This window comes from Vitis riparia, chromosome 14 (assembly GCF_004353265.1).
Source record: "Vitis riparia cultivar Riparia Gloire de Montpellier isolate 1030 chromosome 14, EGFV_Vit.rip_1.0, whole genome shotgun sequence".
In the NCBI taxonomy this organism is placed as follows: domain Eukaryota; kingdom Viridiplantae; phylum Streptophyta; class Magnoliopsida; order Vitales; family Vitaceae; genus Vitis; species Vitis riparia.
The window spans coordinates 13,510,433-13,582,521 of record NC_048444.1 but is presented as its reverse complement, the minus strand read 5'-3'; the positions used below and the strand labels follow the sequence as shown (position 1 = coordinate 13,582,521).

Below are 72,089 nucleotides of genomic sequence, written 5' to 3'. Positions count from 1 at the left end.
GAACGATCTACGACGAAATCGATAGGACAACAATGTGATCGATCGTATATGTGGAGTCTATGTCGAAAATGAAATTAACCTATCGTGATCGATCGAACTAAATGCGGTCTGTCATGAAAACTTAATAGGACAATGACATGTGCGATCTATGTCAAAAACGATATTAAGTTGTTGTATATGATCGAACTAGGTGTAATTTGTGATGAAAACCAAATAGGACAACGATGTGATCGATTGTATAGGTATGACCTATGCCCAAATTGAAACTGAATTGTCAATACCTATTTAGTAACGTGCGGTTTGTGAAAAAAACCAAACAAGACAATGACATGATTGATTGGATTGATGTGCTCTATGTCGAAACTGAAATTGAACTGTCAGGACCTATCGAAGTGGGTGTAGTATGTTACCAAAAACCAAACATGACAAGGACATGATAGACCGTATAGGTGCGATTTACACCGAAAACAAAACTGAGTTATTGTTACCGATTAGACCGAGTGTAGTCTATGGCGAAAACCATAAAAGACAACGACGTGATCAAACATACAAGTATAGTCTATGCTAAAAACTATATTGAATTGTTGGGACCATTCAGACTAGGTGTGGTATGTGACAAAAAGCAGACAAGACAATGATGTGAAAGATCTTATAGGTGCGATCTACGTTGAAAAGGAAACTAAACTATCGTGATGGATCAAATTAGTTGTGGGCTGTAACGAAAACTAGACTGGACAATGACGTGACTAATCATAAAAGAGTGGTTTAGGTCGAAATTGAAACTAAACTATCTTTACCGATCAGACCAGGTGCTAATTGTGACCAAAACCAGATAGACATGTCATGACCGATCAGGCCAAGTGCGATCTATGAAGAAAACTAGATAAGAAAACGATGTGACCGATTGTACAAGTGCAGTCTATGTCGAAAAAAAAAAACTGAGATGTCGTCACCAATCTAATGAGAAAAACCCGAATCTCTCAATTTCCCAAGCTCAGATCAGGTTAGGAACATGCATAACTATCCTAGGCCTTTTCTCAATCCTATGCACAATAGAAAAATAACATTTTTAAACTTTAAAAGGATTTAGAAAGTGCTAACGAAAACCATACATCAAATTTAGATGTTCCTGAATCAAATCAATGTGGTGAAGACGAAAAATGAAATCATAGAAGTCTTCTAAACCTAAAGTCTTCCGCCTGATGACTTGAACCTTGATTTAGACACACTTTCGGTAGAGATGGAAGGAAGGGTGGAGGTTATGACTCCTCTCTCTCTATGGAGATTTAAGATGGCTCTTTAGAAAAAACTATGTGAACCTTAACCCGTAAGGGGGTATTTATAGGGTTTTCTATAGGGCTTAAGTGACTTCAGCCCACTAACGACTTAGGTAACTTAATATAACCCAAAATATGTCTTAATTGATTAATTAACCCAATAGGGCCTACTAATTAATCGATTAGCCCAATCTAGAGACCTTGTTCACTTACCCCTATGTAACCTTATGTAATTACCAAAATGGCCTTATGCACAAAAGTGAACTTAGAGCCAATCCAACCCTCACAACCCATGTCAATAAGGTATATGAGCTCAAAGTGGAGAGTGGAGACCATTGGGACCCATAGGAATACTGGCTCCCTCATAATCCAATTCTAAAGTTTATTCAACATCCTACTACAAAGAATCAACTGAACTCCAGTATCCTATGTAAATAACAACGAGACACCAAGTGCTCGGATTCGTGACCTACTATCCATTGTGTTAAGTCTCCCCATGAACTGGTGTCCATAGTTTAACAAGGTGAAAGTTATCAGCCTTACAAGACTACTTCTACCATCATTGAGTTACAAATCCTCTTATCGTGTATTCAATTGACATATCTTAGCTCTCAAAGAGCCTATGTCAAGTTCTACTATGGCCATAGTATGCATGAACACACCTCCTTAGGATCACCTAAGATGATACACTGTCTCAATCCTAAGAGATATCATGGTGCCTTTATTGAGAATACCTATTACTACCGGCTTCCATCAATAATGACCCAATCCATAGGGAATTTATGATCAGGTTACAATCTCACCCGTAGGTCAAAGACACCTCTAACTTCAACACAAACTCAATATTCTCTCAAAGTTGAGTGATAACACAATGAAGTAGCTTGTGGAGTCATGACTACTTGATAACCTTAAGTCATGACTCATCGTAAGTCCTGTCCAATGTGCAACCATACACATTAGTGCACTCACCATGGGAAACCCATCCCAACAGCCAAGACCAACCATCTCTCTAATGAGGAGATGGTGCACTACAACCTCTAATGGGTTGTCTAGGCATATAAACTGACTATGAACAAGTCATCTATTTGCAAGTAACCCATGACTTAGATCTTTTATGCAACTTCTAATGCACCTAAGTCATGTATAATGAAAAAGATGTAGGCAAGAATGCTCATAAAGTATAATACATGGAATAAGAATAGATAAAAGTGAAATTGGAACATCATTAATAAAATAATGAATTCCAAATTTAAAGGTTTTATCCTAACATGATTAGGACGGGTGAGATCAGTGACGAAAACCAAACAGGACAACAATGTGACCGATCCTATAGGTTCGGTTTACATAAAAAATGATACTAAACTATTGGGACTTATCAGACTAGGTGCAGTTTGTGATGAAAACTAGATAAGTCAATGACATGACCGATTGTATAGGTGTGGTCTATGCTAAAACCGAAATTGAATAGTTGGGTCTTATCGAACTAGGTGTGGTACATTACCAAAACTAATCAAAATAATAGCATGATCGACCGTACAAGTGCGGTTAACACCGAAAACAAAATTGAGTTATTGTCACCGATCAAACTAGGTGCGGTCTATGATGAAAACTAGAAAGGACAATGACGTGATCGATCATATAGGTGCAATCTACATCAAAAATGAAATTGAGTTATTGTGACGGATCAGATTGAGTGTGGTCTGTGATGAAAACTAGACAAAATAATGGTGTGACCAATCGTATAGGTCTAGTCTACGTCGAAAACAATAATGAACTGTCGAGACCTATCAGACCGGGTACGGTCTATAGCAAAACCAGATGGGACAACGATGTGACTGATCTTCCATATTCAGTCTATGTTGAAAATAAAACTGAGTTGTTATGACCAATCAAAGTGAGTGCGTCCAGTCATGAAAACTAGACAAGACAAGGATATAATTGATTGTACGAGTGCGGTTTACGTCGAAAACAATACTAAATTATAGGGCCCTATCTGATCATATGGGGTTTATGAAGAAAACCAAAGATGACACTGACATGACTGATTATATAGGTATGGTGTACATCGAAATTGAAACTAAACTATCGGACCTATTGAATCGAGTGTGGTATGTTACCAGAACCAAACAGAAAAAGATTTGACCGATTGTAAAAGTGTGGTTTGCATAAAAAATAAAATAAAATTGAGCTGTCGTGAAAATTGGATCGGGTGTGGTGTATGATGAAATAAGATAGGTGTAGACCCTCAATTTTGTCCCTCGACACTGGCATTTATCCTTTGGGCGTCACTTGCACCCATCGTTCTCATATGGCACCACTAGGGCCCCTTTTGGGCTTAGTCGGTGTCCGAGCCTCGTGTGGGCTTGTCTGTGGTCCATTCTAGTGCGTATGTGGTTCATTTTGGAGGGTCAGTGTGACCATTTTCTTAGTCGTTCACATCACCCTATAGGAAGGAAGTGGGGTCATCCCGATGTTTTAGCTTAGTTGGAGTTTATAGGGGCATGTTGAGGTTCGGAGCACTCGGGCTTGTTTTGATCATATCTCCCTTTTCCGAACTTGGAATTGCGTACCGCTTTTTTTCATGGATTCCTCACTCTTTTAGGAACATTATATCAAATTTTCAAGATTTTTTGCAACCGGTTCGACCGGTTGGTATCCGGTTCAGTCGGTTCATCCGGTTCATCGAGTCAGCCGGTGTAGAACACTGATTTTTGGTAATTATTTTGATCATATCTCCCTTTTCCAAACTCGGAATTGTGTACCGCTTTTTTTCATGGATTTCTCACTCTTCCAGGAACATTCTATCAATTTTTCAAGATTTTTTGCAACCGGTTCGACCGGTTGACATCTGGTTCATCCGGTTCAGCCGGTTCATCGAGTCAGCTGGTGTAAAACACTGATTTTGGTAATTTTGGGACCCAAATCCTACATGGATTAGGCCCATACACTCCAGATCGGTTTTGGGCAATGTTGTGGGCCCATTTTGGGCCTTGGTTTGGGTTCCTTGCAGCCCACCACGGATCCATATGGATTCTTGGTGGTGAAGCAAGCTGAAAACTGAGGGGAGTGAGCTGGCCTCGTAAGTGCAAGAGAAATACTGGGGGGTGTGGTTCCCATGCTGATGGAGGGGATTTCGGTGCTAAAGGGGAAGGAACCCAGGAGGCTCAAATGAGAGAGGGGTATGAGTATAAAGGTGAGAGGATAGGAGAGCAAAGGACCTTTTGGCATTTTTGAGAGATGAGATATTTTGTTGGTGAGAAAAACAAAGGGTGAGGAGCATCTTCTGAGTTGAGAGCGTGGAGGAAGGCTACAACATCTCGGCTTCTGGAAGTCATCATCAGCATACATGGATCATATTTGGCGGAGATTCTGAGGTAAGTATGCTGAATTTTTTTTTACCTACAGGTCATCTTCATCGTCTTCGTATGCTTTTTCTTCTTTCTCATCCTTTTTTATTTCCTTTGATGTGAAGATTGTATTGCTTGGGTGTGGATAATAAAGGCCACACATGTTTGTTGTTGATTGGTTATGAATGGTTGAGGATTACAGTTGAGGATGATTGTTTTCCTAATGTGTCAGAATCATGTTTAGGCTCAAGTTTAATTCATTCATCGTTTTCAATTTTGCACCATGGTTGGTTGACTCTGTCAGTCATGAGGAATACCTGACCTTGCTTTGTTTGGTTCTCACTCATCCAGGCTTGGAATTGCGAACCGTTTCTTTTGTTTGCTTCCTTATTCATTTAGGAACTTTCTGACCAAATTTGGGATTTTTTATCAACCGAATGGACCAATTGGAAACCTGTTCAACCGGTTCAGCACCATAGTTGGCTGACTCTGTCAGTCATGAGGAATACCTGACCTTGCTTTGTTTGGTTCTCACTCATCTGGGCTCGGAATTGAGAACCGTTTCTGTTTTTTTTTGCTTTTATTCATTTAGTAACTTTCTGACCAAATTTGGGATTTTTTATCAACCGGATGGACCAGTTTGAAACCGGTTCAACCGGTTCAGCACCATAGTTGGCTGACTCTGTCAGTCATGAGGAATACCTGACCTTGCTTTGTTTGGTTCTCACTCATCCAGGCTCGGAATTGAGAACCGTTTCTTTTGTTTGCTTCCTTATTCATTTAGGAACTTTTTGACCAAATTTGGGATTTTTTATCAACCGGATGGACCAGTTGGAAACCGGTTCAACCTGTTCAGCACCATAGTTGGCTGACTCTGTCAGTCATGAGGAATACCTGACTTTGCTTTGTTTGGTTCTCACTCATCCGGGCTCAGAATTGAGAACCGTTTCTTTTTTTTATTCCTTATTCATTTAGGAACTTTTTGACCAAATTTGGGATTTTTTATCAACCGGATGGACCAGTTGGAAACCGGTTCAACCGGTTCAGCACCATAGTTGGCTGACTCTGTTAGTCATGAGGAATACCTGACCTTGCTTTGTTTGGTTCTCACTCATCCAGGCTCGGAATCGAGAACCGTTTCTTTTGTTTGCTTCCTTATTCATTTAGGAACTTTATGACCAAATATGGGATTTTTTATCAACCGGCTAAACTAGTTGGGAACCGGTTCAACCAGTTCAGCACAATAGTTGACTGACTCTATCAGTCATGAGGAATACCTGACCTTGTTTTATTTGGTTCTCACTCATCCAGGCTTGGAATTGAGAACCATTTCTTTTGTTTGATTCCTTATTTATTTAGGAGTCTTCTAAAAAATTTGGGAACTTTTTCTCAACAGGTTGTACCAGTTGAGAACTGGTTCAACCTATTCTGCAAGAGGACTTTGGGCAGCCCTCAATTTTGGAATTTTTCGAGCCCTTATCCATTGGGGCTCAAACCCATTTGCTATAGGGAACTTGTGAGCCATCTTGAAGGTTTAAGTCAGTGTTTGATTTCAATTAGTATGGGCAATTTTGAAGTTATGGGTGGTGTGGTCTAGATGAGTCTAGTTCAATTTGTATGACATTTGGGGAGACCCTTACCTCATTTCAACCAGCTATCTTCCTTTTTGGCACAAGCTTTGATGCTTGATTTTGAATACATGTTGCGTGACTGACTCACCCTCTGCTATAGCACATGGCTAGGGACCATAGGTATGCATCGTTGGTTTTGATTGTTGAATCATATGCATGCATGATGCTTAATCCTGAATGTTTGTTATGTGTTTGTCTGTGTTTGGCTGACCTTTTATGCAGCGCATGGCTGGGGACCACAGGTACGCACCCATTTTTTTGGTTGGTTGAATTCATATGCATGCCAAATACCAATTAGGATTGTGTGATTCATGACATCTATTTAACCTAAGGTTTCATCTTTGACCCATATGCTCCCACATACCCAATTCATTAGTAGAGACGGAGTTCCGGGCCTAGAGGGGTGCTACCTCGCATGAGGTACCTTCCCAATGGGTAACCTGATCCCCAGACCCAAAATCTAGTTTTCGCAGACCGTTTTTTTCCATACTAGGGTCATTAGGGGTTTTTGTTCTTACTTAATTTTCCCCATTTTAAAAATAAAAATAAAAAGTAAGTGGCGACTCCATACAACACCGTTCCTCACCGGGGGACGGGTTTTTCAAAACTGGAGAACTTAACTTTTTCATTCCTTCTTTTCTTTTAAAAGCGAGTCGCGCCGGTCCGGTGGATCGGGTGAGGGTCCACAATAGGACAACGATGTGATCGATCTTCCACATGCGGTTTATGCCGAAAATGAGATTGAGTTGTCATGACCAATCGTACCGGGTGCAGTCTATGAAGAAAACCAGACAAGATAATGACCTGATTAATCATATAGGTGTGGTATATGCTAAAAACTATACTAAATTGTCAAGACCTATCGGATCGGGTGTGGTCTATAAAAAAATAAGATAGGATGATAACATGACCAATCATATAGATATGGTTTACGTCGAAAATGAAACTAAGTTATTGTGACCAATCAGACCATGTGCGATCTGTGATGAAAACCAGAAAAGACAACGATGTAACCGATCATACAGGTGCAGTCTACATAAAAAATGAAACTGATCTGTCATGATAAATTAGACCATGTGTGCAGTCTGTAATGAAAACAAGACAGGACAACAACATGACTGATCGCATAGATTTGGTCTATGCCGAAAACGATACTAAACAATTGGGACCAATCTAATTGGGTGCAGTCTATGATGAAACTAAATAGGACAATGATGTTACTGATCTTCCACATACAGTCTACATTAAAAATGAAACTGAGCTGTCATGACTGATCAGACTGGGTGCATTTTGTGACGAAAACCAAATAAGACGACGACGTGATTGATTGTATAGGTGTGGTTTACGCCGAAACCAAAACTAAATTATTGGGACCTATTTGATCATGTGCGTCCTGTGATGAAAACCAGATGGGACAACGACGTGAACGATTGTATAGGTGTGGTCTACTCCAAAATCAAAACTAAACTGTTGAGACCTATCAAATCGGGTGTGTATGTTACCAAAACCAAATAGGACAATGACATGATCGATCGTATAAGTATGGTTTACACCGAAAAAGAAATTGAGTTGTCATAACAGATTAGACCAGGTATTGTCTATGATGTATACCTGATGGGACAACAACTTGACCGAATGTACTAGTTTATCTCCTGCGAGCCTTTGGGAGGTGATTTGAAGGTAGGATTTTCTAGAATTGCCAACACTTGGTAAGCTTTTGGACTCTAAGGAGACATCCATTAGTTATCTCTTGCAAGCTTGAGAAGGGAAATCCAAGGTTAAAAATCACCTTGAATGGAAAATGCTAGGTGAGAGGCATGAGCCATTGCAAGATGAATCAGTGAGAGGGATTTAGTGTTTGAATCCATAAAAGGGAAACATTTGTACCACACCGGTTAGAGAAATAACTATATGTTAATTCTCTAATGCGAGGAAAAGATTCAAGTGACCGGAACTCTGTTTTTGTATTAGGAGTCTGACCCTAGTGATCCTAAAACTCCAAGAAACACTTTTCTTTATTAGTAATCTCAGTTACTATTATTTTTGGTTAGCTTAAAACCAATCCTTTTTCAACCAAAGATTATGTTTTCTTTTTAAGCTAACCTTGAAATGAAAAAACATCAATTCAACTTTAAATTAATGTCAATAGTAAGTTGAAAACCCTTCCCAGTGAACGATCTTAGAGCCACTATGCTATGCTAGCTGAGGCTATCCTAGTACATGGTGATATAGGTTATAAATTTTGTTGATTACTCCTATCTGAGGGCCAAAATCAAGGTACACCAGCTAGGCACGGAATCATATACATCCCAAGGCCATGTCTAAAACTAATAGATATAAAAGAAGTGGGCGTCTCGACATGGGAGGCACTAAAACAGGAGGAGAAAGAAAGTACTCCTTGATCCTTTCAAATGCAAGTTGGCAATCATCATTCCAAACTTTAAGTCGGTTCTTCCTCAATAGATGAAAAATTGGTTCACATATGTCTGTCAATCTAGTTATGAATCGATTGATGTACTGTAACCTGTCTAAAAAACCCCTGATCTCTTTCTCAGTCCTAGGCATAGGCATGTCAAGTATGGCTTTAATTTTATCTGGGTCAACCTCTATGCCTCGGTCACTGACCATATGCCCCAACAATTTCCCAAAAGTCACTCCAAAAGTGCACTTCTTGGGATTTAGCCTCAATCTGAATTTTTGAATCCTCTCAAAGAATCTCTCTAGAGCCGCTAGGTGATCTGCTCTGCCTCAAGATTTCACAATCATATTATCCATATAAACTTCAACATCCTTATGCATCATGTCATGAAATAAAGTAGTAGTAGCCCTCTGATAAGTGGCTTCTGCATTCTTTAACCCAAATGGCATAACCCTATAACAATAGGTACCTCACTCAGTAATAAAGATTGTCTTCTCCATATCCTTTAGAGCCATTAAAATCTAATTATACCCTAAAAACCCATCCATGAAAGACAACATTGAATGGCCTGCAGTGCTATCGACCAATAGATCAATGTGTGGGAGAGGAAAGTCATCTTTAGGGCTAGCTTTATTAAGGTCTCTAAAGTCAACACAAACTTTAACTTTGCCATCCTTTTTGGGAACAGGGACGACGTTAACCAACCACTTTGGATACTCAACCATTAATATAAATCCAACACTGAGTTGTTTCTAAATCTCCTCTTTCACCCGTGGACTCCAACATGGGTGTAGTCACCTCAATTTCTGCTTAACAAGTCTGGCATGTGGCAGGATGGGCAGATGATGTTGAACTATAGAGGGATCAAGGCCTAGCATGTCCTCATATGACCATAAAAAAACATCTAAGTATGACTTGAGTAAATGAATAAGTCTATCCCTTTCATCTGTGGATAGGGGTAAACCAATCTTCAGCTCTCTAGGCTGATCATCTATGCAAAAATCAACAATCTCAACATCCCCTATAGCAGGTGAAACTCTCTCATTTATGGGATCGGAGTTGTGATCAAAAGACTCTCTATCTGAATCGAGTTGTGCAATTTCATCATTTATATCAAATATCTGCGAAGTGGGTGAATAAGGTGTAAGTAACCAAATATCATCACAAGAGATAGAAAAATACTCGTAAATGCTCAAATCTATAACTGAATCATCAAAAACATAGTCAGAGCAAGTGACAAATCCCGATAGAATGTCAAATGAAAGAGGTGGGTCCACAAAGTCAAAAGCTCCCTTAATTGGGCCAACAATGCCCTCATACATATCAATAGTAGGAATAACAAAAGCAAGAAGCTCAGAAGCAGGAACAGTTTAATCCCCCTTAACAATCTCGATGGCAGATACTTCAAAAAACTCTAATGGCGAGAAAGACCCTCCCTAAACTGCATCAAGAAACTAACTGATACCTAACATGTCCATCTCATCACGATACTCATCATGAGGAACTACTCCATCAATCATATCTGAAGCTCAATGACTATCCCATAATCTATAGTCTCACCTTGGTGAAGCACTTAGTCTAAATTAGGCTCTCGAGTGTGTAATTCAAGTTGTTGCTAGAAGCTACACACTTTAAGTGTGCTTCTCTCAAGGTATAATTTGAGTTGGCATTCCCAAAGTGTGAAATTTAGGCTTAGCTCTTCTTAATGCATAAGAAATAGTGCACTCCACTTAAGTGCTCTTTTTGTCCCTGATGCATTGGAAGTGCGCTAAACATGCCTCAATCCTACAAAATTCTCACAAAACACGTTAAATGAAATTTTCTAAGGTATTAACAACAATCTAAACCAAAGCATGTCATAAGTGCCTCAAACACACTAAAATTAGCTCTCAAGGAGCCATCCTAGTATACTATTTTGAGTTCTCATCATGATATTGAGTCAATTTTGTAATTGGATTATGAAGGAGTCAATACTTTCCTATAGGTCCCAATGGTCGCCATTCGAACTCCCATTCCTTAATGACACATTTATTAAGGGGTATTTGAGTTCTTTATGCACATTTGTGTAAGGACATTCTAGTAAATATGAAGGTGTTTTGCAAGTGCTTGTGAATGGTCTCTTTGAATAGGGCTAATTAATTTATTAGAGCCTAATAAGGTTAATGAATCAACTAGGACCCAAGTGGACTAGATTAAGTGACCTAAGTCTAAGATGGACTCAATCACTTAAGCCCATAAGAAGCCTATATAAACTCTCCTTATAGGTTTAGGGTTCACTCTTAATAGTTTAGTCTTCCTATTCACTCTAGAGAGAAAAGAGCCCTAGCCACCATCCTTTTATATGGTTTCCTCCACCGTAAGTTCCTAGATTTAAGGAAGAGAACGATTACGTGGAAGATATCCTAACCTACTGGATCCATATTCATTCTTCACCAATATGAAACAATCTAAGAACATCCAAATCTAAGGTAAAGCACTCTAACCCTCCATATCTAAGGTTTTTATGCTTGTATGCTTCCGCTTGTTAAATCTAGAAAGCCTTAGGAAGTTTTTTCATGCACCTAATCAGTTAAGGGCTAGGAATGGAGTAATTCAAGGATTCTCAACATTCATAAGGGAGTTTTGATAAATACACAAGGTTGCACAAGAGCTTATAAATGGTCTTTCTAATAGAAACATTGGAGTACTCCATTCCTTGACCCTAGATCTCGTATGTGCATGAAATCTCATCCTAGATGTAGAGGAATAATATGGCAATAAAAATCATAACATGTTCTAGATGTAGATGTTAACATTACATACCTGAGATCTAGATTCTCCCAAACCTAATCCAATTGATTAAGGGAACTTTTTGAAGACATGGTTGTTGAAATAAATCTCACGAACCCATTGATCTTCTATTGTGATGATTCTCTCCTTGAATCTCAACACTAAAGGATTGGAATCATTTGGGAAGGTTAATAGCTAGGGTTCTCTCTCTAAATGAACAAAAATGTAAGACCAAAACTTTAACCCCTAAGAAAGGTATTTATAGGCTTTCATTAGCTTAAGTGACTATTGTGAATCTCCTATTAGTTCTTTCCCTGACCCTGGATCTTGTAGGGTACATGCAAACTATCCTAAACTTCTTTAAATCTAATGTAGTAGGAACAAATGGCAATAAAAAAAACCATTATTAACCATAAAGCTAGAAATATAGTACTCATATTTGCAATCTGGATGTTCCCAAATCAAATCTAAGATTATGAAAATGTCGAAAGCACTATAGAACTTGTCTAGTTAAGAGTCTTCCACCTAACCTCTCCTTTCATGGTTTCCAACATAAGAAAAGGGTGGTTTCTTGCTCTTTCCAGAAGGTGGTTAGGGTTCCTCCCTCTTGAAACTAAAAAATGAGCAAGAAAGTTGAAGCCTTAACCCCTAAAAGGGGCTTGATTCACCTAATCCAACCCACTTAGGTCATAATTAATTAATTAGTCCTAATGGACTCCAATTGATTAATTAACTATTTCAAAAATTCAATTCATAAGATTTAGTGCAACCTTGCATTTTTACCAAAACGACTTTATGCACACTTATGAATTATAAATACCTAAAATACCCTCAAAGCGTACCATCATGAAATGGGAGCTCGAGCAAGGACCATTGGGACCCATAGGAAAATACCTGTTCTCTCATAATCCAATTCTAAAGTTGACTCAACACTATAGTAAAGAAAGTCAACCACACTCCAATATCTTATGAAATTACAAGCAAAGCTCAAATTCATAACCTACTATTCATTGTATGTAAACTCCCTATAAACCGATGTTTGTAATCTAATAGAGTAGTGTTATTAAATCGTCAAGATTATCTCTCCAATCCTTGAGTTACAAATCCTACTTATTATATAACCAACTGATATACTTTAGCTCCAAGGAGCATATGTCAAATTCTACTAAAGGAATTACTACAACTACAGATTACATGATCTCAATCCCATGAGAAATCATGTTGCCTTTATTAAGAATACTTGTTGCCACTAGTTTCCATCAATAGTTACCCAATCCGTAGGGATATAAGACCATTTTAGGGTCTTATCCATAGGTCAAAGTCTCCTATTGATTTCAGCATAAACTCAATATTCTTTTAAGGTTGAGAGTTCATGCAATATAGTATCTTGGTGAATCATGACAATTGATAGTCTTACGTCATGATTCCTCATAAGTCATGTCTAATGTGTTTATACACATTAGTGCCCTAACCATGAGTAGAATGACTTGTAAGGAACCTATAACTTATATCTTTTGTGCAACTATTAATGCACCTAAGTCATATATAATGCAAGTGATATGAGTTGAATGATCAAATCAAAGTTCATGCATAAAAAGGATTGCTAGGGGACAACGAAGTATAACTTTATTATATCATGTCTTACTTTTAAAGGCTTAATCCCAATAGTGGCTTGTGCGTGCCTTGGGCTTAAGTCACTTAATCTAACCTAAAAAAAGTCTTAGTTAATTAATAGCAATCGAGCTCCAATTAATCAATTAACCTCATCCAGAAAGATCCTTAACAAGGTCTTATCAAAATATTTACCAAAATACCCCTATGCACATAAGTAACTAAAAACCCATACAACCTTCATAAAATCATGTCATCAAGGAATATGAGCTTAATCAAGGACTACTAGAACCCATATGAAAATACTAACTCCCTTAGAATCTAATTTTGAAGTTGACTCAATAGAGTCAACTGCACTCTAATATCTTATGTATACTACAACAAGACACCAAGTGCTCAAGTCCATGACTTGCTATCCATTGTACACATTCTTCCTATGAACCAGTGTCTATAATCTAACAAGGTGAAAGTTATCAACTTCTCAAGATTAACTCTACTATCCTTGAGTTATAGATCCTCCTATTATGTGACCAACTAACATATCCTAACCTAGAAAAGCACATGTCGATTTCTACCTAAGGAATTACTACGATTACAAATTTCCTTATCACATGTCCTTATGATCACCCAAGGGAACATACTATCTCAACTTTCATGAGATATCATGGTACCTTAATATTAATATTATTCTTAAATAACTTACCCAAAATAATAATAATAATAATAATATAATAATTTTACAAATTATTGTTTCATTCCAATAATTAAAAATATAATTTTTTATATTTTTATTAAATGGATTTCATAAATTCATTACTAGTTTTACAAATAAAATTATTAAGAAAATATATAATTTAAATTTATTTTCAGAATTGTTAAAAAGCAAAATTAAGGCATGTCATAATATATCATGCTTTTAGTATATTTATATTGTGATTACAATACATAAATGTTGTACCTACATTTTGTAACAAATCTTATAGCATTAAAAACGTTGTTTTATTCTACTATTTTAGTAATATCAATGCATTTTTGTCATACCTTTAACTTGGATAGAATATTAGTTTATTAAAAATGTTCATAATAAAATTAATAATACAAAACTAATATCATAAATATTAATGAGGTGTTAAAAATAATTTAATTAGTCTTTATAAAGCATAAAAGGCAATAATAATAATAATAATAATTTTTTAATAAAGTTTACAAGTCTTAAGAATTAAAAAATAAAAATTATCTTTTTTCTTTGTAATAATAATAAAAATCTAATAATATTCTTTTTAGTATCATATTAAAAAAGGTGAAAGACTCAACTTTCTCAATCAAGGACTTAGCAAGAATAGATAACATTCCCTCTTAAAATTGTGCAACATTGGCTTTTTGTTCATATTCCAAGCAATGTTTCAATTGAATTCCGCTAACAAACAAGTATTTTGGAACTTGAATCAGGAGAAAAACATATAACATTTTTTTCTGCGCACCAAGCACATAAAATCAGATGACACATAGTATGTGTTTGGTATATGGGAATGAGAATAAAAATTGAAGAGAAATGGAGGGAATTCATAATTTGATATGTGGGAATAAGAGTGAAAATTGAAGAGGAATGGAGGGAATTCATAATCCCATGAAGAAGGTAAGAATCAAAATTCATGGCGATACATTTTTTTAATTCTTATTTTCTTAAAAACAATCCAAACATATGAATGAATAGAAAATAAAATTCATTCTCATTCTTATTCTCTATTCCATTCCAACATTCTAAATATGACCATAGGGTAAAACACCACAGGGACAGTACAAAAAAACTGGAGGATAGTAAGGCTCAAAAGACGGGGCACCAAAACAATCATATTCATCCAACTGATTTGGTTTTGTTAGGGCCCATGCAATCTATACTGTGATTGTGTCACTTCAACCATTAATCTATCTAACAAAATCCACCCTTTTGCCTCCATTCCAAACAACTAATACACCTGAGAGCATACAAACTCTAATATACCATATCAAGGACAAACAAAAAATGAAAAGAAATTATTATCAGCACATCAATTTTCTTTTTTCGTTCTTGCTCTCCCAACTGAACTCAAGAAGGATTATATACTCAGCTAAGAGAAGATGGCGAAAACAAAAAAACAAAAAAACAAAAAATCAGCTTTCTTCTGTTTTTAACATGGCTGCACTAAGATAATATCATAAGTTCATGCTACCAACTACAGCTCAACCTTGGGCACCATTTTGATTTATAAGCAAACCCGTATTTAGTAAAGGTACTACAACTCCTCCACTTGGATTGAAAATCCACAACCACATCGCTTTGTCCGCACCAAGTTCTCTTCATCAAAACCCTCCTCTGCTATAAATACATGCTCATGGTCTTCTCTGAATACCATGGATGGAGGATCTAATTTAGTATCCTCTACGTACCCTTGCTGGCATTCAAGAAACTGTCTGTCATTGCCACGACCCTCAACCTGCCAAGACGATCTATTATTGACTTTTTTTATGCCATTGGAGGTATCTGATAGCAAACCATTCCCATAAGAGTTGTTTAGCCTTTGGCGGATTACAATAGATGAAAGAAGCTGATACCACCTAGAAACAGCATGTGCTTCAATCCCTCTCTTCTCTTCAGCCTGTCTTCTCTCTTCTTCATCTGCATATACCTAATAAATAATTTTGAATTCAGACACTTTTTTCAGGAATAATTTGATATTTCACTTCATAAAATAAAGGAAAATTCTAGAAGAAATTTGGGTGAAACAAAGGCCACACATCTTAAGAGGACAAAAAGTGGAGGCTTAAGTTTCATCTTGGTATAGTTTGTGTAATTCAGGACACAGAAAATTATGTCAATATATGAAAGAATTCATGACATTCATCAACAGTATCCAAAATCATTGAATATGTGAAATGAAAGTACAGCAAGCTCTACATACTTGATAAGAAAAACAAGGAACAATTCAGATTTATATGCAAGAGAAAAAAAAAAAAGAAGATAAATTTCTTAAAATATTGCTCATTCCAGATCTTAATTTAAAATATATATATATACACATCAATATATATATATATATATATATATATATATATATATATATATATATCAAAAAGTCAAAAATCAAAATTCTCAAGAAACCTAATGCATTCAACAGTTTTGGCATAAGTAATGCACTCGCAAAGTTGCAAATAAATCTTACCTCTAAAATTGTATCCTTGAACTCAGCACATACCACGATACCATCAAATACAGGAATAGATCGACCATTTCTGAATTCAAATCCAACCATAGCAGGGGCAAAATCAATTTCCAGCTTCTTGGCAATGGGAACAACCCTTGGAACCCTCAAGTGCACGGTCCCTGGGGGAAGACACTTTTCTGACCATACATCCACTTGACCCCACTCATTCTAGAAGTCAAATCCAGAGTTCAGCAGTCATAATTTAAGTATGAATATACATAAAGAAACAAACCACATCCAAAGAGAAATGGTTAGTGAAGAATGTATTAAGTGAGCACTCAGAAGTTCCTTCCAGGTATCAGAATATCAGTAAACCAGATAACAAGATGAAGGTATTGAAAGTGAGAATATTCTTTATATAAATTGTTATATATAGATATGATCATAATAAAAATATAAAGTTCCCTCATATATATACATATCTATATGTGTGCCCGTGTGTGTGTGTTTAAGCCTCACATACCAGACAAGCATCATGTTGTCAAAAGTGCATATGGAACCAGATCAACTCCTTAACACAGAGACATTTTTAAACAAAATATCAACTAGCAATGGTAGAAAAATAGCCAAATTACATGCAAGCAATAACAATACCAACAGAACCAGATGTGATAACAAATGAAGAAGTTAAGGTTCACAACTGAGAACAACTTATGATGGTAACCCTGCTAACAAAACTCATTGCACACCTACTATTGGAACAACTCGACATAGTTAGAAAACCATGGAAAAGAAGAACTCAATATAATACATCTAGCCAACCATAAATCCTCCTGTGAATGCATTTCCTACAATGAGATCAGGAAGGTATACTTCTACTACAGAAGCAAGAAAGTTTACAAATGCAAATTCATTGTAGGGATCAACTAGTGTAGATACTCTGAACAGCATAATCATACAACTTCCACTTAGAAGGCTCAAGCAAAAATTCTCCCCTTTCCACCCATGCCATGAGCTTTCTCCAGTCATAAGGAACAACCATTAGCTTCGTATTGAATTCCTTAAGTATTGTACTCCCCATAAGTTTGCTAGAGTTGTCAAATAACCCTAGACGTGCAATTGTGCACACATGATGAGTCATTTACCAACAAGAAGGATTTGACTGATCTCCTCGGTTGCCTCCAGCTAATGGTGGAAGCCCCTTTTTTCCAAGGTTAATAAAAAAAATAATAGGTGATTTCAACAACTGTTATCTTAGGAAACCATGTTAAAAGAAAAAACAGCAAAAATAAATAAAACAATAAATCAAACAAACAAACAACAAGGAAAATAAAACCGTGAAAGGTTTTTTTTGGATGAACTCTTATTTTTTGTTCTATCTTTCAGAACATAGGCTACATTCGTTTAAATAACCAGCATATAGATAATTCCTAGGCTAAAAATAAGGAAACTGAAAAACAAATCTGATTCTAATCCTAATCTGAATAAAACTTTGACTACGTACAAAAAAATGAATTCAAATAATTCCTCAAATCAAGGAACCTATCCATTCTAAAATTTGAGTCCAATTTGAACTAGTCTAACCAAACTAACTTTCCAACACTCCCCCTCAAGTTGGGGCATAGATGTCTATCATACCCAACTTGTCCACTTAATTTTCAAAGTCTTCTCTTGGGATCCCTTTAGTTAAAACATCGGCAATCTGGCTATTGGATGGCACATATGTAATGCATATTTCCCCTTGCTCAATTTTTTACTTGATGAAATGTCGGTCCACCTCAACATGTTTTGTTCGATCGTGGTGGACTGGATTGTGGGAGATGCTTATAGCTGCCTTGTTGTCACAATACATCATAGCTGGGGGATGAATTGTAATCTTTAGTTCTTCTAATACTCTCTTGATCCACAAGACTTCACAAATTCCATGAGCTATCAATCTAAACTCAGCTTCAGCACTACTTCTCGCCACCACATTTTGTTTTTTACTTCTCCATGTGACGAGATTTCCAAACACAAATGTACAATAGCTAGATGTTGACCTCCTATCTTCTATAGACCCCGCCCAATCTGCATCCATGAAGGCCTTTATTTTGAATTGGTCGTGCTGTCCAAAGTGAAGTCCTTTTCTTGGGATTCCTTTGAGATATTGCAGTATTTTATAGATAGCATTCATGTGTGCTTCATATGGAGAATGCATGTACAAACTAACTGTACTTACTACAAAAGCAATATCCGGCCTAGTGTGAGAGAGGTAGATGAGCTTTCCAACCAGTCGTTGATATCTTCCTTTCTCAACTAGATCCCCTTTTTCAGCCGGGTCTATCTTGTGTCTTGAATTGATCGGAATGTCATTAGGGTTGCAACCAAGCATCCCTGTTTCCTTGAGAAAGTCTAAAGTGTACTTTCTTTGAGAAACAGAGATTTCATTTTTATTTCTAGCAATCTCCATCCCTAGAAAATACCTTAGTGCACCAAGGTCCTTCACCTCAAACTCCTTAGCTAGGATCTTCAAAGCTTCAATTTCTACATGATCATTGCCTGTTAAAATCATATCATCAACGTAAACTATGAGAACAATTATTTTACCCTCATCAGTAGATTTGTAAAACATGGTATGATCCGAATGTCCTTGAAGATAGCCATATCGTTTTACTACTCTTGAGAGTCTTTCAAACCATGCCAGGAGCGATTGTTTGAGACTATAGAGAGCTTTCTTCAATTGACAAACTTTATTTGAGCTTCCTTGTTCAAGTCCTGGTGGTACATCCATGTAAATCTCCTCCTCTAATTCCCCATTGAGAAAAACATTTTTTATGTCCAGCTACTAAAGAGGTTAATCATAGTTTGCAACCAAAGAAAGAAGAATTTGGATTGTGTTCAGTTTTGCCACCGATGCAAAAGTCGCCTGGTAATCTATCCCATAAGTCTAAGTAAATCCTTTAAGAACCAATCTTGCCTTGTACCATTCCACCGAGCCATCAGATTTGTATTTTACTGAAAAGACCCATTTACATCCCACAGTTCTTTTACCTTTCAGTAGGGTAACAAGTTCCCACATTCCATTTTTTTCCAAAACTCTGACTTCCTCCACAATCGCTGCTTTCCATCTTGGATCACCAAATGCTTCCTGTACATTTTTTGGAATTTCTATGGAAGAAAGGTGAGAGGTAAAAGCAAAAAAAAGATGAGGATAATTTATGATAAGAGACAAAATTAGATATGGGATGAATAGTATAGGATCTAACACCTTTCTTAAGTGCTATCGGGAGATCTAAGTCACTAGGCACTGGGTCTACAGGAAGTGAGGAATGTGAGGTGGATGAAGAATTATCCAAACCTGATTCAGGCATTATCTCCGGTCTGGCTTCATGGCAAGGCATGAGTGCATCAGGTACTATATACCTCTTTGAGTAGACTTTGAATTGTGGTGTAGACTAGGCCGTTGGTGGCAATGCTTTATCTCCCCCTACATTTGACAATCCGTCATGTATTGGAACTATTGTTGGGTTCAATTGAACAAAAGGAATGGATGGAGAGATTTGAGTAGACATTGGACTGATTGCTGGGAGTGGACTGGTTGTCGGACTGATTGCTGAGAGTGTAGGCACTGAAAAAGGAGATTGTGGAATTTCCCATGACGAAGCTTCACTAGAATTCTCCCCCTGAAGCGAAGTGTAATAGGGCTGCTGCTCAAAGAAGGTTACATCTTTAGAGATGTACAGTTTCCATTTAACAGGATCAAAACATCTATATCCTTTTTTAGTTGCTGCATATCCTAAAAATAAGCATTTTATAGCCCTAGGATCAAGCTTACCATGATTATGTGAATGAACATGTACAAAAGCAATGCACCCAAAAATTTTAATTGGTAAATCTTGGCAAATTTGGGAATTTGGGAATGAAGCAAGAAAAACAGCAATGGGAGTTTTTAAAATTAAAAACTTTTGAGGGCATCGTATTGATCAAATATGCTGCTGTAAGAATGGCGTCCCCTGATGTAGTTTTCTAACATTCATTGAAAATAATAAGGACCGAGCAACTTCTAAGAGGTGTCTATTATTTCTTTCGGCAACTCCATTTTGTTGTGGAGTATCTACACATGATTCTTTATGAATAATCCCATTAGATGATAAAAATTCTCCAAGAACAACATTTATATATTCACTACCATTGTCAGTTCTAAAAATTTTAATGGATGTTTGAAACTGATTTTTGATCATTAAATAGAACTTTTTGAAGGTTTGAAAGACTTCAGATTTTTCTTTAAGGAGGTAAACCCAACAAATTCTTGAACGATCATCGATGAAGGTAATGAACCATTTTGCACCATCATTGTCCCCAAAGATCACTATGTATGAGAGTAAAAGGTTTAGAGGACCTGAAAGGTTTAGCAAGAAATACTAATCTGGTATGCTTCGCCATTTGACACACTTCACATTGAAAATTGGACAACTTTATTCTTGAAAAGTTTTGGAAACAAGAACCTAAGATATGGAAAACTAGGGTGGCCCAATCTATAGTGCCATAACATTATTTCATGATCAAAAGGAAAAGATAAAACATTGCTACCAGCAACAACGGCTTGTCCTTGCACAACTTCACGGTCATCAAAGCAGTATAAACCTTCACACTCACATGCACTACCAATTGTCTTCCCTGAAGCTAAGTCTTGAAAAACAACACTAGTAGAAGAAAATTTAGCGACACAATTGAGATCTCTAGTGAGTTTCCCAATGGAAAATAAATTACACGACAAATTTGGGACATGTAAGACTGATTCAAGAGAAAATTTTTTTATCAAGGAGATGGTTCCTTTTCCAACTACTAGGGTATATGACCCATCCGCAATTCAGACTTTCATATTACCAGCACATGGTACATATGTTGTAAATGAAGTAGATGACCCTGTCATGTGATTTGTAGCTCCGGAATCAATGATCCATGGTTTACAAGAATTGGCTAAGGCACTAAATGGGTATTGAGTTCTACCTGATTATGCTAGAGAGCAAGATGGTGAGGGATCAGCATTTGGTGAACCTGAGACAGAAGTGAATGCAGTTTGTGGATTAAGGAGATGTTGCAAGACCTCCAACTACTCCTTGGTGAATGGTGAAGTGGTTGTTTGGTTGTTAAGGTTCTCGAATTCACTGTGGTAGGCTTTGGAATCGCGGTCGGGTCTCGGGTTTCTCCCAGTAGGCGGCTTCCCATGGATTTTCCAGCATGTATCTCTTGTGTGGCCTCGTTTCCGACTATGGTCACACCAAGGACGATCACCCTTTTTTCGTGGTCACTAGTCATTTTGTTGGAAAGTCTCCCCTCCATGAATAACCAAGGCAGAAGTCTCAGATTGGCTGGATTGTTGTTCTCCTAACATCACTTTTCGCCTACTCTCTTCCCGTCGCACCTCAGAGAAGATCTCTCTTATAGATGGCAGCAACTCTTTTCCCAGGATTCGACCTCGAACCTCATCGAGTTCCTTATTGAGTCCTACCAAAAAACCAAATTCCCTTTCTTTTTCAAGAATCTTGCAATAATAGGCACTATCTTCCGCACACTTCCACTCCATATTAGAGAATAAATCAAGTTCTTGCCATGCATTTTGAAGGATATTATAGTATTGTGTAACACTATAACTACCATGTTTAATATCTTTCAACTTAGTCTTAATTTCAAACATTTGAGCAGCATTACCTAGATCTGAATAAGTCTCTTGGACTGCATCCCATAGGTCCTTGGCAGTAGGAAGAAAGAGGTAGGTCTACCCAATAGCTGCCTCCATGGAGTTGATTAACCAAGCCATTACCATGGAGTTCTCAGAATCCCAGGTTTGGTATGCAGGATTTTTTGGATTGGTTGCTTTGTTGGCACCTGGGAGATAGCCCAACTTTCCTTTTCCTTTGATGAACAACTTCACTGGTTGTGACCATTGAAGAAAATTACATCCATTTAATTTATGGATCGTAATTTGCAGGGTTAGGTTCTCTGTACTGCCCAGATTTGTTGCTGGAACTTGTAGTTGTGAATTCCCAGGCGATGCATCAGATTCCTCCCTATGAATATAGCCTGTCATGGTAGTCTTCACCATCCTTTTTTTTTTTTTCTCTGGCTCTGATACCATAAAACCATGAAAGGTTTTTTTGGATGAACTCTTATTTTTTGCTCTATCTTTCAGAACATAGGCTCCATCCGTTTAAATAACCAGTAGATAGATTCATTTCTAGGCTAAAAATAAGGAAACTGAAACAAATAAATAAATAAATAAATCTAATTCTAATCCTAATATGAATAAAACTTTGACTACGTACAAAAAAACTAGAATTCAAATAATTCCTCAAATCAAGGAACCTATCCATTCTAAAATTTGAGTCCAATTTGAACTAGTCCAACCAAACTAACTTTTCAAGGGAAAAAAAAAACAAACATAAAGCAAAAATTGTGCAAGCATGGTAATAGCTGAAGTAACCACATGTGGAATCAAAATTGCTATGTAAGCCATTTGACCAATTGATAAAGCAAAAATACCAAGAATGCCATTAAATGTATGTCTAATTGATGTACAAGCAAAATACACTCAATGGACAAGACTCTTTCACTCAATGTACTAGGACCGCATGTGATTGTGGAATATGGTTACTAGTAATTAAGAGTTGCAGGATAGCCTCAATGACCCACAATCTAAATGCAATTTTAAAAGCAAGTGAAATGCATTTCTAATTGATGTTCAAGCAAAATACACTTAGTGTACAAGGTATTTTCACTAAACGTACAAGACCTGCAAGGTCTACAATTTTGATTGTGGAAAATGAACTAGAGGGTTTGTTTATGATGATCAACCAATTTTCCTCAAAGCTTAAACTTGTAGGATTTTGTTGAGAATCTCAATCATATCAGAATTTTTCTGATCTGGTTGTTATCTATTTTTTAGGAAAATATGTTACTGTTTTTTAGGGATAAGTTGTTGCTGTTTTTTAGGGATAGGTTATATATTTTAAATTCACTTGGTTCCTAGAAATTTGGGTGTACAGTTGTAGATTTAGTTTGATTTGTTGTAGTTTTTTTATAAAACGAAGCGTGTTTCCCTTCCTTATTCAATTAATATGACATTTTTTTTTCTTTGCTACATGGTATCAGAGCCAAGTTAATTGGCTATTCCCTTTCTTTTTCCTCTCATTCTTTCCAGTTCTATTCTTCTTCCCTTTCATTTCTATTGCTATCTCTTTACCATGTCCAGAAATTTCTGAATCTACTCCTTCCATTACTATTGGTTCCAATTCCTCAAAATTACCCATATCCAATTCTCATTCCCACTCTATCTAGATCACCACAAATCGCCTTAATGAGAACAATTTTCTCAAATGGTCACAATCTGTTCGGATGTACATTAGGGGTTGAGGCAAAAATGGTTATTTGACTAGTGACACCAAAGAACCAACAAAGACAAACCCTAGCTATGCCACTTGGGATGCATAAAACTCCATGATCATGGCATGACTAGTAAATTCCATGGAGGAGGAGATTAGCTCGAATTATATGTGTTATCCTACTGCCAAAGCACTATGGGATAACATTATTCAAACGTATTCAGACCTTGGAAATCAGTCCCAAATCTATGAGTTACAACTCAAACTGGGTGATATTTGTCGAGGTGAGAATTTGATTACCAAATATTTTAATATGCTTAGGGGTTTATGGCAGGATCTTGACTTATTCAATGACTATAAGTGGAAAAATACGGATGATTGTAACTATTTTAAGAAAATGGTAGAAAATTCACGGATATTCAAATTTTTAGCTAGGCTTAATGTTGAGTTTGATGAAGTTCGGGGTAGAATCATTGGTTGGCAACCTCTCCCTTCTCTAGGTGAAGTGTTCTCTGAAGTGTGTCGTGAGGAAAGCCAGAGAAATGTTATGCTTGGGAAGAAGCTCTCTAAGCCTCTAGAAAACTCAACCTTATTAGGCATTGCAGCAGCAGCTTCTCACAATCCTAATAACTAGCATCGTCCAAATGACAAGCCAAGAGTTTGGTATGATCATTGTAATAAACCATGCCACACTCGTGAAACCTGCTGGAAATTACATGGGAAGCCAGCTGATTGGAAGCCCGTTGAATGGAAGACTAACAAGCAAGGCGACTCTAATCGTTTCCCTGCTAAAGCACATGCTACCGAGACACCCTCATTGAGCAAAGAACAATTAGACCAACTGCTACAGCTGCTAAAACCTGCTCCACCGACTCTTGGTACTCCTATAGCATCTCTAGCTCAATCAGGTAGTCTTTCGTGTGCATAATCTCTTTCATTATCCGCACCTTGGATCATAGATTCAGGAGCCTCTAACCACATGACTAATTTATCTCTTTTTTTTTTTTTTATTTCTTATACACCTTGTTCTAGAAATAAAAAAGTACATAGTGCAGATGGAAGCTTATCTTCTATTGTTAGGCAAGGCTCTATTCGTTTGTCTGATAAGATTGTTTTACAATTCATTTTACATGTCCCAAAACTCTCTTGTAATCTCTTATCCGTAAGTCGTTTATCTAAGAATTCTAATTGTCGTGTTGTTTTTTGTGCCTCTCTTTGTGAATTCTAGGATTTGAACTCAAGGATGATGATTGGCAATGCTAGATTGATCGACAATCTCTACTATTTTGATGACAACCAGTTTGAGAATAAACAAGCTCAAGGTTTTATTGGTAGTATTCATTTAATCCTTGTGCATGATCAAATAATGCTATGGCATAACGGATTAAGACATCCTAGTTTTTTCTATTTAAAACATTTGTTTCCAGATTTATTTAAAGGATTGGATTGTACTTCTTTTGATTGTGAAACTTGTTTTTTGGCCAAAAGTCATCGCAATTCTTATAAAATAAAACTGTATTGTGCCTCAAAGCCTTTTTATTTGATACATAGCGATGTTTGGGGTCCTTTTAGGATTACTACTTAAACTGGGAAAAAATGGTTTGTGACGTTTATTGATGATCACACACGCCTATGTTGGCTTTATCTAATGAACTCTAAGTCTACGGTTGCAAAACTCTTTCAGGATTTTTATTCTATGGTTGAAAACCAATTTCAAACCAAAATAAGTATTCTTCAGAGTGACGATGGAACAGAATTTTATAATGATTGTTTAGGTGTTGCTAGAGAAAGGTATTTTACATCAATCAACTTGTAGGGACGCTCCTCAACAAAATGGAATTGCGGAACGTAAAAACAGACATTTACTTAAAGTAGGTAGGGCTCTTAATATTTCATATGAACATTCCTACACACCTTTGGGGGGATGCAATTTTAACAAGTTGTTATTTGATTAATAAAATGCCTACAAGGGTTCTAAACTATGCAACACCTTTACAAACTCTTAAGAATACTTTTCCAAACACACGCCTCACGTCAGATTTACCCTTAAAATTTTTTGGCTATACAGCGTTCGTCCATGTGCCAACTCATCTTCAATCCAAATTTGATCCAAGAACCGAAAAATGTATTTTCCTAGGTTATGCTCCTAATAAAAAAAGGTATAAGTGTTTTAATCCTACCATTAGGAAAATTCATGTTAGTATGGATGTCAACTTTATTGAAAATATTCTCTTTTATAACAAAACTACTCTTTAGGGGAGAGCTCTAATGAAGATTAGTTTTGGCAACAAGAACAACCAAAACATAGTATTTTTCTTCCTGAAATAAATCAAAAAACAGAAGTTTTAATTAGTGAAAAAGGAGAAAATATTGATTTATCTATGCCAAATAAAATTGCATCACAAACAAGGAGAGAAACTCTACAACCTATGTTCACTAAGCTCCGTGTTTATACTAGGCGCAAGTTTAATTCTAATACTGGGAATAATCAAGTCAATCTTGAGCATGGTCAATCATCAACTCCTAGTTCTCAAAATCTAGGTAATCTTCCTATGGACTCCACTCCTTTACCTATTTTTGATCTTGATATCCCTATTGCAATCCAAAAAAGAGTTAAGAATTGTACCAAATATCTCATTGCCAAATATCTGTCTTATCAAAGACTCTCAGGAAAATATAAAGCTTTCACTTCAAATATCTCTCACTTATTCATTCCTAGAACTATACAGGAAGCACTAGGATACTCGGAGTAGAGATCAACAGTTCAAGAAAAAATGAATGCTCTTTTGAAAAATAGAACATGGGATATTGTTGATTTACCTAAGGAGAAGAAGACAGTGGGATGCAAGTGGGTTTTCACAATCAAGTGTAAGCCCAATGGTAGCATTGAAAGATATAAAGCAAGGTTAGTAGATAAAGGTTTCACACAAACCTATGGAATTGACCACCAAGAGACCTTTGCACCTTTTGCAAAGATCAATTCCATTCGGATTTTACTTTCTCTTGGAGTACATTTTAATTGGCCTTTACACCAATTAGATGTGAAAAACGCTTTCTTAAATGGCGATTTGGAGGAAGAAGTGTTTATGGATTTACCATTGGGTTTCGAAGAAACTCTAGAAAAAAGAAAAAAAGAAAAAAAAAAAAGGTTTGCAGATTAAAGAAGTCCTTGTATGGTCTTAAGCAATCTCCTAGGGTTTGGTTTGAGAGATTTGGAAAAGTAATCAAGCTTCAAGGATATATTCAAAGTCAAGCTGACCATACAATGTTTTATAAACACTCAAGAGAAGGAAAGATTGTTGTGTTGATAGTTTATGTGGATGACATTATTCTAACTAGTGATGACAGTCTAGAACTTGAGAGATTGAAGAAAGCTTTAACTCGTGAATTTAAGATAAAAGATTTGAGTCCCCTGAGATACTTTCTTGGTATGGAGTTTGCTAGATCCAAGAAAGATATTTTCATTTCTCAAAGAAAATATAAACTTGACTTATTAAGTGAAACGGATTTACTTGGATGTAAGGCTATAGAAACTCCTATAAAACCAAATTTGAAACTCCAACCAGCAAGTCCAGTAAAGGTGATTGACAAAGAGAAATATCAACGCCTAGCTGGGAGACTTATTTATCTCTCTCATACTCGTCCTAATATTGCTTTTGCAGTAAGCATGGTGAGTCAATTCATGCACTCGCCAAATCAGGGACACTTTGATGTAGTGTATAGAATTTTAAGGTACTTAAAGGGGACTCTAGGAAAAGGACTTCTATATGAGAACCAAGGACATCTCCAAGTGGATGTATTTACTGATGCAAATTGGGCAGGAAGTGTAATTGATAAGAGATCAACTTCGGGGTATTGTACTTTTGTTGGAGGTAATCTTGTGACTTGGCGGAGTAAAAAGCAGAGTGTTGTAGCTAGAAGTAGTGTTAAAGCTGAGTTTAGAGTTGTAGCCCATGGCATTTGTGAAGTTTTGTGGATTAAACAATTACTTGAAGAACTTAAGGCTACTAGCCCTTTACCTATGAAGGTCTTTTGTGATAATAAAGTTGTCATTGCCATTGCACATAATCCAGTACTCCATGATAGAACTGAACATGTCAAACTTGATAAACATTTTATCAAGGAGAAACTGGAAAATGGACTGATTGTTGTGCCCTACATACCTATGGTTGAACAAGTTGCAAATGTACTCACTAAGGGATTGCCAAAGAAGCAGTTTGATGATTTAGTAAGCAAGCTGACCATGAATGACATCTTCAAGCCAGCTTGAAAGGAAGTGTTGAGAATCTCAATCATATCAGAATTTTTCTGATCTGATTGTTATCCATTTTTTAGGAATAATTTGTTGCTGTTTTTTAAGGATAAGTTGCTGTTTTTTAGGGATAGGTTGTATATTTTAAATTCGCTTGGTTCCAAGAAATTTGGGTGTACAGCTATAAATTTAGTTTGATTTGTTATAGTTTTTCTATAAAAGAAAGCATGTTTCCCTTCCTTATTCAATTAATATATGACATTTTTTTTTTCTACAGATTCGAGTTCACAATGTTCTTTAACACCCTCCCTCACATGCAGCATCATACCCACATGTGGAAAGATACACAAGCCTGAAGGCAAACAACTGCAAATAGCCCTTTTTAGACTTGCAAATGGGGAAACAAATATGCAAATTGAGGAGAAGCGGTTTGAACACATGACCTCCCACCTAATGAAGCTCTGATACTATATTGAACTACTAATTTTCCTAAAAGCTTAAGTTAATAGGATTTAGGCTCACAATGTATATCAAGCTCTTTAACACCCTCCATCATGTGCAACCCCATACCCGCACATGGAGAAATACACATGCTCATAGGTAAACATTTGTAAATAGCCCTTTTAGAGTTACAAATATGCAAATGGGGAAACAAATATGCAAATTGTAGAGATGCGGCTCAAACACATGACCTCCTACCAAACCAAGTTCTGATACCATGTTAAGCTACAAATTTTCCTAAAAGCTTAATCTTATAGGATTTTGGTTCACAATATATATCATACTCTTTAACCATGTTAAACTATCAATTTTCCTAAAAGCTTAAACTTGTAGGATTTGGGTTCACAATATATATCATGCTCTTTAATAGTTTAAACATTTCATTATGCCTGGCCTTCATAACAATTTCCAGAGTCACATGGCCTTTGTAAGTTTTACTTTCATGTTTTGTCTCTTAGACATAATTTTTCAAAAATCTTATGATACAAAAGGCCTAAACACTTCACCTCAGGGTTCGCCCTTCATTTTCCAGTTGTAAAACCATTTCTGGTATTGATTACCATATACATCAATAATCCATATAGAAGCAATTGAGCATTGTAGGGGTTCTCCCACAGCCAAACCAAACCACCACCAACCAGATTGCACCCCTAACCACCCCACTTGCTCCCAGAAAAACAACAGACAAAACAGACCAGCTTAGGACTGAAAAAGCGTAATGCATCTCTTCAACATTTTGAGATGAAGCTTTGGGTCTTGTTGAAGTTGAGCAAGACCAACAAAATTCATGCAATCATCAGATGATAAGACAATAAAGCAGGATATTCTTTCTGTTTTAAATGTCATACTCCATATGGCATATACAAAAGCCCTTAAAGAATTCATGACCACACAAAGAGCAGCTATAAAACAAAGATTGTGAGAAAAGCAAGAATTGTAAACTAATAAATGCTTAGTCAACAGAAGGAAATGATGGTTGAAATTGAGCAGACATTTTTGCCAACTGAACTATTTTATGTCACAAATTAGATTTCACCTTTGGCACGATCCCATTTACAGCACAAGGCAGACATAGTGGCTCCATTTGCCACCTCCCATAAAGTGCAATAGTTCCTCCAGGATCAGCATCACCATAATCAACAGCTTCCAAAGCTTGTACTTTGCTAAGCTTTGATGAACATTTCAACACCTGAAGCAAGAGGACCAATTTACATAGAAGAACTACAGTAAAGTTCAGGACCAAAAAGAAAAGAAAAAAGCCCTCAAGTAAGATGCTCAATAATCTGACATTAATGCACATGCTACCATCAGTGAGCCGGAGCAAGATCAGACCTTTGTAGGATGCTCATCTGCTTTAACTTGCAGCCCTTCTCGCAGCCATCTTTGTTTTGTCTTGAGAGTTTGGACACAAGTCCGAGGGTACACTGGATGACCAGAACAAAAACCCAGTACAGGACCCTTCGGATGAAGTATCTGATACTTGGTGAGCCATCTTTCCATAGCATACAGTTGATGGTTTTTATAGGCCTATATATATAAGAGCAAGTTTTGAATGAGAAACATTACATGAACACTAGATCGTGTTAATCCATCCATATCCATTAACTACACCTGCTGATTAGTTGGAAGAGGCTCAGTTAATGCCCTAGTTTCCAATTCCATATCCTCAAGAGAGTCTCTGGTAGCAACAAAAGTATTCCTATCTGAAGATTCTGCACGAACTTTTTTAACATTCTCTTTCAACACTTCAACACCTAACTTTCCAGGACAGGTGACATGGTCTGAAAGGTACTTTTGAGTTAGATAACAGATATTCTCAGTACCTCTATTTTTTCATACACATTTGAAGCATCAGCATAGTGCTTTTCCAAACATACCTCCAACAGCTCCTGCTTCCAACTCCTTCAATGGTGCCAGCACCGCATCCCACCAAGCTGAATTAATTCGTTGTGATGCTATCCTGTACCACTTCATACAATACCTGCAATGTAAGTATATAGTGACACCTCTGTGCAACTAGATAAATATTGGGTTGAAGTTATGTCTACCTTCAAAAATACTCCACCAGAATTGTAATATTGACAACAACTTTAAACAGAGAGCTTTTCACAAGTTCACAGAAAAACACAATCCCCATATCATGATGTCCATACACAATAATTTTTCTCACAATACCAAAAACCCTAAAGTTGAATATGAAGTGGATAATTCATTTCTAGAAATTCTAACATTAAAAATTTACAGAAAATGGTGACATACAAAGAAGGATGGATGAAAATTTCCATAAATTTCGGTGAAATTTCATCGAAATATCGTGTTTTGGTGGTCATGGAAGCGAAATGGGGGGTTGAAATGTCAGAGGGCAGAAATATCCAAAAAAATTGGCATGTTTCACTGAAATTTCGGCATTTTCTGATTAATCGGCAAAGCAAGGAAAATATCTCTGGCTGCTAGCATTTTTTTGGTGAAATTTCGGCAAATTTTGGTGAAATTTACCGAAAAAAATCGCTGCACAGTCGCTGCCAGCTGTGAGCTCCAACACGGGTTGGGTGAGGTTAAACAGGCTGTCCACATGGGTCAGGCACGATCAAAGCTCAAAATGCCTTAATTTCCTACCTACAAGGGGACTCAAGCCCCAAACAAAAGGTTTGGCATAAACCTTGCCCACCACTAGGGCAAGCTCGCCCACCATTGGGGCAAGCTTGTCCCTTGGTAAATATATTGCACCATGATATATATATATATATTAAATGTTATCATATAAACAAAATATTAAAAGAATATTTTAAAGAACAAATTACTCATAATTATTTTATAATTAAATGAAATTTTTTCATTGAATTAATTACCAAAAATATAAAAATTATCATGATAATTTTCTTCATAGTGTTTTTAATATTATTAATATATTAATTAAATATTAAAAAATCATAAGTATATCATCATTTATTTTATATCATTTAATACAATTGAATTAAATATATAATAATTTTAATATTAAATATATTTTAAAAGTAGATATATTATAATCAAATATCATAATATTATTATCGGATAATATTTGATGTAATTTAATAATGAATATGCACTTATAAAATTTATATTTTTTATCGACGTATACAATATTATTATCAAATATGATAAATTATATCATACATATATCAAATTATTCAACAAAACAATTTTAAAATATCTATCATACTTCTAATTACATTTTTATGAGGTTTTTCTTACATTTCCATGAGTTTTGATGAATTTTAGGCTTATCAAAAATTTTTCCAAAATATCCGTCGATATATTTCCAATATATCCGATATATCCGCAAAATCAAAGTACTAATATATCCATGATTACCGATATTTTCATCATTGCAAAGAAGGGCTTTCAAAAATTACTTTTATTATGTCACATTATGATCATATTCAATATGACCATATTCACTCTTGTGATGTCAAAAAAATTAATGCATATCAATACACTATGTTTGATGTGTGTATTCATGCCTATATAAGCTTATTAAGTGGATTTAACAACTTTTGGATATGACATCCTTCACCAAAGAAGAAAACCATGCACACACACCTCAAAAAGAGAAAGCCAAAATATAAAACTAGCTTTTAAAAAAGTTAAGGACCGTGGGCGACTATAACAAAAATCTCTATAGATCTAACGTCCCTCTGTGCCATATAGTAATCCGCTTTGTTAGATTTTCTAGGCCACCAAATAAAATAAGAGACAATGTCATTAGCTATAGTGAAGAAATCAGAATACTTGTATTCATTTGAAGTGTTACAAGCCTAGGTGATATATAGCATATTTAGTAGTTTACAACCCCTAGGCTAGAAAATAGGAGTAGATTTGTAAACCCTCCATTTTGTCCTTCTAGCACGTGTCCTATTATGTGTTCGTTTGGCACTTTACAACAATTCCTTGGTAGCCCATTATTACTCATGTAGCTTATCTTTTATGAGCCACCTTGGAGACTCTGATTGAGAGATTTATCTAACCCCATTACGACCCTTGGCAACCCTAATTTAGACTTAGGCACTGTCCTAAACATCCTAGACACCTTCCAGCTTGCACACATTCACCCTAGGTCACTTAGGCACACTTTTAGACTCACTTATTTTTGCATGACTTGCATGGTTGCATGAATTGCATGACTTTTGTGGCCTATGTGGCTTTCTTTTTTTATTATTTATTTATTTATTTATTTTATTATTTTTGTTTTATTTTATTTTATACTATTATATTATAAGTTTTCTAACTCATATTTCCTAGATTTTTTGCATGAGGAAACGGGTTGTCATCTATTTGGAAGGAGGATCACCAGAATTTTAGAGAAAGGAAAGTGACAACTGCATTTTTTTTTTTTTTTTTTATAATGTTACCTCCACCATGCATATAAGGAAGACACGGCTACAAGGAAGAGGAAGAAGTTGCTGCCCATAGAAGAATATATGGAAACTTCCATACAAAAAGGAATTTTTGGAGAGACGCAATCTCCATGGACGGAGAGATACATGGGAAGATTGGAGTAAAAAAAGGAAAAATGGGAGGTCCCCAAATTTCATTAGGGTTCTCATTATTCTAGTGCGGGAATGGTCCTATTGGATCTACGACGCCTGCCACCATTCAGTGCAGAGAATCAAAAAGTTACAAGGTGGTCAATTTGACCATGCTGATCGTCTCTTCAATAGTATAAGAGATACATGGTTAAATGTGGCTGGGAAGGGCAACACATCAGATGTGAAGGAACCAAGTCCAGAATTCTTCTACATGCCAGAGTTCTTGGAAAATCGTTTCAATCTTGACCTAGGAGAAAAACGATCAGGAGAAAAGGTCGGTGATGTTGCGTTACCTCCTTGGGCCAAAGGCAGTGCGAGAGAGTTTATCAGGAAGCTTACAGAAGCACTAGAATCCGATTTTGTTTCAGAAAATCTGCATCATTGGATAGATCTCGTCTTTGGATACAAACAGAATGGCAAGGTTGTATGTTGAATGAAGAATGGTGGACAGTTCTGTTTGGGGCAAGAAGGGTGGAGAACCAAGGAGAGATCCACACTGCTGGTCTACAGGGGAAGAAACCATCTGCCATGTTCACAAAGATCCACGCACGCACATGGAGGCGATGAGAGTGACGGTGATGGAACGTGGACTGTTTGGATGCTGAGGAAACCCTTCCAATTCGATCATTCTCATCTCCAAATCTGGTGATTCTGATATTTTTTATCGCTCTCTTTTGAACAATTCATCAACTTTATGCTGAATTTATTAAATCGGTACTAGAGCCACTACTTGAAGCATTTTCAAAACTATCAACAGATTTTGCTTCTAAAGTTGCATCCTCTGCTCCAGTGCTTTCTGAGGTTCTTACCTGCCTCTCAAAGATGGGAGAATCCTACCTCAATTCTGTTCCTCCATCTGATGGTGGTGCAGATTCAAGCACACCTGCTATAGGCAACAGTTTGTTTAGTGATTATGGAAACGACCATTGGAAAGATGGGATCTGCCACTTAAAATACACACACACCAGAAATTCCTGAGGGAATAGATCCACCATGCAACCGAAAAAGGGCACACGCATAAGGGAGTAAAACAAGAGCAGACACAATGGAAGTGGAAAGAGAGCCTTGTGAGGAGCCTCCTCCAACAATGATGGAAGAGGAAGAAGCAAAAGCCATTCGGCCACCGTCTAGACCAGTCGGTCGTCAACCGCATCACCACCGGAGAGGTCATCCAGCGGCCAGTCTCCGCTGTGAAGGAGCTCGTCGAGAACAGCCTCGACACCCACTCCACGTCCATAAATGTCATCATAAAAGACGGCGGCCTCAAGCTCATCCAAGTCTCCGACGACGGCCACAGCATCAGATACAAGGACTTGCCCATACTCTGCGAGAGGCACACTACATCGAAGTTGTCAGAATTTGAAGATTTACAGTCGATAAAGTTGATGGGGTTCAGAGGAGAGGCGCTGGCGAGCATGACCTATGTGGGTCATGTTACAGTCACCATCATTACGGCAGGTCAGTTGCATGGTCACAGGGTATCTTATCGAGATGGTGTCATGGAGCATGAACCAAAGGCTTGTGCTGCTGTAAAGGGAACTCAGATAATGATTGAAAATCTATTTTATAACATTACTGCCAGGAGGAAAACGCTGCAAAATTCAGCTGATGATTATCCAAAGATTAGACCTGCTAAGCCGATTTTCCATTCATCACATTAATGTCAACTTCTCTTGCAGAAAGCATGGAGCTGCCAGAGCGGATGTTCATACAGTTGCCACATCTTCGAGACTTGATGAAATTAGATCTGTCTTTGGGGTCTCAGTTGCTCACAATCTTATGAAAATTGAAGCTGTAGATGATGATGTTTCTAGTTCAGTCTTTGAGATGGATGGTTTCATCTCTAATTCAAATTACATAGCAAAGAAGACAACAATGGTGCTTTTTATCAATGATAGATTAGTTGAGTGCACTGCACTAAAGAGGGCCATTGAAATTGTTTATGCTGCAACCTTGCCCAAAGCCATAGTTTTAAAAGGCTCAAGGCAAACAAAGGCGCAAAGTAGTCCTGGAGCCTGAGGTGCGGGCTTTAGTGAAGTGAGGCGCACCCTAATTTACATATATATTTTAATATAATATAATCAAATTTAACAATCATTTATTTATCCTAAACACATAAATCATCAAATATCATCCAAAACTTCAATTTAATCACATCATTTCTTCACTTCTTCTATTTTTCTCCTATTTTTCCCCTATTTTTCTTCTTCTTCTTCTTCTTCTTCTTCTTCTTCACTTCTCCAGCACAGCTGAGGCTAGGGCACAATTGGGAGTGGTCTCAGGTTGAGAAAGACCAGAAAAGGGAGCTAGAAGGGAGGAACAGGTCAAAATGACATCGTTTTGGCCTGTTTTTTTTTTTTAAAGGAACAGGCTCCAAAACGACGTCGTTTTGGCCTGTTCCTTTAAAATTAATAAGGGCCAAAACGACGCCGTTTTGGACCCACCAATAAAAATGAGTCTTGCTATTGAGTCCACGCACGTGAAAAATGTGGATCCACAAGATTCTACCCCATCTAGAATATTAAATCCCTATAATTAAGGAATTGTCTATCCTAATTTGAATTCATAAAAATTAGGGATTACTTCACCAATGAAATAGTCTATTCTAGGTTAACAATATTTACAATTACAGGTAATCTCCTATTATGTGAAATCAAGTTTTCTCCCAGCCACAAAAAAACTAATAAAGGAATCTCTTTTCACAACAAGGTTTGCCACATGCAAAGACTAGAATCCACGTTTAAACCTTCCTAGAGAAACATCGATCATCCCAATATGTGGTAGATTTTGAAGCTACTGATAACTTTGTTTCTTGTAATGCCTAAAAGCCACCCAACCCCTAGCTGAGTTAGCCTAGTACAAGCATAACAATCTAATTTGAAGAAATCATGAGAAAGGACCAAGAGAAAAGAATACTCATTTTCCTCAGGTTGGCTAAACAAGTATTTTTTAATCCAAATATATGAGACCAATAGAATGTCAAGAAATCCTTTGCTTACTAGCACCTAAAGGGATATGAGGAAAAAACATTTTCTAACACAGCTTATCTAGGAGCCCAATGCCTTCGTACAAAATTTTGCAATATGCTCTAAATATCAAAATAAAAACAGGATTCCCATGGGTTAGAATTCAGTTGTTGGATGTCAAAGAGGATGATGAAGGTTTTGGTTGAGAGGAAGACTTTCCTGATCAGGTTGGAAGAAGGCGAGCAAGGAGGCAAATGATGCTCGATAACAGAGAGAAGTAGAGGCTCTGTTTTCGCATTAGTTTTGAAAGGGAAGCTGTTGGGTGGTTGGTTGATTACTTGACGAAAGCTTTAACTTTGAAGAGTCATATGGGGTTCAACAAAAAATTCAGAGGAAAAAGCAGGGTGCATCTGATGGAAGTTGGCTTCAACAACCATGGAAGGTTTATTAGGATCACGGAGTTTATTACCAACAGAAAGCCTTCCGTTCTGATCATTCCTGAGGGTGACAAGGGCAGTGGTTGGGAGAATATAAAAAATGCGTTATTGTCTCTGTTGATGGCCCCTTATCCGAATGTAATAGAAAAGGGAAGGAATATAAGAGGGGAAAGCTGGCCTCACAAGTACGAAGGATCGATGCACAGATCATTTGCGAAGGTAGTCAGTGATGAAGGACCAAGAAGAGGTGGTCTAGTTCCAATTGGGAGATGGGCGCGAGCTGTGGTGTGTGAAAGCAAGTTTGACAGGGAGAATTGGGCTGAGGTTGGAAGATCAGTGGCGAGAAGCTTAGGGAAGAAAGGCGTTGTAACGGTTGTACCCATTTCAGATAGAAATGGTGTATTCTTTGTTGAAACAATCGAGGAAGCCATATTTCTCCATGATTTGAGGATGATAAAGGTTGGGGAAAGGAACTTCATCCAGTTGCGAAGATGGTCGCCGAAGGAGAACGCGGAAATAGACGGGAAGTTCAGAGAAGGTTGGATCGAATTAAGGGGGCTGCCATTTCACCTATGGTCGGAGGTACACCTGAAGAAGATTGTGGAGCAATGGGGGACAGTAAATGAAATCGATTGGCGCACGTTGAAGCTGTTCGATCTCAGAAGGGCGAGGTTAAAGATCGCAATGAGGGATAAGGCAATCCTTCCAGCTCTGATAGAAGTGTCCGATGGGGATTGGGTGTTTACAGTCGTCGTCGTAGTGGTCGGAGATGAAGAAAGAAGGAGAGGTGGCGAAAAAGGTGAGTCGACTCGGGTGGCTGTCGCTTCTCACTCGGGGACAGGTGGAGGAAGACGAGGGGAGAGTGGAAGATCAACGGCGGAAGAGAGATATCGTGTCGGGGAAGACAGCAGACAAAGGAAGGAGGGAGAAAAGGGTAAGGCTATGCTTACCTCAGCCGGCAAATGTGACAAGGGCTACCAGCTCCCGTCTCAGTCTTGTTTGAAAACAGATGGGATGGACGGGATCGAAGTAGCAGGAGAAAAGTGGGCCGGAGAAGATGAAGATATCAACGGTGTGGGCCGTCGGGCCTGTGAGAGGAGGGCCCAGTCGTTGGCAAGGCCTGGGCTAAAAGTAGATACAACGGGCTGCAAGCTTAAAGGCCCAATGGGGTTGGGCCTAAGCCCAGAAGGGTTCACTCCATTTGAGTCTGGGGCTTCGTTACGCAAGGAAGAAGACTCGTCTTCTGCAAACGAGAAGGGGAAATCAGACCCCGGACTCCTCGAGGTCCAGTCGAGCAGGATAGCGAAGAAGAAGGCGATGCAAGGTTCAAGGAAGCTGTGGGCAACCTTCTTTCCCCCAAGCTCAGAGCACCGACGGGGAATACGATGCAGCAGCGAGCCCATTTCGCGCGGAAAAACCAAGGTGGATAGCGAAGAGGACTTAAGGGCAGAAGATTCAGGTGCCGAATCTCAGGCGAAAAGAGATTTAAGTGCAAGCTCTCTTTTTTCTCCTCGATTTCCAAGGATTCACAAGAAGAATTTAGGGGAAAGGGCTTCGGAGCCAAGAAAGGAAGAGATTTCGAACAAAGCTTCATCTGACGAAGATATGGAAGGATTTTTGGGCCGAGTGGGATCTATTCCTCGTGGCTCAGCAGCCATGGTTATGCCTTCTTCGCCAGAAACCAGAGGTAAAGGGCCTAACTTGTTGGGGAATTGTGGTTCGATGGTGGTGGAGTCTCTGGAGGTAACTCCTTCACTTTTTCAGTCTTCCCAGCAACTTATTCCCTCTTCTAGTGGCTTCACTAATTTCCTCTTGAACCCTTCCGTCCCCATTCTGAGTCCTTCTACCCCCATGCTTCCCGTTTCAGTTTCTCAATCTTTGGCTCCTACGGAAAACCGAGTAAATTCCAAATCTTTTTTCAAAAGAGTCAACGATGCTTTCAAAGGTCAAAATCCTGTTGATATCCCTATTTCAAAAATGGAGGTGACCCAGCCTGCTTGTCCCAACCAGATGTGTGAGAGCGTCAACCCTCTCTCAGTTTCCAGTCAGGCTGCAGTTAATCTAGGAGCCATTACGGGCTCTCCTCCGGGCGAGTTCCAAATAGAAGGACTATCCCCTAGGAAAATGGCAAAAGTACGTGAGGTTTTAAAGTCTCTGGATATCAAGGTATATTCCAGGAGGAAGAGCAGATGCTCTACAGGATTGTGAGACCAACTGGATTTGGTCCGGGATCAGGGTCAGAGAGTTTTATATGAAGATAGTCAGTTGGAATACCAGGGGTTTGGGTTCTAAGAAAAAGAGAAGGGTGGTTAAGGATTTTCTAAGATCAGAAAAGCCGGATGTAGTGATGATTCAAGAATCTAAAAAGGAGGAGTGTGACAGAAGGTTTGTGGGTAGTGTTTGGTCAGCCAGAAATAAAGATTGGGCAACTCTTCCGGCAAGTGGGGCTTCGGGTGGGATTTTGGTCATATGGGACTCTAAAAAGTTGCGTAGGGAGGAAGTAGTGTTAGGCTCATTTTCGGTCTCAATCAAGTTCGCGTTGGATGGATGCGAATCTTTGTCGTTATCTGCAGTTTATGGCCCAAACAACTCAGCTCTAAGGAAGGATTTTTGGGTGGAGCTTTCAGACATTGTTGGGCTCTCTCATCCGCGTTGGTGTGTGGGCGGTGACTTTAATGTTATAAGGAGAAGTTCAGAAAAATTGGGTGGTTCTAGATTAACCCCAAGCATGAAGGATTTTGATGACTTCATAAGAGATTGCGAATTGATAGATTCACCTTTAAGGAGCGCATCATATACTTGGTCAAACATGCAAGAGAATCCAGTATGCAAGAGATTAGATCGCTTCTTGTACTCAAATGAGTGGGAACAAGTATTTCCTCAAAGTCTTCAAGGAGTACTGCCAAGGTGGACTTCGGATCATTGGCCGATTGTTTTGGAAACCAGTCCATTCAAGTGGGGACCAACGCCTTTCAGGTTTGAGAATATGTGGTTGCAACATTCTAACTTTAAGGAGAATTTTGGAAGATGGTGGAGAGAGTTTCAAGGAAATGGGTGGGAAGGACACAAGTTCATGAGGAAATTACAGTTCGTTAAAGCCAAATTGAAAGAGTGGAATAAGACTTCTTTTGGAGAGCTAAGTAAAAAGAAAAAAGATATATTATCTGTTTTAGCTAACTTTGATTCCTTGGAGCAAGAAGGGGGACTATCCCATGAACTTTTAGTCCAAAGAGCTTTAAGAAAAGGGGAGCTAGAGGAGTTGATTTTGAGAGAAGAAATACATTGGAGACAAAAAGCTAGGGTGAAATGGGTAAAAGAAGGGGATTGCAACTCAAAATTTTTTCATAAGGTGGCCAATGGCAGGCGAAATAGGAAATTTATCAAGGAGTTGGAGAATGAAAGTGGTCTAATGTTGAATAATCCAGAGAGTATAAAAGAGGAGAGATCCTAAGGTATTTCGAAAAGCTTTACGCGAGTCCTTCTGGAGAATCGTGGAGAGTGGAAGGCTTAGATTGGTCCCCTATTTCTGGTGAGAATGCGTCTAGATTGGAATCCCCCTTTACTGAAGAAGAGATTTATAAGGCCATTTTTCAGATGGATAGGGATAAGGCTCCTGGACCGAATGGCTTTACCATTGCAGTGTTTCAAGACTGTTGGGAAGTGATAAAGGAGGATATAGTGAGAGTGTTTGCAGAATTCCATAGGAGCGGAATTATCAATCAGAGCACCAACGCTTCCTTTATAGTTTTGTTACCCAAAAAAGCATGTCAAGGAGAATCTCAGACTTTAGACCCATTAGCTTGATCACTAGTCTTTACAAGATAATAGCCAAAGTGTTAGCAGGGCGACTAAGAGGGGTACTTCACGAGACTATTCATTCCACTCAAGGAGCCTTCGTGCAAGGGAGACAAATTTTGGATGCAGTTCTCATAACCAATGAGATAGTGGATGAGAAAAGAAGAGCAGGGGAGGAAGGAGTTGTATTCAAAATTGACTTTGAAAAGGCCTATGACCATGTGAGTTGGGATTTTTTGGATCATGTGTTGGAGATGAAAGGGTTTAGTCTTAGATGGAGGAAATGGATGAGAGGTTGCTTATCCTCGGTTTCTTATGCAGTCCTAGTGAACGGTAATGCGAAAGGGTGGGTTAAGGCATCTAGAGGTTTAAGACAAGGCGACCCTTTATCACCTTTTTTGTTCACTATAGTGGCAGATGTATTGAGTAGGATGTTATTGAAAGCTGAGGAGAGAAACGTCTTGGAAGGATTCAGGGTGGGTAGGAACAGAACAAGGGTATCCCATTTACAATTTGCAGATGATACCATTTTCTTCTCCAGTACTTGAGAAGAGGATATAATGACGCTTAAGAATGTTCTGCTAGTGTTTGGATGTATTTCCGGTTTGAAAGTTAATCTTGACAAAAGCAACATCTATGGCATTAATATTGAACAGAATCACCTTTCTAGGCTGGCCGAGATGCTTGACTGCAAGGCTTCTGGGTGGCCTATACTTTACCTAGGTCTTCCTCTGGGAGGGAATCCTAAGGCGAGTGGCTTTTGGGATCCTGTGATTGAGAGGATATCAAGGAGATTAGATGGGTGGCAGAAGGCGTATTTATCTTTTGGAGGTAGGATAACTCTCATTCAATCTTGTCTAACCATATGCCTTGTTACTTTCTCTCCCTTTTTAAGATTCCCGCCTCTGTGGCAGCAAAAATTGAGAGAATGCAAAGAGAATTTCTTTGGTCAGGCGTAGGGGAAGGCAAAAGAGACCATTTGGTTAATTGGGATGTTGTGTGCAAACCGAAGTCGAGAGGGGGTTTGGGTTTCGGAAAGATTTCTATGAGGAATGTCGCTCTTTTAGGGAAGTGGTTGTGGAGATATCCTAGGGAGGGTTCTGCTCTGTGGCATTAGGTTATCTTAAGCATTTATGGTTCTCACTCCAATGGCTGGGATGTCAACAATATTGTTAGATGGTCTCATCGTTGTCCTTGGAAGGCCATTGCACTAGTCTTCCAAGAGTTTTTCAAATTTACTCGGTTTGTGATAGGGGACGGGGATAGAATTCGGTTTTGGGATGACTTGTGGTGGGGGATCAACCTTTGGGATACAATATCCAAGATTACTTAGCGTAGTCACGGATAAAAATGTTCCTATTTCATCAATTCTCGGATATTCCCGTCCTTTCTCTTGGAATTTCAATTTTCGCCGAAATCTTACTGATCCTGAGATAGAAGATTTAGAAAGCCTTATGCGGTCTCTTGATCGTCTACACATATCTCCTTCGGTTCCAGATAAGAGATCATGGTCCTTATCTCCTTCAGGTCTTTTCACAGTCAAATCTTTCTTTCTGGCCTTATCCCAATATTTTGAGTCGCCTCCAGTGTTCCCTACTAAGTTTGTCTGGAATTCTCAAGTCCTTTCAAAGTCAAGTCCTTTGTCTGGTTGGTGGCGCACAAGAAGGTTAATACTAATGACTTGCTACAATTGAGGAGACCCCACAAGCACTTAGTCCCGACATATGTAAGTTGTGCATGAAGCATGGAGAAACAGTAGATCACCTTTTCCTCCATTGCTCTTTGACCAAGGGGTTGTGGCACAGATTATTTCAGTCAGCAAAGATGGATTGGGTTTCCCCAAGGAGCATATCTGACATGTTTTTTACTAATTTTAATGGTTTCGGATCTTCTAAGAGAGGGGTCGTTTTATGGCAAGACGCGTGCATCGCGTTAATGTGGGTGGTGTGGCGGAAAAGGAATGCAAGGATTTTTTAGGATAAAGCAAGGAATTAAGGGTATCTTTGGGATTCTATTCGTTTTTTGGCTTCTCTATGGGCTTTTTGTTCTAAGGTTTTTAAGGGGACACCTCTTAACGTGTTACAACTTAATTGGTTAGCGGTGTGTAAATAGGCCGTTAGTCTTTTTCTCGTTGTATTTCTTATATTTGATTACTTGTAGTCTTGTTTTTCTTTGGTGGGAGGATTTCTCATCCTTCTAATTGTATCTTCTTTTTATCAATATATTCCGTTATCGTTTCCTATCAAAAAAAAAAAAAAAACAGGATTCCCATAGTACCATAGAACTCTACTCCTCGTGCTCTCACCAAAATCCTCAAACAACAAATCAGCATGTTATAAAACTATACTTAGAACCCAAGGATTTTAGCCAAAACGAAAAGCCTTTGCTATAGCTCATAAACAAGGGGCAATGGAGAAAAGTTTCAATGTTTCCCCATAAGTCATACATAGAACATCCCTACCAAGATCAACAGCTCTCTAAACTCTGAAACTAAAGCAAGACATGGGTATTCACCTTCTTCTATACTACTAGATATGTTGAGGCTTTGAGTTTTGGTACAGCCTTTTGTTTTTCAAGTAAAATTTTATTAGATGGGAAATGGTGATGTTATCAGTTGTGATGAGGTACTTGAAGATAGAGTTAGAAAATGAAACCCCGCTTCTATCCAGAAAACTCAACCAAAATAGAATTGGACAAATGGACCCTATCCGGTGAATGGAAGAGAAGCCACAGCTCTCTGATTTTCTCCTTATTGAGTTTCTGCATTAGTTCCAACAAGAAGAAGCCGTTCAATTCAAGAGAGAAGTTTAAGTAAAGTATTTCTCCATCATGAAATTTCTAACATGTGAGGAAATGTTAGAACTTGTGAAGAATCATGGAATTGTATTTGTTGCATTGATGGAGGAATTTACAATGAATATATATATATATAGGGTTTACAAGGAAAACAATAAAGGAAAATAATCCTAGAATACATCAAAATGTAGACACCATTAATCAACTATAGAAACAAGGAATCCCTAATTTATAGCTCTAATTTATCATTAATTTATAGCTTGTATAAGCTGTAAATTTCAATCACAATCAGCCAACAGAACCGTTCCCAACAATGATTCTTAAAGGTGATAAAAATGATGGTAGCTTTCTTTTGGCAAGAACTTTTCTGATGACAACAATGAGAAAAACCAGTTGGAAAATTAGTATTGCAACTGTTATTTTGCAAACCATACCTGCTTTTGATAATCAAGTACCATCAAGAAGTTTGCTCCTAAGGAAATCCCCAAAACTATTGACCAATGAGAGCCTTAATTTGTAAAGAAAAAACCATGAGAACTACCCCCAGGGTGTAGGATCTCAGACAATCTCCCAATTGATGAGAGATTCCTACTAGACCTGACCTCACAAGATGAGAATTGCAGTGTCTCCTAATTGATGAGATGATCTCTTAGATAAGCCCCATATCTGTATTGATGTTACTTAAGCTATTTATACATGAAAACTGTACCAGAAATCCAAAAAAGTTATCATAAATTAGAATTTAAATAAAGATAAACAATCAAGTTGCTGCTATGCACAAATCAGTTTATTTTCAATAAATTAACACAAAATTTATTTAAGCTCAAAGAAAGTTTCATCAAATGTAAGTTGGCTTATATTCAAAAAGTAGTATTTCATTAGAGACTAATCAATTCATTATCTAGAAATCATTCAGAAGCTGATGCAGAAAAGAAACAAACTCACTCTCTTGTTTAGCAAATTGATAATATATATTTAAAACCATCAAACTCATGTCTCAATTAAAAGGTAAGAATGTTTGTAGACGTTCAGAGCAGAAGTAAAAAAATGCAGAGAATGCAAACCTGCGTGTCACGTCTTTAGCCCCATTTCCAGAAAAGGCAACTACATATCTCAAAGATGTTTTGCATGCAGCAGCTGCAGCTTCTACTTTCTCCTCTCCATCAATAATTGCATTAATAGCATCAATATGCACCCATTTTCCTGTCAAGTTCTCTCCAGTGCAGAAGACTTCTGCCCAATACAAAGGAGCTCCTATTTTTCTAGATCCAACTGCAGTAGAGATCCCCTGGGAGGGGGTTGGAGATTCTTCAATTTTGATTCTTTTCACCCTTTTTAGAGGGGAAGAGAAACTTGATGATTCACTAAATAATTCTTTCACATTTGAACCTCCATTAATCTCATTGATCCCAACTGCTGTTGCAGAAAGAGCCATTTCCAACTGCATCTTGACTCAAGATCTCCTTTCCTCTTTGACCCCTCAGGTTTATCGGTAATGCAGTCTTCAGAGATAGCAAATTGTTCCTTGCAAGCTAACGAATCCAACATTCCATCATTTAATTGATCAGAAATTGGAGAATCGGTGGACTGGGCAGTTTTTCTTGTTGATTTGAGATCCTTATTTGTGCATGCATTGTTTTGAGAAGGTTCACAGACGTTGCCCTTGACATGGCATGAGGATGATTTAACAGGAGAGGAGGAAACCTGATTTTTTCTTGCCACCATCAGTGTTGAATTATCAAATATCCCTCCACTTGCTCTGTTTGCATTTTGAATAGCTGATTCAGATTTGTCAGCACCTGGTTTCAAGGGAGCACATCCAGAATGGATACAAACCTGAGAATAGATATAAAGCTTCAACACATGATATATGCCAAACCAAAAAATCCAGACCTAAGAGAAAAAATACCTAGTCTTTGTTGAACCTAAGTGCAATATGACCTTTTTCAATCACTAAATATCATTACACAGAAGAAAACAGAATAAAGAATAAAGAATAAAGAACATATGATCAGAGAGGACCTATGTATACACCTAAAGAAGAGCATGTGCTATAGAAGAAGTTCAAGAAATAAAGCATAAGAAATCAATATAGTGCACATTACAATATATCACTAGAGATGCTCCGCTGAGGCCTGTGAAACTTGCACCTTGAGAAACAGCTCAAGTACATGTCTGAGGCTCAATCACAATGCCTATACACCTTAAGGAATAAGGCCTGCATGACATGTTAATCATGTAGAAATCAAGCACTAAAATATCAAAAGGTCAAAATTCATCTTTTTCTTTCATCACTTATTTTACTATTTTACCAGACTCCTAATACAGTATATTTCAATGTATTTTAAGTTGTGGGACTTCACATGACTTGCAAACATGGAAGGGATTTGGAGCTATTGATTCATTGTAAGATTCATAACAAATTACCTTACAATTGTTTATTCAAATGAAAGTCCATAACATAAATTACATAATTTCCCAATAAAGATTACATTTTCCCATGCCTTCTTTCCAAATTAGAAGTTGAATTTTGAATACTATCATGCTGAAATGAAATCCTCAAAGGAAGGAGGAGATAATTTCAGAAACCAAAGGAAAGTTGATGAGAAGGAGTCTCCAAAGTCTTCTAAAGTTTCTATATGAATCCTTTTTAGAATCTAGAAAGTCTTTTTTCTTCAAAATTTCTTTTTATTACAAGAAGTTTTTAATAAGTTTGAAGTTGCTAACTTTAACAAGAAAGTTTCTCTTTTCTTTCAATTCCATTATTTGGAAGTTGGGAAATTTAAGAGTTCAAAAAAGAAATAAGAATCCTATTGAGCTACTATATAGGCTAGGTTTGTTTTTTCCTGGTTTTATTTAGTTCTACGGTTTTCTAAAGTTTATCCATAACACTAATTATTGTAAAATGAGATTAATAAAAAAATGATGAACGATTAATAACATAAATTTGCTACAAGCCTTTCAACATTCGAATGGTGAGGCTCCATCTTTTCTTTTCTAGGTGAGACTCCAATAAGGCTTTAGCCAAACTCTAAGATTTCCTATCTTTCTTCTTTATTTATTTTTTCTTCTCTATATTTTATTTTTCTTTTCCCTACCATCATAATTTCACTACTTGTTCCTCTCCTTATATCCTAAAAGATTTAAGCCTTAGCCATTTTAGTTTATTGTACACCTATGGTTATCCTACACCAATATTGGTATTAGAAGCTTTTGGCTTGAAAATGCATTCCACTTGAGGAGTGGAACAATTTGTGCAACAATAATTGAAGGCTATAATTTTTTTAATGCAATTTTGGTGACTAAACCAAAGGCAAACAAAGAGGAGGATTGGAGGCATACTAGCATCTTCTAAACTTGTGTTCCTTGCTAAGGGAGACTATTTGCTATGATTATTGATAGAGGCAGTAGTTCCAACATAGCTTTAAAGACATTTTTTGAGAAGTTAATCTAAAGATAGAGAATCATCCAAATCCCTATCAAATAGCATAGGTAGATGACCCCTCTATTTCAATGAGTTCTCTTCGTCTAGTAACTTTTAATTTTAATAATAATTTTGAGATATCTAAATGGTGTGATGGTTTGCCAATAAAATTTGTCATATTATACTTGGAAGATTGTGGGTTTTTTTATGAAAGAGTCCAACATCATAAGAAGACTCTCCATCCAATGAAGGAAATTCCACCATAGAAGCAACCAGAGGAGAACAACACCCTTGAAAATAGAAGCACCATCAAATACTTTCACTAAGAGATAATTCAAAGCTGACAGCAAGGAGGAAGGAGTTGTCTATGATGCGCCGGTAATGCTAATCATATTGGTGCAATGGTGTTCTGAATTCAAAAAAGGCAAAGATCGTGGATGGGGTAGCAAGGCCTATTCAAGGTCAATTTTGGAGTTTCAATATGTGCAGGGGTTTGGTCCAAACTTGAACAACTGCAATTGCACTCCAAGCATACTGGAGAGGCATCTTGCTCAAAAGATGCATGCAACAAAACAAGAGACTGCTGTTTCTATTTTAATACAAACTATTGTCAAAAATGGCTATTAAGAAAGAAGCAGACGGATGCCACTTGCCACCACAATCCAGACGAGATGGAGGATGTGCAAGGCTCACTCAAGTTCCTGTGACCAAGTTTCAGTTAGAGAACTACAATGTTGATGGAGTCAAAAGCTAGCAACAAGATAGCTCCAAAGGCCTAAACAAGAGAGTAAAGAAGCGGATTTCCTGTGTATGGCAAAGGATAAACTTGAGAAGCAGTTGGAAAATACTCTTTTGCCTCCCTCAAATGCGAAGCTTGGTTAAAGGTTCAATCCTGCTCCTGAGGAAAATCAATGCTTCTTGAAATATCCAAAGTTTCTTTTTTAAGTTTTTACTTGAGTTTAGAATCTAGAATCTCTTCTTTATTAGAAAATTTTATTATAATAAGTTTTTATAAAGCTTTAAATTTCTAATTCTAAAAAGAAGGTTTATATTTCCTTTTCAATTCCATTATCGGGAAGAGAGTTTTAGGAAACAAATAAGAGTCCTAATAAGTTCCTATACAGGTTAGGTTTCTTTTTTCATAGTTTTATTAAGTTTTTTTTTTTTTTTTTCTAAAACTTATAAATGGGATTAATAACCGAATGAACGATGAATAATATGAATTTTTCAGCAAACCTTGCAATTTCCAATGATAAGACTATTGTTTTTGTTGAACTACCAATTTGCCTAAAAGCTTAAACTTGTAGGATTTAGGCTCATAATGTATATCATACACACTAACACCCTTGTAGCCTCCCTTTTTGAGCTTACATATAGGCTTAATAAATTGGATAAATAAACATGCAGTGGTGAGGTTCAAACACTTAAACTCTTACTAAACAAGGCTCTACTACCATGTTGAACTACTAATTTTCCTAAAAGTTTAAGCTTGTAGGATTTGGGCTCATAATGTATATCATACACTCTTAACAATTTTTCTTCTAGGTGCAACTCCTAGGAGGTCTTAATGAGATTCTAAGGTTTCTTATCTTTTCTTCTTTACTTATTTCATTTTTTATTTTTTATTTTCTTGTCCCTACTGAAATAACTTCATTCCTTGTTCTCTTCTTAAATACTAAAACATTGGATTCCTAGCCCACCTAATTTGATTGGGAGGTTTGTCCCACATCACAAGGTTGGTCATATTATTGAAAACTTGGGGGGAGACTTTTGACATTTAACCTAAATTTTTTGTTTGAGAAAAATAATGGACTTGGTGTGTCTAAAGGGTAGAAGTACTCATGCCTCCAAATAAGTTATAACTTGTAAGGAAAAAAAAAAACCTAATATGCTCCACTTTCAATAAAAAAGCAAGGAAAAGTATTTATCATAAAACTGAAAAATACTGCTCAAAAAAAAAAAAAAAAAATAATAATAATAATAATAATAATAATAATAATAATAATAATAATAATAATAATAAAATACTGCTCTCAGTTTCATCATAAGGCCATACCGAGTGGTAAGATTCAAAGCTCTGAACAGTGCAACAGACAATGCAGCAACCTGCAGGAAAAATGGTCTTGTAACTTTTACTCAGAACATTATGCAGAAATATGTATATCTACATAGTTATGTTCTCCCATCAACACAAACCACCCTAACTGCAACATTATTGTGTTCAAACAAAAATTGTATTATGGAAATCCAATCCAATATCCAAGGGAGTGAATGACAAAAACATTGATCAAAGAAATGCCACAACCATTTTGTAAAGCCTCATGTTAAAATTTCATCCAACCATTAGCATGGGCAAACCTGGGCAAAAGAAATCAGAAAGTCATTTGAAGTGAAGCAGCTTAGATCTTTTACCACAGCCATTTTACAAATTTTTACTTTTTAAATGCACTTTCCACTTTAAATTAGTTATCACAATTTAAACTGCAATTTTTATACTCATCCACTTAAAATCGGATCGAACCGGCTAATTGGACCAGTTAAACCTCATACCAATCACATGCCCAGTTCAATTCGCATTTTCAACCATTTTACCTTTAAACCAGAATTGAACCGCCAGACTGGACCAGAGATTCCTTCTTTTCCTTTCTTTTTTTTTTCTTTTTTTTTTTTTTGTTGTAACCTTGTGCAGCCCACTTTTTAAAAGGTCACCCCACCCCACTTTTCAAAGTGCCAATTTTCATTTCAAACTTCTGCTTTTTGCCAGCTCTTTAAAGTGAGTGAGCCCATGAGTTGACTCTATTTTATATATTTATATATATATATATATATATATTAAAGTGGGCAGGCTTTTCTTTTAATAAAATTCAAACAAGCTGTAACAAGCCCTCCCTAAAAGGGAAGAGGTAGTAAGTAGTTGATCATTTGAATTAACAAAACTTGATTAATACACAGCTTGTTACAAATGTATTTAATCCTAGGACCTCTGAGAGATTTAGTGAAGATGTCTGCTAGTTGATCATTTGAATTAACAAAACTTGTAGCAACACATCCTAATGCGATCTTCTCTCTAATGAAGTGACAGTCAACTTCAATATGTTTGGTCCTTTCATGAAAGACTGGATTGGATGCAATATGTAATGCGGCCTGGTTATCACAGATGAGTTTCATCTGTTCATCCTTTCCAAATCTCAACTCTCGAAGAAGATGTCTCAACCATATGAGTTCACATGTTGCCAAAGCCATAGCTCGATACTCAACTTCAGCACTAGATCTGGCCACTACATCTTGTTTCTTACTCTTCCAAGATATTAGATTACCTCCAATAAAAACACAGTACCCTGAAGTGGAACGTCTATCTGTGGGTGAGTCAGCCCAATCTGCATCTGTGTAACCAACAACCTGAGTATGACCTCTATTCTCGTACAACACACCTTGGCCTGGTGTACTTTTGATATATCGAAGAATGCGGATTACAGCATCCCAATGGCTATCACATGGTGACTGTAGGAATTGACTAACAACACTCACAGGAAAAGAAATGTTTGGACGAGTAATGGTGAGATAGTTCAATTTACCTACGAGCCGTCGATATCTCCCAGGGTCTCCTAAAGGCTCCCCTGTCCTAGTACAAGTTTGACATTCGGATCCATAGGTGTGTCTATCAGTTTACAGTCTAACATACCAGTTTCTTCCAGGATGTCTAAAGCATACTTCCTTTGGGAAAGGACCACACCGGAACTGGATTGAGCTATCTCAATTCCCAAGAAATACTTGAGTTCCCCAAGTCTTTGGTCTGAAAGTGGGTAAAAGATGTTGCTTTAGTTTCTGAATACCATCCTGATCACTGCCTGTAATGACGATGTCGTCCACATAAATAACCAGATAAATACACTGCCCCAAGGAGTTATGATGATAGAAAACTGAATGGTCTGCTGTACTGCGAAGCATGCCAAACTCTTGAACAATAGAACTAAAACGACCAAACCATGCTCGAGGAGATTGTTTCAAGCCATATAGAGAACGGCGTAACCTGCACACTAAACCAGACTCCCCCTGAGCAACAAAACCAGGAGGTTGCTCCATATAAACTTCCTCAGCAAGATCACCATGAAGGAAGGCATTTTTAATATCCAACTGATAAAGAGGCCAAGAACACATAGCAGCCATGGAGAGAAGCAAGCGGACAGAAGCAATCTTGGCAACAGGGGAGAATGTGTCACCATAATCAGAATCATAAACCTGAGTATAGCCTTTAGCAACTAAGCGGGCCTTAAGGCGATCAACCTGACCATCAGGACCAACCTTAACTGCATAAACCCAACGACAGGCAACTGTAGATTTACCAGAGGGTAAAACAACAAGATCCCAAGTGTCATTAGAGTGCAGAGCATCCATTTCATCCACCATTGCCTGTCGCCAGCTTGGATGGGAAAGAGCTTCATGGGTGCTCTTTGGAAGAGAAACAGAGGATATAGCAGAAACAAAAGCAGAATAGGGTGAAGATAATTGATGATAACTCAAAAAATTGTAAATAGGATGAGGATTACGAGTAGAGCGAGTACCTTTCCGAATAGCAATGGGTAAATCATCAAAAGAAGGCAGAGTCGGGGCAGGAGAAGCCGAAGGGATAGGAAGTGAGTCAGCAGGTGCCTCAGCAAAAGGGAGAGGAGCAGCGACACGAGGGCGACGATGATAAACCTGAAGTGGTCGAGGAGGCACAACATCAGATGGGGAGACAATGGGAAGGGGCAAGACTTCAGAAACAGGAAGAGACTCAGAAGTGATGGAAAAGAATGGTGAGTCTTCAAAGAAAATGACATCAGTGGAGATGAAGTATCGATGAGTCTCAGGGGAATAACAGCGATAACCCTTCTGAAGTCTGGAATATCCCAAGAAGAGGCATTTCATGGCTTTGGCAGAAAGCTTGTCCTGTCCAGGAGTGAGAATATGAACAAAACAAGTACAATCAAAGACACGAGGAGGAAGGAAATAAAGTGGTTGGTTAGGGAAGAGAAGGAAATGAGGAATCTGATCATGTAAAACAGAGGAGGGCATACGATTAATTAAATAACAAGCGGTAAGAACAGCGTCCCCCAAAACGAAAAGGAACATTACTATGGAGGAGGATAGTATGAGTTGTCTCAACAAGATGTCGATTCTTGCGTTCAGCTACCCCCATTTTGTTGAGGAGTATGAGCACAAGAAAACTGATGAAGAATCCCATTATGAGACATAAATGAAGTAAATGGAGCTGAAAAATATTCCCTAGCATTATCACTGCGTAACACACGAATAGAAATATTGAACTGGGTCTGGATTTCAACATAAAATTTCTGGAAAATAGAGAATAACTCAGCTCGATTTTTCATTAAAAATAACCAAGTACATCGAGAATAGTCATCAATGAAAGTGACAAAATACTAAAATCCTAAAGTAGACGCAGTCTGACAAGGACCCCAAACATCAGTGTGGACAAGCTCAAAAGGAGACTTTGCCCGATTATTCAAACGCTTTGGGAACGAGACACGAGTATGTTTCCCAAGCTGACATGACTCACACGAAAGCGACGACAAAGTGGAAAAACGAGGGACCATCTTCTGGAACTTTGAGAGACTAGGGTGGTCCAAACGACTGTGAATGAGGAGAGGAGCATCAATGGAAATGCAAACTGTAGGAGATGAATCCGAGGTGAGGTGATAGAGGCCTTGAGACTCACGTCCTATGCCAATCGTCTTTCTCGTACTCCGGTCCTGCAAGGTCACAAAATTATCAGAAAAGGTAATAGAGCAATTAAGAGTACGAGTCATTTTGCTGATGGAAATAAGATTAAAAGGACATTCGGGAGTATAAAGGACAAAAGTGAGAGGTAGAAAAGGCAGAGGAAGGGTCAAACCAATACCTTTAGCTACAGTTTGAGAACAATTAGCTAAGGTAACAGTAGGTAAATCAGAGGTAGGAGTAATAGAGAAGAAAATATCCTTATTACCAGATAGGTGATCAGAAGCTCCAGAATCTAGAATCCAAGGTCCAAGAGAAGATATGTGGGTAAGGCAGACAGAAGCATTACCAGGTTGGGCAACAGAGGCAACAGAAGCCTAAGATGCCTGAGATGCGGAGGAGCTCGGAGGCTGAGGCAGCTGAGAATCAGAGGACTGGGCCACATGGGCAGTGCGAGGAAGCCGTCCATGTAACTGATAGCAACGATCGCGAGTGTGGCTAAGTTTATTGCAATAGGTGCAATGAGGACGTTGGCCTCTACCTCGGTTACCACTGCGTCCTCCTCGAGAGGTAGTTTGAGAAACTAACACAGAAGAATCTGAAATGCTATCAGATGGCAAAGTTTGAGTGGACGAGATACGAAGGAGGCGAGCAAACACATCATCCAAGGACGAAACTGATGAACTACCAAGAATTTGATCGCGGACAGGCTCAAGATCCGGACGGAGGCCAATAAGAGTAAGGACCATGAAGAACTTATCAAGTTGTGTTTGTTGAGCCCCAACATCAGGAGTAAGAGGCATCACAGTCAAGAACTCCTCCTTAAGAGAGGCAATCTGGCCAATATAAGTAGATAGATCCAAGTCCTGTTGGCTGATATGAACAATAGCAGAAGCCACCTTATAAAGACTCTAGATATCATTCGTGTATAATCCTTTGGCCTGAGTCCAAAATTTAAAACAAATTTTGTAGGCCCGAAGATGAAGAAGGATCTTGGGATCAACGGATTGCCATAATACACTACATAACTGGGCATCTATCTTTCTCCACTGTACGCGCTTAACCTTAGGGATATCTGCCTCCTATGTAACCAAGTGATCCTCATATCCTTGTCCCATAAACCAAAGTTCAACAGAGGCAGACCAAGAAAGATAATTTTCACTGCCAACCAATTTCTCCGAAGTAATCATAGGAGATCCAGATATGACAGAGGAAAAAATGGAAGTTTTAGTAGCCATATCCACTTATTTGGAGAATGAAGTATATTTGGATCAAAGAGAGCCCTAATACGGCTACAGATGCGGCTGAAGAAGGAAAAACCGAAGAATCGCCTGTGTGAGAGACCAAATGGAAAAGAAAAACAACTGTGGCACCACCGGAAAGGTAGAAGAACACTTCCCAAGGCACGTGCAGGGATTGGGGTTGAGAAAAAAATAGCCGGAGGACGTCGGAAAAACTGTTCGGAGGGCCGGCGGAGGCAAAAGAACCCCAAAAGAGGCACGTGCAGGGCTCGGATGGCAGAAACGGGTATGAAGAGTGGCTAGTCGGCGTCAGGCGAGGCTGGAGGAGGAAGCGTGTCGCCGGAAAGTGGCTCACGCGCCCTCACGTGCGGGCGCGTGAGATGCAGTCGCCGGCCGGAAAAACGCACGTGGACGGCGCGTGGGTGGTTTTCTGGCTCCGGTGCTTTGGGAAAAATTGGAGATCTCCTCCAAGTGCTGCTTGCGGTGTGGGAAAAAGACGTCGCCGGAAAAGTTCGCAGGAAAAGTCGCCGGCGGTGAATGTTTTCTGACGACGATTCGACCGACCGGAAAGCGTTTTCTGATGACGATTCGACCGACCGAAAAGCTTTGGGGTCTGGGGAAGGTGACCGGAATGAAACACGATCACAGAAAGGTTTCCCGGAATTGATGACACGGGGAAACTGGAAAGAATTAGGTTTTCTCCCTTGGCTCTGATACCATGTTAAGAGAGAGAGAGAGAGAAGAAAACCTTGATTCTCATTCATTGTGTCTACTTACAATTGAGAAAATATATATATACAAGGCTAGGAGTCCTAACTACCATACATGTGACCTCTATTAAAAAGGAAATATTGTACACTATAAATTCATTATATTCAACAGACCATTAAACTATGACCTGGTAACTTTTTCGATTCAATAACCGATCTAATTACGAAAACATTGCAAATTCAATTCTTTGTGTGTTCATTAGGATTGAACATCCACGTCATTACTTGAGTGGACACATGAATTGCACATAACAACTTGCATAAAGTGCAACATTTTGTTGTGCATAGCCATATTACGTGCACACACACCTTAAGTAGGGTACAACCATTTGGAATAACTAGAAGTTGAGGCAATTGAAAGGTTAATTGTTGTAAATGTGAATGTTTGTTGGAAAGTAGAGAATATTTCTTTTGACTTTATTCTGATTTAATTATGGACTAAAATCATCGGATTGAATAGAAAATCAATTCAGATTTGTATATTTATAAGATGGGAAAGTTAGAGCAATTGTAGAAATTTGTTTTTAATTCCTTAGCCTATTTCCTTTATTTTTTATTATTTCCTTAACATATTTCCTTTTTTCCTTCGCTGTACAGCTTGTATAAATAGGTTGTAAATCAATGGACTTGGTGTGAATGAATCATTCTAGCTTTTAGCTTTCATGGAATCAGAGCCAAAAAAAAAATTTGGCAAACTCTTATTCTTCTCGGCCTCCATTGCCATTTTTCTATTGAAGTTTTTTCTGATTTTTATTGCCAATTTGTTTTTCCTTTCATTGAGAATGTCAAAGATCTCAAATAACTCCAGGTCTAGTTCCTATTCAAATCCACCCAAAATTGCTACCAGTTTTAAAAAATCCCACACTTCAAATTACAACAGGAAAATTAAATGGAGAGAATTTTTTCTCATGGTCCCAATCTACCATGCTTTTCCTGAGAAGTAGAGGGAAGATGAAATATGTGCTTGGAACTGTCAAAGAGCCTAAAGACTTGGATCCTAAATTCAAGATATGGGATGTAGAAAATTCAATGGTCATGCCATGGTTGTTGAACTCTATGCAACCAGAGATTGGGAAACCCTCTCTTTATCTCTCAACAGCTAAGAATGTGTGGATGTGGGATGTTGTGTCTCAAATCTATTCAAAGAAGGGAAATGTTGCCGGCAACTATGACTTGAAGACGACTATTCATAATACAAAACAAAGCAATCACTCTATGACAGTCTAATACAAAAAATTGTGGCAGGAACTAGATCTCCTTCAACATTTTGAAATGGTAGCTCCCGAAGATGCAGCAACCTTGGCAGAAATTTAGGAATGTGACAAGAGTGTTTGATTTTTTGGTTGGCCTAAAACTAGAATTTGATGAGGTAAGGGGCAGACTCCTTGGAAAAGAACCTATTCCTTGTCTTAGTGATGTGTTTTCTTATGTGAATACCGAGGAAGGTCGAAGGAGTATTATGATAGGTACAATCTCCCAAGAAGTCTCAGCTTTGAAGACTGAACAAGATGGAGGCTCCCAAATCATTCTAATCTCTCTAAATCTTAGTAACAAAAGAAATTTGGAGAGAAGGATACTTGTTGGTGTGATTACTGCCAAAAACCAAGGCATACAAGAGAGACTTGCTGGAAGTTGAATGGGAAATTATCTCTTGGTGATAAAGGGAGCAAGACACCCTTCAAGAAAGCTTTCCAAGGGATCTTTGCAAATGATCTTGAACCTAAAACAACCTCTCAATCATCAGATAAAAGTCCCTTCAATAAGGATCAACTAGAGCTATTGTACAAGATGTTAGGCCAATCTGGATCTCCATTTCCTCTTATTTTGCCAAGTCAACTAATATTGATTATGCATTACATGCATCTAAAAATATTTCGTCTAATCCCTGGATCATTGATTCAAGGGCCTCTAATCATATGATGAATGAGTCAAAGTATTTCTTTTCTTATAGTCTATACTCAAATGATGGTAAGGTTTTTTTGTTAATGGTTCATTTATTCCTATTAGTAGAGAAGGTTCCATTTCAGGTTCTCCATCAATTTCTTAATTTAGTTCTTCATGTTCCAAAAATTGCTTGTAATCTTTTGTTAGTCAGTAAAATCACAAAATCCCTCAATTGTTGTGTAAAGTTTTATCCAACTCATTGTGTTTTTCAAGACCTGATTACGGGGAAGAAGATTGGCAATGTTGAGGAGACAGGACTTTATTACATAACTCCCAAAGTGAAATAGAATGCAAAAATTGAGAGGTTGCAAAGGGATTTTTTTATGGTCAAGGACATCGTTGTGAAAGGCGCGCCTAGGCTCGGGGCAGCGCGACGCCACCCTCCGGCGCCTCACTTGAAGGGAGGCGACGCCCCTTCACGAAGGCGCTGCTTAGGCACGCAAGGCGCTCGCCTCCGGCAAGGCGCGAGGCGGTCGCCAAAGTCGCCTAAGTCGCCTCCGACGGTCCGACCAAGTACGCACCTCTTGCCGTCGAGTTGCAGAGAGTCCTAAATTTTTTTTTTATTTAGTGGGTCCAAAACAACGTCGTTTTGGAGCCTATTCCTTTTAAAAAAAATCAGACCAAAACGACGCCGTTTTGGCCTATTCCTCCCTTCCAGCCCCCTTTTGCTGGTCTTTCTCAACCCGAGACCACTCCCATTCATGCCCTAGCCTCTTCCGTGCTGGAGAAGTGAAGAAGAAGAAGAAGAAGAAAAATAGGGGGAAAATAGGAGAAAAATAAAGGGAAAATAGTCACGTACCTTCCGGACCTCGGTATTTTTCTTTTTTCTTCACTTTTCTGCATTATTTACCATTCTTATCTCATAACTCTCATTGGTAATTTTTTTTTTTAAATATAAATATTATATTTTGAGTTTTTGACATGAAAATTTTACAAAATAAAAATAAATAAACAAAAAACACTCATAAGCATGTTTGTTGTTAATGTGATAATGTGATATGCATTTTTTTTTCAATTTTTTTTCTTAATTTAATTATAATTATTTTATTGTAGAATATAGATAATTTGTTTGCAAGATGGATAATAAGAGTGAAACTCAAGTGGACTCTAGTGCAAGTGGAAGAAGAGATCCCGGGTGGAAATATGGTCGTTTGGTTAATGAAAAAGATTTGAACACCATCATATGCATTTTTTGTGATAAAGTAACCAAAGGAGGCATATATAGACACAAACAACATCTTGTTGGTGGATATAGAAATGCTAAAAAGTGTAGAAAATGTCCGGAACATGTTAGAGAAGAAATGGAAGAGTATATGAGTTCCAAGAAAAATCAAAAAGAGCAAATGAATATGGGGAGCGAAGATGTTAATGAAGATTTGTTTGGTTTGGAAGATGAAGATTTTGGTGAGGAGATTAATAGTAGAATGAATGTCACCAACATTTCTAGTGGAGGTAGTAACCGAGGAGGAAGTGGTGGTAGGACATTTTATTCAAAAAAAAACAAGACAAAAAGGTCCTATGGATCATTTTTTCACTCCTAATACAGAGATGGTTGTTCAAAATCGAAAGAGTGGAAAGATGAATCAAACTACCATCAATGATGCCTACAAAAAGGAAGCAAGAGAAAGAGCTTGTATGCTTATCACAAGATGGATGGATGTATGAGGCTGCTATTCCATTTAATGCAGTCACATATCCGAGTTTCCAACCAATGATTGAGGCTATTGGCCAATATGGTGTGGGTATGAAGGGACCAACTTTTCATGAGGTAAGAGTTACTAACCTTAAAAAAGAATTGGCTCTCACAAAAGATTTGATGAAAGATCATATGGTGGAATGGGGGAAAAATGAATGTTCAATTATGATAGCGCGCCCCACTCTATCTCCTTTATTTGTTGTTATTTCCTTAGCATATTTCCTTTTTTCCTTCACTGTACTTGTATAAATAGGTTGTAAATCAATGAAATCAGTGTAGATGAATTATTCAAAATCCTAATTCTAGCTTTTAGCTTTCAATATCATCTGTCGGCAATTTCATGATAACAACATTCATTTACAATGTAAGCTTTTAGCATAATGTTTCATCATTATGACTCCTCAAGATCAATCATATGATTATATCATCACATGAAGACCAAACTCTCGATGATCGGTCAAAACACAAGTTCATCACATTGATAACAAAGCCAAAATTAAGAGTTGGTTTTGTCCCAAGACTTAAAACAATACCAGATTGCTTTGGTTCACCATTTTAGAGACTTTAGAGAGAGCCTTTAAAAAGCCCCAAGGTAGTCCAAGTGTCTTGATCTATAGGTCAAACGTCGTGAAAAGTGTCAAAATTGAACTCTAGGTGAACCTTCACCACTAGCCAAAATGACAATTCACAACCAGCCAACTTAAAAATAGGAATAAAGCCTCTAGAGTGGGGCGCGCTATCAGCAATATTGGCAAAGAGAGTAGATTGTCTGCAGCATAGTCCACTACCAACCAACCCTGCAACAGAAGGTTGATTTTTTAAGCATCTCTCTGGAGTCCAGTTCACCACTACAGAACATAGGAGTTCACTACTAGTGTACTTAAAACCAGAAAAGCGTTTCTGCTATGTTTTCTTCCTTATTTTAAAAGGTTAAAGGCTGGTGCTTCTTCCCATCATTTTAAGGAATTTCAAAGAGATATCAGAATTGGCTACCGGAAATAATTCAGAGGAGGATTGGTTAATGTGAGATCAGCTCAGAATCCAAAGTGAGACGCTTCTATATTGGAGAGATACCAGTTCAGGTTTGTGTGATTTCAGATGGGTTTGTTAAGACATCAAATATCCTTCCATCAAGATCAGTTACAGAGAGATACAACACAAGGAGTGTGATTATCAGTGATGATCTCCAGACTCAGATTTGGTAAGATGATTGATACAATTCAATCTTAGACTATAGTGGATTTGCTAGCTGTGTTAAGACCTGAATTGGTGTAATTAAAGTTGCTCTGTCCCAGGTTAATGGGCATATAAACTAATTTTGCATTGGAGATCTTAGTAAGGTTTATCACAAGAGATAATACAAGGTTTTTCAATTTGAAATTAGAGTAGCTTTATTTCTCAAAACTGATTTTCAAATCTAATTTTAAAATTAATCCAAATTATGTCTTAAAATGGAATCTCAACAAGAAGGCACATCTATAGCACATCCACTTGCTTTCAGAGGAAACAATTATACTCACTAGAAACTTAAAATGAAAGTTCTCCTTAGGATGCAAAGTGAGAAAGTTTGGGACTCGATTTAGTTCGGGTATACTCTCCTCTAACAATTTTAGACCTTGAAGGTAAAATCTGCTAGTATTGAGAAACGAAATCTAAATTGGGATCACAATGAGAATAAACATAGTGAGAATAATACAAAAGCTTCTTTTTCTTTTCTGATAGGCAAAGATAAAAAATATTAGAAGTGCCTAACAATAGCGCATGCAAAAGAAGATGTAGCGTATACAAAAGCACCAAGAAACCAAACAAAGAGGTGAGAGACACAAGAACAACTCCCTCTCTCTATTTAGAGCTCAGCCAATCAATTATATCCACCACAGACATTATAGAATCTCCTATGTACACTTTAACCCACTCCAAAGAAATTATACATAAGGGATTGTTTGATTGCTTGATCTGTTTTTTTAGTATTTTCAGATGTTTTCCTATTCCTCTCCTTCCAAATGGTCCTAAGCAAGCACAAAGAATTTTGTCTCCAAGCTTTTTTATTTTATCATAAACAATTAGATGTATTAAATTAAGGATAAAGAAATACAAAAGAAGGATGAGGAATCCCCCCAAAATACAACAAAGTAATCAAAAAGTATGCTAAAGCATCTGAAGTACTATGTAAATCTATACAATAATAAAGTACCATATGAGAATATACAAAAAACAACCCATAGCTCTAGTAGTTGACTAATTTCCTTCCAAGTAACCTCTCCTTACTATCTCACACCTTTCAAACTACAAATTTCTCTCAAAGCTTGCTTCCTCTTCTTTCCAACAAAGGATCCATGCAACCTCAAAATGGCACTTCTTACCAAGGAATGCATCACCCACTTTATGCCAAATAGGACGTAAAACAACCACCACAAGATCACTGCTTTCGTACAAAGAAGCAAGATGTGATTAATTCTCCCTTACACAGCATCTATTCAGCAACTTTCATCCCTCTTTTTGAGTTGGTCCAACATCAAGATCCTTACTCATGCAGCTTCCCAAGCAGAAAAGCAAGCCCTCAACAGAACCCAAGGTTCCAACCCATGTGAAACTAGGCAAGCTTCACAATTTTTTGCTCTTCTTCATTTCCCTTCTCTTTATATTTTCTTCTCTACCTTCCTGCTAATCTTCTCACTTTGGAAACGCATGCTGAAACTTGCAAGTTTTATCCACATACTAAGATGGGTCAACAGATATGAAAACCACGGGGGCCCAACTTCAAAGATAAAGTTATGGGCACCCAGCCTGTTACATTATATTTCATTTTTATTTTTCTTTTATAGAAAACAAAAGTTTACTAATAGAGATGGAAAAGCACAGAGAAAGAAGAGAGATCCTTCCAAGAGATACAAAAATATGGAAGGAGGAAAAGAAGCAACACTGAAGGAATCAGATCCCATAAAAAATAATTAATTAAATAAACAAGTAAAACCTCTCACAAGACTGGATAATAACTCAAGAGGTAAGAAGCCCCCTAACACACCAGAATAGGCTTCCCTCTTACATCCACTGCATCCTAGTTACCTAACTTGGATCTCCATGCAAAGAAGCAGCCCACAGCTACAGAAGATCCACAAGGTAATAACCCTTCCATTTATTGAAGAGCAGATTTCATCCTCTGTAATTGTTAGGAGTACAACAATTTAGAGATTTTTCTTTTGTTTATATTATTTATTTATTTACTTTTTGCTTTGGTAAAGGATTTTCTAAGATAAGGAGCAGAAAGAATTCATTAGCAAAAGGAAAAGCAAGGACAAAAAAAGGATGAGAAATCCTCCCAAGGAAAAAAAAAGTCTCATTCAATCTTCTAACAAATTTAGAAACAGGATCTGGAGAAGCTACCTCCTCTGGAGTGCCTTCATGAGCCTCAAGAGCAAAGGCCAATGATGAATGAAGCGGTCTCTCTACACTGCTTGGGCTTCTGACACGGAAGTTATCATGAAACTGAAAGTTTTACGTAATACCATCAAATAAGATAGAGCATGCAATATGTCATGAAACTATGAGACATACAACGGGTTTCTATGCAAGAAAATGAGAATAAATCCATACCCAACGAACAAGCAGGGTGAAAGCATTTGCAGTCAGCCTTGGAATTTCTGATATTTTCAGCAGGTCTGCTGGTAGAAGCGAAAGTAAGGAAGCCTGAAATTGATGTCAAAATTCTTCAAATTGAATGAATCATGCTCATTTCCTTCCATATCAATGACAAGAAAGAAGATGAAATAAAACAAGAAAAACCAGATAAGCAAAGAATATGAATGTTCAAACTAAGATAGCCAAACACGGATTTTTAATTTTCTAATTCTGGAACATAACCTTTCAAAAAGTCAAGGTAAATAAGAGATGTTAAGCTATGAATTTGATCCAAATGCTTAAGTTACGTAATGTCAACAATGTATATCAAGTCAACTTACTTGGACTAAATTCTAACACCCCACCTCACAAACAGCCTGCTTTGGCTTGCATGTGGGCTAAATAACTGAGGGAAATAAACACTTGTGGGATATGAATTATGGCTTACTGAAAATCTAGGCTCAAATACCATGTTAAACTACCAATTTAACCTAAAAGCTTAAGTTATTAAATGTGGACCAACAATGTAATCAAGCTACTTGCATTGTACATGACTTGGGTGCATTAAGAGTTGCACCAAAGATCCAAGTCATAGGTTCCTAGCAAGTTGATGACTCATTCATAATTGATTCATATACTTAGGCAATCTATTTAAGGTTATAATGCACTACCTCCTAATCGAAGGGATGACTTGTCTTAGTCATCGGGATGAGTTTCTCATTATGAGTGCAGTAATGTATATGGTTACATATTAAATAGGACCTACAGTAAGTCATGACATTGGTCATCGAGTAATCATAACTTGACCAAGTTATTGTGTTGCTTAAACTTTCAACCTTGAGAGAATATTGAATTAGTGTTAAGGTCTTTAGTGGTTTTAACCTATGGATAAGACCCTAAGATGGTCATATATTCCCTATGAATTGGGTCATTATTGATTAAGGCAAGTGATAATAAATATTTTCAAGATAGGACCTATGATATCTCATGAGTTTAAGACAGTGTGTCCCCTTGGGTGATCCTAAAGATTTGTGATCATGAAATCTATGGTCATAGTATTTCCTTTAATGCAAATTGATACATGCTCTTAGTAAGCTAGAGTGTCAATTGATTACATAATAGAAAGATTTGAGACCCAGGGATTATAAAGGTAATCTTAAGAGGTTGATAGTGTTCACCTCGTTAAATTACAGACACTAATTCATGGGTAGTTTGCATGTAGTCGTTAATAGGTCACGGACCTGAGTTTTCTATCTTAATCTAATATCATAAGATATTAGAGTGTAGTAGACTCTCTGTAATGGGATATTAAGTCAACTTTAGAATTGGATTCTGAGGAAGCCAATACTTCCCTCTAGGTCCGATTGTTTCCTGCTCAAGCTCATACTCATTAGTGTTAAATTATTTGAGGGACATATTTGTTTTTTATTCATATGTGTACATAAAGGCATCTTGGTAAATAAGCATGGTTACACAAGAGCTTATAAATAGTCTTTATGGATTGAGCTAATTAATTAATTGAGACTCAATAGGGTTAATTAATTAATTAATTAAGCCCTAATAGGCTAGATTAAGTAGCCCAAACCCAAGATGAGTTGAAATCACTTAAGCCCATAGGTAAGCCTATATAAAAAGCTAATTAATTAATTGGAACTCAATAGGGTTAATTAATTAATTAATTAATTAGGACCTAATAGGCTATATTAAGTGACCCAAACCCAAGATGAGTTGAAATCACTTAAGCCCACACATAAGCCTATATAAAAAGCTAATTAATTAATTGGAACTCAATAGGGTTAATTAATCAATTAATTAGGACCTAATGGGCTAGATTAAGTGGCCCAAACCCAAGATGAGTTGAAATTACTTAAGCCCACAGGTAAGCCTAAATAAAACCCTTAAGGGTTTAGGGCTTACAATTTTTTCAATTCAATTTTTCAGAAAGAGGAACCACAGCCTCCATCCCCATAAAGAGGATTCCACCATCCTCACATGTCAAGGTCTAGGAGAAGGCCATTGGGCAGAAAATCATGAGTTATTCGAGATCTGTACCGCCCTCTTCACCGATTGGAATTGATTTGGGAACTCCAGATCACATGTATTTTTTTTTAAGCACCTAGATCTAAGGTTCAAATTTGTGAATGTTTTCATTGCGTAGATCTAGAAATCCCTAGGATAGTCTTGCATACACCCCAACATCCAAGGCTTTGAATTGAGTAATCCAAATATTCCAACAAATATATCATTCTTCTAGTGGCAATCAAGTTGTATTTAGTAATGTTGCATTCCCGTAATGACCTATTATTTCATCTACACCAACTTAAAATGCCCTCACCCAGATCGGTGGAGGTGTCTTTTCATGTAAATGTAGGATTAAGATTTTCATTATGAGGATAAGACTATGACACTAGCTCCATACAAAGGAGAGAGTTACATAAATCAAAGTGGAGGACCAAAAAAGGTAGTTGATTCCTTGAGTGGGCCCAATGGGGAATCATAAAGTGTGGTAGGAAACAGTAAGAGGTGCACAAAAAAGACATAGTAAACCTAGGGCATAATTTGAGAGAATATCAAGAGGTGTAGTGCCTTCTACACTTTATGTCAACTGCTAAAATCCAAAAATTTGCTTTACTAGCTAGCACTGTACCGAACAAACATGCATTCCCATTGTGGGATTTTATAATCACATAGACAAACATAGCCTAGGTTGTAACATCCAACCAAGTATTGTGGCTAACATGGCAACCTCTAAGAACTAGAATATGAGAGATGTGTCAATGTCCAACAGACATAGAAGGTGATGCAAATGGATGAAAGACTAAGAGCATCATTGCCACATAGTCATTATAGATCCATGAAAAAGTATCATCACAAGTCTTCAAAGCAACAAGATGAGAGAAATAATAAGGAAACATACATAAAGAGAGCATTTCATCATGGTACAAAATGAAGTGATACTAGAAATAACCTGAACAAGAGGATCATTGCAAGCACTATCGATTAACCTTCCCCGTGCAAGTAAACAAAGCAAATGAACCTTATGAACAAGCTCAGCCAATTCCTGAGGGAAAAATGAGACTTTTGAACCATTTGGGCACGAGGGCAAAAGTCACAGTCAAACATATTATGAATACATCATTACTTAAAGATACATAGTTTACCTTATCTTCAGCAGAAGCTCGACGAATAGGCTTCTGTTGAGATGAATCCAGTAACCCGCTAAGCTCAACAGTCACCTCCTTAATCCCAGCATTTTGATGATTATCAACAGAATCCAGAGTGGGAATTGACCCCTCTTCCCAATCTGATTCATTTATGTCTTCTCCACTGTTTAAATATGTGTCCTGAGAACTTTTCTCATCAACTTCCTTTTCCAACGTGCTTCGTCCTATTGCACTTCTGCCACAACCTTCACTATCTAAAGCATTCCATGTGACCCTTCCACCTGTATCTAGTATCTCACTTCTTTTTGACCCAATCTTCGGTTGGGAAAAGGAAACAAAACAAAATAAAAATAACAAACTTGGGAAAAGGAACATTTAACCTTTCTTTTGATGGCTCCAATTGGGATAACTCAAAAATCAAAATCTAGAGAATGAAAATTCAGTTTAACATGTAAACTTATTGGACAAAGCTTAGCCTGAGTACAATATCGAGCAGGATCCTTAATAGTATATATAAACAAGGAAGATAAGGTTGACGGGACTAACCAAGCCAGTAGATTCACATTGTTGGGAGCAGCTATCTAGTTTCCTAATCCCTGATGAGCGGCGAGGGTTGGCTCGTCTTAGAAGTTTCCCTACAGCCTCCCGAGATATTTCAGCAAGAGTGACTGAAATCGATTGTTAATTAAATTCATAACTGAGAACGACATGAGCGAACTAAAGCAAGAACAAACATTGAGGCATCAAAACAAACCACTTTCATCATTTAGAGCCTTCGCTGCATCGCTGTTATCTGCCGAAAACCACCCATGAATGATAGCAAAACAAACCCATTGCAAAAAAAAAAAAAAAAACAGAGATAATGAGTCAAGATAACATGAATTGACCCGCCTCGGAGCAAATAAATCGATTTAATCAAGTTGCTCCGTTTTTAATACCCTTTTAGGTTAAGTTTCTTTTCTTTTCTTTCTAAGTTTCCGAGCAACCAAACACAAAGCAGGAAGAACGATGCGTATGGTTAGGTTTTTACCGGACGAGTGGTTTTCCTGCTTGCACTGATTTCTGGTTCGCATTTCCCACACACAGAGAAGGTTGCAGAGAGGAACAGAGAGTCGCTCCGATCGTTGGCGCCAGTTGGCTGTTGAGAGCTAGTTCCTAAGATGGTTCTGGTTACTCCGGTTACCAAACAAAAAGAAAAAAAAAAAGAGAGAAAAAATAAATAAAAATAAAAGCTTAGAGGTGGATTAAAAAAAAAAATCTTAAAAAAGAATTTCAATAAACAATGAATTATGATATATCATAAATATCGATAGATATTTTGATAAAAATATCGATGAAATGAAAATTATTCAAAATTTATAAAAATACTTAAATAAAAATATGAGACAAAAATTGTTTAAAATTCATAAAAATACTTAGAAAAATTTTTAAAATTAAAATTCATAAAAATACTTAAAAAAAATTTTAAATTTAATAAAATAAATAAGAATACACCGTATTAAAATTATTTTATAAGTGTAATTAAAGTAGGTATAGTCAAATATAATATTTATAAAAAAAATTAAAAATTTATCTTAAATTCCTTTAATATATTTATATTCATTCATTTTAAAAATTAAAAACTATTTTTATTGAAACATGTGTTATTAACTTTTCCATAAAAAAAATTAAATCCATTTATATAAAAAAATATATTTGAAATTTAATTTCTAAAATTTTATTACTTGTGGTGAAAACTTTCTGTTATTGAAATTAATTTATTTAAATAATTAAAATTATAAAATAAATTATATTAATAATTTATCTTATCAAATTTGTTAGGAATTTGAAGTTAATTCAACCTATGGTAATCACCCTAGAGGGAGGGTGAATAGGGTGATGGTCTCTTTTTGCAAATTTAAATAAGTGAATGCAAGAGACAATTATATGCAAGTATATAATAATCAATATATAGATAATTGCATATAAATTAAAGAGTATGGAAGAAAGAATGCAAACACAAGAGTTTATAGTGGTTCGGCGCAACCCGGCCTACATCCATTCTCCTCTAGCTTCAATTCCGAGCTTGAGGTTTCACTAATCCAAGGCTTCCAAACCAAGCCTTCAAGCAATACAATTGAATTATGGTTCCAATTCACCCTTTTGGACTTTTTGCTCCAAGCACCCTTTACACTTTTCAAGACATATCCCACTCTTAAACAACCCCTCAAGTGATACCCCACACTTGAGAAACTTTCTCTTAAAGATTTACAAATGAATGATCTCTCAAAAATCCTAGCACAAGAACTTTAAGCTCAAATGATACAAGAAAAATTAGGATTGAACGGTGCACTAAAGATATGCAAGTTTTAAAATAATGATACACTCAAAAATACTATTCCAAAGATCAAATATAATCAAGAAAGATTTTGAAAGGTTATGCTCATTAAACAATGAAGATTGGAGCCTTTTTATAGAAGAAAAAAGTCAAACTAGCCATTAGGGGTTCGACCAGTCGAGCTAGGGGTCGACCGGTTGACTAGTCGTTAGCATTAAATGCTTGGTAGGTGACTGTTGGGCCTCAACCAGTTGAGATTCAACCTTGATCGAGAAGAGAAGGCCACTAGGAGAGAGAAAAACTTTTTGGCCTCCCTCAACCGATCCTCGACTGGACGAGCACAACCGGTTGAGCCATTTTTTGGCTTAACACCCAACCTTTTTCAACTTAAAACCTTTTAACACAAGTTTGAAAATCATTTAACACAAGGTTTTAGTTGAAAACATGAAATCATCCAATTCTTAAGATATTTAAAACAATATTACTCTTGGATGATTTTGGTGCATAAATAAAGAATGAAATGCATGAAAGTCCTAGTGCACCAACAACCTTACAAAGAGATCTCATGAAGCTTTGGTCTTGAAAAACTCTTCTCTTTGAGGTGGTCTTCTTCTTCATGATTTCTCCTTGGCTTAATTTGTCTTTGTGATTGCCACTTTGGAAATCGTCTTACCTAATCACACTTGAAATATGATCATTAGTTCTAAACCTTGTTTTGTTATCATCAAAATCAAGATTAACCAAACCTTGGTTTCACAAAATTAATTTTAATTTATAAAATATTTGAACTTCATAATTTTTTTTTATATTTTAGCAATTTTTGAATTAATTTTTATTTTTAATATTTTTAAATTAAAATATTCAAAATTAAATAAAATTAAAAGGATAAATAGAAAAAAAAAGTGAAATGATAGTAATTTTTAAAAATATGATTAATGAGATAAATGATAATACATGTGAGAAAATAAAGGTTAATCTTAAAAGAGAAAACACTCGAGAGGAAGATGAATTGGGATTAAAAAAAAAAAAAATCTTTTTCAACACAACAAATTTAAGTACAAGATGAGCAAATAAAAAGATATAAGGTTAGAGAAATCAAATTCAAATTTTATAGTAGTTTAGCACTTCCTTGTCTACACCCACTCTCCTTAAGCTCCTAACTAAGTGAGGGTTTCACTAACTTGAAGCTTCAACTAAGCTTCTGATCACCTTTACACTTGGATTCCAGTTTCAATGGACTCTTACACAATCTCTTCAAGTCTCAACTTACTTGAAGGCTTTATCACTCAAATAACAAGTTTAAGTCTCTCAACCTAACTCAACAATGGTTCAAATACAACTCAATGTTAGGATGAATCACAAATGTGAACCAAAAAGTATGCAAATGGAGATTTAATGCACTAAGAAAAGAATGAGAGCTTTTAAGGCAAGAACAAGTGGGTAAACAAATAAATATAGGTGTTCACTTTCTCATAAATGAAGTGAAGCTTTCTATTTATAGGTTTCCAATCTCGAAAGCCAAAAAAACCAAAAAACATCCTCAATCGATCGAGTTGGGGGTCAACCGGTTTACTAGCCGTTGAAGCATTTAATGCTTGGTAGGTGACCGTTACCCTCGACTAGACCTCTATCAGGAAGTCAAATACCTCGACCAGGAAAGAAATGTTATTGGAAGAAAAAAAGTGTTTTTTACATCTCTTGACCAGACCTTGACCAGGAAGGGGAACCGGTCAACCAATACCCTAGCCAATTGAGCCGGTTTGGATGATGCCTCGACCGATTCACCATTTTTGGCCCAAAAACCTATCTTTTTCTGGTCTTTTTGCTTCTAGCACTTTGGCAAGGCTTTTAGGTAAAATTATATGTCAATTTTGAAACGTTTTGCCTAAGGTTCATTTGATAAATCTCAGATTTTGATGGAAATGTAACTTTAAATCATAAACCGAGTTTTTCAAAGATACATGAAATGATATGTAAATCTTAAGTGCACCCATGCATTCATCTTACACATGTTTCCTATGAGTAAAGGTCTTAATCTTGCATCCATTAGGTCCTTTGATGAAATTCCAAATTAATACTTGAAATTCTTTATAATTCAAACCAATTAGTAACTTAACCACGGTTTATTATCATCAAAACATAATTAGGAGAATCCTTGAGCTAACAATCTCTTCTTTTTTATTGATGACAAACCTTGGTTATCTAGGAGAAAAAAAAATCTCCCCCTCAAACCAATCATGGGTCAACAATCAAAATTTACGAAGTTAAAACCAAAATAATTAAGACATGCTAAAGAGAATTTGCAATAAGAAACAATGTAAGTCATCAAACATATATGCATATCATATATAAGTCAAATGTATCAATATCCAATATGTATGATCCAAGTGATGATATGACAATGATATGCATGTAAGTCTCCTATAGTCTCCTAGATCCTAAAATATCTCCCCTTTTTGGCAACATCAGAAAGGAACAAAGGGGATCTCTAAGGAATCAAGGCTAAAAAGGTGGAGATGGAAACGCAAAGCGCACATAAGCCATCATCTCCTCATGTTGATGCTCCAAGTGATCCTTAATACGCTCAATTCTTTGTTGGAGATACTCAAATTGTGAAGTGAAACCAGCTTGATATTGATCCATACGATCCTCCATGGAGTATAAATGAGTATCACTAGCCACAGTAAGCTCCTCCATGCAAGTGTCAAGATAGTTAAGCTGATAAATCCATCCATGGAGCATGGTCAAGAACGAGAGGTGCCTAGGGAAGTGGTATCTCAATGTGAGGAAGCTCAGTGAATGTAAGTCCAAAGGAAGGCTCAGTGTATGATGGTGGAATAGATGGACCCGCTCTAAAAGTCGGCTCAGACATCATCAACTCAGAAAAGGTAGCCTCAAACTAAACACCCTCTAACTAGAGTGGAGGAATGTCAAGCTCGGGCTCTCTCTACTGATAGCCACTCTGAGGGTCTACCCCACCTTCCATCCCTCTAATCTCTGTCTCCTCAACTTTGGGATGTGCATGTCCTTGTCTCTGAGCCTGTGTTGGTGCTCTCTCTGCTCTCCGTACCCAAGAACCATCTGGGGCCTTCTCAAATTTCATCATCCCCATTGACTGATCATCATACATATCATAAGTGTTGGGAGCCTCAAAGTCCATCTCTCTGCTCAAGTCAACGTCAGCATCCTTGAATAGTCTGGCAAGGAAGCAACCATAGGGGAGTATGTGAGTCATGCTCTCACAACATGAGATCATGTGCATCATCATCAAGTACCCCAAATGAATCCGTTTCCCAATCAGAATTGAGTCAATAAGGAATGCCTCATAATAAGAGACCTTATCGCGATGTCCACCCCATGGTAAAAAGATAAAGCATAGCATATGGTGTAGCACTCTGTTGATGACCGTCAAACTGTGTGCTGAGGGTTTGCCCATCCCCTAGGCATCTGGAAATCCACAAATCCTCTTAATGGCCTCTCTAAGCTCAAATCCTAGCATAGTGGGGCCACATCTTGGACTCATATACTCTGAGTCCAACCGAGCAATATCGAAAATACGACAGATGCTCTCCAGGTCCAAACGAATCTCAACTCCTCTAACAGTAGAAATGATCAGGCCACCATGCCATAAGTCGCCTTCAAGTAAAAAGCTTGCACCAAAGTCAAGAAAACTAGCTCAGAAATAGTAACCATAGGCAACCATCCCATCCTAGTGAATAGACCCTCGAATCCGAAGTGCTGAAGTTGGGGAAAATTAATATTTCTATCGAAAACTACTTGTCTCTGAGCAAAATGTTGTTTGTACTGTTTATTCCTCCACGGAACTGAGCAAGGCGGTGTCAAACCTCACCTTTCGGTGTGCCTCAGGCTGAGATGCTCAACTGGGCGCTTACCTTATGCCCTAGAGGCAGCAGACTCTCGTTTAGGAGTCATATGGAGGATAAAGCTCGAGCAAGGAATGGAGTAGTGGTTGGTAGAGAGAGAGAGAGGCTCACACTTGAAACCTTGAGCATGTGAAAATGGAGAGGAATCAAAGTTGAAGTTGACTGTGACGCGTAAGAGGAAGAGAAGGTGACCAAATCCAAAACCCTTGCCTCTAATCTTCCTAAAATCCAATCCAAAGGCTTTCAATCTGCTATAATGACCCTAAAAATCACTCTTTGAACACTGAATCAGCGAAGCTCTTAATAACCAAAGGAAACCGATGAGAAAATGAAGCGTGAGAGTCCTTTAATATCCCAAATCCCGATAAACTAGTCAACTGGTCTTAGTCCGGTTGACCGCCTTGTCAACGTGGTCAATATTTTGACTTTTCAAAAATTGTGCACTTTTTCATTTTTGTGATACTCTCTTTGCCCTTTTCAGTTGAAATCCCCTATTTTTATGCCTAATGCCAAGGGAATTTTGATTTTTTGTCAAAATTTGACCATTATCTAAGTATATGCCTATATGATGCATATGACATGAAATTGATGCAATAAAAAGGTACATTCATCAAGAATTCATTAAGCAGACATTAGATCATTAAGAAATCACCCCTAGTTGTCTTTTAATATCAACAAATTGTTCTTCACTTAAATGTTTTGTAAAGATATCGGCAAGTTGATCTTTTCTGTTTACAAATTCAAGTGTTATGTCACCCTTTTGTGCATGATCTCTAAGAAAATGATGTCTAATCTCTATATGCTTAGTCCTAGAGTGTTGCACGAGATTTTTGTATATACTTATGACACTAATATTATCACATTTAATAGGAACATGCTCAAAAGATAAATCAAAATCACTAAGTTTTTGTTTCATCCAAAGGATTTGTGCACAACATAAATTGGTTGCTATGCATTCACCTTCCACCATTGACAAAGTTATCGAATTTTGCTTCTTACTATGCCATGAGACAAGTGAGTGTTCTAAGAAATGACAAGTGCCACTAGTGTTTTTTCTTTTAACCTTATAACCAGCAAAATCGACATCCGAAAAACCAATTAATTCAAAGTTATCGCTCTTAGGATACCATAAACCTATGTCCATTGTCCCTTTCAAATATTTGAGGATTCTTTTTACGGCACTTAAATGAGATTCATTAGGACAAGATTGAAATCTAGCACATAAAAATACACTATACATAATGTCGGGTCTATTAGCTGTCAAGTATAGTAAAGAACCTACCATGCCTCTATACATAGTAGAGTCAATGAATTTACCTTTCTCATCCTTATCAAGCTTGATGGATGAGCTCATTGAAGTCTTCATTGTTTTCGCTTCCTCCATGTTGAACATTTTTAGAA

At 37.4% G+C, this 72,089-nt stretch overlaps 1 protein-coding gene across 1 annotated transcript; it reads right to left on the bottom strand.

The window, feature by feature from the left end:
• Nucleotides 1–14,873: 14,873 nt before the first annotated feature.
• LOC117929998 (DNA repair protein RAD4) lies at nucleotides 14,874–65,651 on the bottom strand. Its single transcript, XM_034850447.1, is given in 17 exon segments — nucleotides 14,874–15,720; nucleotides 16,255–16,464; nucleotides 29,387–29,539; nucleotides 29,683–29,877; nucleotides 29,962–30,131; nucleotides 30,228–30,331; nucleotides 43,977–44,364; nucleotides 44,367–44,729; nucleotides 44,732–44,748; nucleotides 48,393–48,442; nucleotides 61,090–61,191; nucleotides 61,300–61,392; nucleotides 64,292–64,384; nucleotides 64,485–64,802; nucleotides 65,034–65,155; nucleotides 65,242–65,280; nucleotides 65,518–65,651. Coding segments are annotated over 17 exon segments (2,853 nt in total). The 5' UTR covers nucleotides 65,561–65,651; the 3' UTR covers nucleotides 14,874–15,327.
• Nucleotides 65,652–72,089: the final 6,438 nt, after the last annotated feature.